Source organism: Bos indicus x Bos taurus, chromosome 1 (assembly GCF_003369695.1).
Source record: "Bos indicus x Bos taurus breed Angus x Brahman F1 hybrid chromosome 1, Bos_hybrid_MaternalHap_v2.0, whole genome shotgun sequence".
Taxonomy (NCBI): Eukaryota; Metazoa; Chordata; class Mammalia; order Artiodactyla; family Bovidae; genus Bos; species Bos indicus x Bos taurus.
This window is the reverse complement of record NC_040076.1, coordinates 58,671,057-58,743,145: the sequence shown is the minus strand read 5'-3', so window position 1 is coordinate 58,743,145 and position 72,089 is coordinate 58,671,057. Positions and strand designations below refer to the sequence as shown.

General features: G+C 42.4%; 2 protein-coding genes across 13 annotated transcripts in view; one reads left to right on the top strand and one right to left on the bottom strand.

Moving 5' to 3' along the window:
• ZBTB20 (zinc finger and BTB domain containing 20) overlaps nt 1–30,557 on the top strand; it is an 819,533-nt gene extending 788,976 nt beyond the window's left edge. For all 12 annotated transcript variants that reach the window (XM_027525147.1, XM_027524738.1, XM_027525072.1 and 9 more), the window contains one exon: nt 6,332–30,557. In XM_027525147.1, coding sequence (XP_027380948.1) covers nt 6,332–6,753 — 422 coding nt within the window. In that variant the 3' untranslated portion in view covers nt 6,754–30,557. The remainder of the gene's footprint in view (nt 1–6,331) is intronic.
• Nucleotides 30,558–38,910: 8,353 nt separating this feature from the next.
• Nucleotides 38,911–56,141, bottom strand: TIGIT (T cell immunoreceptor with Ig and ITIM domains). Its single transcript, XM_027524505.1, has 4 exons — nt 55,492–56,141; nt 53,932–54,261; nt 51,430–51,536; nt 38,911–39,672 (listed from the first exon to the last, which is right to left on the bottom strand). Exons 1-4 carry the CDS (start codon nt 55,553–55,555, stop codon nt 39,442–39,444), a joined length of 732 nt encoding a protein of 243 aa, XP_027380306.1. The 5' UTR covers nt 55,556–56,141; the 3' UTR covers nt 38,911–39,441.
• Nucleotides 56,142–72,089: the final 15,948 nt, after the last annotated feature.

The following is a 72,089-nucleotide window of genomic DNA, read 5'->3' as shown; positions in this document are numbered from 1 at the left end:
CTTTCCAGGCATGAATACTGGAGTGGGTTGCCATTTCCTTCTCCAGGGGATCTTCCCAACCCAGGGATCGAAGCTGGGTCTCCCGCATTGTAGACAGACGTTTTACCGTCTGAGCTACCAGGGAAGCCCAATTATATGATATATATCATATATATCTTATGCTTCAATATACCCAACATAATACCTTCCACATGGTAAACATTCAGAAAATATTTGATCAACGAATGAGCTGAATTCTTCTCTAATGATATCTAATCACTTTCAAAAGGGAAAAAAAATTTTTTTCTACAGAGTTGTTTTATTTATTTTAGGATGTAGCTCCATAGAAACAATGCAAATATACTTTGTACATTTATATAAGTACTCTCCAATGATCAGAACAAATTTCAGATACCACATTCTTTTTGCTGTACCTTGCTCTACACAACAAAATTGCATACAGAATTACAAGGCTGACTAAGATGGCATTCAGGGTATTTCTTTGTTACCAGGTATAAGGTTGCCAGACTTAGAAAACAAAGATCTCCAGATGAATTTTTGGATAAACAACAAATATTTTTTTTTAGTCTAAGTATACCCCTTCACTATTTGTGATGTACTTATACTAAAAAAGTGTTCATTGTTTGTCTGAAATCTAGATTTAACTGTATTTTACCTGGCAGTGCTGTCCAGGTGGAACTTTCTTTTAAGAGCCAGTGTTAGGACTTCTGCTTTAAAATCCATAGATGGTACAGACTAGCATATGTATTTGCTTAACAAATATTGGTTGAGTGAATGACTGAATGTTCAAATATATAAGTATACTTTCCAGGAGAATTTAATTTGGGGAACCTATACATAAATTCATTATTTTCTTACCAAGACATAAATTTCTTTTTCTTCTCTTCTTTTTCTATATACAAAGACTATATTGTACCTGTGTTCCCACCTGTGTTTTCTTTACCAACAAGTGGTAGACATGTGGACCTTTTCTGAGTCATAGTATCAACAGTCCACTCAGCGGTCACTAATGCCCATTAGTGTTCTCTGCAGAATTGATCATTTTTTCTGTTACTTTGAGATGCTCAGCTATTTTGGCCTTGAATTTTACAAAAATAGATATATCGATGATAGTAACATAACAATGGTATCCATAGAGTAATAACAGTGCGATCAAGATTGTGATGTTATAATCCTTATATAGAGCTTGGGCTACTAATTGTATCAAGCCAGTGGAGTAACAAACAAGTGTAAGGTTTGAAGTGAGAAAGCCTTGATTTTACCAGTTTCTGAGTGACTTTAGGTAAATTCTATAATCAATCTGAGCCTCATTTTCTTGTCATGTAAGATACAGATCTTAACAGAACTTAGTACTGAAGGATAGAGGAAAAGGTTCTACCCGCTCACAAAGTTGTAAGAAAAGTCAAGTAATGTGGACGAAGGTCCCTGACATCTTTAAAAGTCTTCTTGACATCAAAATTTTTACTTGTCACTAAAGCCACAGAGGTCTCATAAATGCAGTGTGTCCCCAGTAGGCAGTTCCACCCCTTCCCAGACAGCCTCACTGTCCAAGCTGGCACCAGGACTGCACCCTCTAACCCCAGACTGGGAGAAAGGCTGGTAGGTGGTCTTGAACGTCCCCCTCCAACTAGACCTCTCTGGTGGAAAGCAGATTCTTCAGCCCGTGAAGGCTCTGCATGACTCCATCTGAGCACCTTCCATTCTTGTCACTGGACCTTTCCCCCTTTCTGTTCCGATCTTGATTGTCCCCATTCAGAGGACTTGCAATTTCCAAGACCCCTTCTGCTCTCCTCGGCAGTAGCCACCTCCCCCTGCACCTGCTCTTCCCTCCCTGCTCTCCGCCCCCTCAGCAAACACCATGTTTTCTGTACACTGCCCCACACTGTACTCACCTGAAGGAAGGCGTATGCTAGAGCAGATGATAGAGAGGCCGAGAGAATGTGAGAACTAGATGGGAACAGTATTTCAAAAAAGTGTCCTGTAACAGCAGTCACTGTCCTCTTTGCAGCCTAGGAAAAGCCTGATTAGAATGAAAAAGAATCCACAGAATAAATGGATTCTTGCTGAGCCCCCAATTCAGAGGTCACTCTTCAGAACTGGAGTGCCTCAGCCTCAAATTTTAGGCAGACCTTCTGCAGCCTCTAACCTGAATATATCTTTCTTCCTCTCTTTTTTTCTCACTGTCAGTCATGGTAGCGTAAATGTCAGTCCCAGTCCACAAGAAGGAGTTGAAAAGTGATGCTTTAGGGAGCAGGCATCCGAAACTGGAGAAAAATACATGCATTCACTACTCCTCCCTTCTCACACATACACACACACACGGAATCATAAAGGACACTGCCTCCGCTTCTGTTCCACCACTTGCTGTCTGGTTTTTCAGCCTCTAGAGTACAGTTGCTGCCTGCTAAGAATCCTCTGTCTCTTTGCTGGCATTTGTTTCATGGTGCCACTTCTTTCCATTAGCATATGTAGCTGAGACTAGACTAGACCCTTAACTCTGAATTGCATAGCTACAGTATAATCACTTGCTTTATTGATTATCTGAAACAGTTTTTTGCAAAATCCTAAGTAGGCTTCCTCATGCCATGCAAGTCATTTTTCAGTTGATTTCATTTATCACCAGTTCCTTTGTGCTGAAAGGAACAGTTGAATTTTTCTTGAAATGATCACATACTCTGTGCAAAAGTGCTTTATTGCTTTAATTTTCAAAATACTTTCACAAGACAGGTGCTTACTGTATTACTCTCAAGTTATAGATAAGGAAACTGAGGCTTACAGGAGTGAAGTAACATGCCCAGGTCATTCAGCCAAGGAAATGGAATTCATATCTGACTCCAGCATCTGTATGGCCCCAAAATGGATCACTTTAAAGTACAGGGGCTTATATGAGCTTCCTCATCCTGTGTCTAATCCCAGTGTCTGCCTGGTACTCTGTATCCCTTTCTAACCTATCAGACTTGCTGTTCCTGGCCACAGGCTTGGACCCAGAAAGCCATCTGCTACCACTCGTCTTAATTTCATTTCTCCACATCGAGAGCACCAAGCAACACCAGCCACATCCATTTCATGTATAATGTTGAAAGCCATTTGGGGTTCACTCTAAGTAACATGCAGGAAAATAATGGGAAAGAATCACTCATTTCTAGTGAGTGATACTGTTTCAAATCAAAACATAAAAAATGAGTTGTTCACACCTGACTAATCTGAAAATGCACCCTGTTTAGTAGTCAGGCAGTTCCTGGAATGCCTATGCTCTGCCAGTGAGGCACCTGAATAATTTCAGAGCACCTTCCTGTATGGAGCTCCCAAGTGCTTTGCAAACATTTTTCCTCCTTAACTATCACATCATTTTTTCTGTGGTAGAATACATTGTCCTATTTAAAATGTGGGACTGCCGACGCCTTGGGTGACTTAAGCAAGTTGCCCTCAGGTCACGCATTGACAAGACCTGGACCAGAGTCCTCTGAGGCGTGGGCCATGGTGGACCGAAGGCCACTAAACCTGCAAAGGAATGTGGCAAGTGCTTGGTCCAACTCCTCACTTACAGAAGGGGAACAAACCCACAGCGATGAAAACACTTAGAAAACCCAGGGTGACACGGGTAATTAACGGCCAGACCTCGGTGCTGGGTGCACAGGTGCATATAAACAACATGCATATATAAGCTATGGAGGGAGAGACGACACCTGTGAAGAACCAACGGATAGATTAGAAAGGTGCGAAAGTAACAAGCCATCATCGCTGACCTTGTCTAGAGGGAAAAATACACTATAAGAAGGTGAAAGTTTGAAACAGCAGGATAATTTTTAACACAGACCGAGTTTCAACTTCCTAGCAGCCAAAATACCATCTGGAACTTTAAGAAGGCACACTTCCCATTAAAGGTGACAGGTGGACATATTTTAAAAGATAGTTGGCTGGCCTGTCACAGCCTCTAGAAAGTGCACTGAAAGCCCGAGGATGGCAAAGACCAGCTTGAGTTCCAAGCATGTTTACGGCTGACAGAAATGTTCCAGCTAAAAATAACATGCATGACTGTTTCTCTTAGGGAATCTCTCACTTCAAAAAAATGTACCTATATAAACAGCATGCAGGGATTGAACTCTTCAGGTAGGAACAAGGCTTCTAAATTCTCCCATTGTAGCCTAAAAGTGAAACTCTTCTATCCCTGTGAGCCTATGGCTCATGTTATTTCATCCATGAAGATGAAGGGAAAGGAAGACTGGAAGACAGCAGAGCGGAGAGAAAGCCAGGCCAAAAAGGTTGTGATTAACTAAAGGAAAAAGTTCAAAGTTCAATGAAATTGTTTTAGAAATTTGTGGAGTTATAATTGAACCAAACAGCCATTTCTTAGGATCGTGTGCTTCAAAATATATCTTTTTCTGTTTACAAACACATCAAAAAAGCTTTCCAGTGAGATAAAGTTTCATAAAACATATCATGAACAGAAAGCACTAACCCTGAGCTTGGCACACAGTCAGCATGTATGTGATTGTGTTCTTCACCACCATCACTAGGACACACCAAACCTCATCTGTTTCATGATGGAGGAAAATGGCAAGACTGTCAAGGCACATATTTTAAATGGAAGTTAACTCAAATTCAAGATTTCCTACCCTGATGCCTTGTTCAGATGTTGAAATATGACCGAAGAGTTTCAGAGGCTTCCGGCTTTAGGCTGGGTTATGGAAATCGCTTCCCAGGTGGCGCTAGTGGTAAAGAGCCTGCCTGCTAATGCGGGAGACGTAAGAGACGTGGGTTCGATCCCTGGATTGGGAAGATTCCCTGGAGGAGGGCATGGCAACCCACCCCAGTATTCTTGCCTGGAGAATCCCATAGACAGAGAAGCCTGGTGGGCTACAGTCCATAGGGTTGCAAAGAATTGGATATGACTGAAGTAACTTAGCACACATGCATGGAAATGTCAACCCACGCCAGTGTTTGGACACGACTTAGTGACTGAATAGCAAACAACATGGGAGGGTACATGGACAGGCTTTCCGTGTTGGCTGCCTGCCTTGGGCGGTCAGTGGTGAGGTGGGAACGATGGAAACACCATAATGCAGTTCATCTCACCCTCAAAGAGCAGAGACGAGGGCACACAGCACCAACAAAACCAAGTCTCTATTTATCCAAAGAGATGGTACAGGCCCATGGACGTTACTTATAGAAGACTATTTCAGGTGGTCATTCAGTGACAATATTCTTATATACGTTACAGCTTTTAGCAAGTTTGATCATTTGGTTTCTAAGCCAAGAGCAAACCAAAGCAGTAAACTGACGAGAAAGAAGGGTTTCAGCCAACACACTGAGAGCAAAGAAAGAGAAAACTATTTTTAAAATTGACCCAAGAGTTCAAAAAAAGGCGTATGGAACCATTTAATGGTGGAGGAGGGATGGATAGTCTTATAATAAGAACACCATGCAAGTATTCCCACACCACTCTTGGTGGTCTGCAAAGTGATTTCACACGTATTTTATGTCAACACCAGCACGGTGAGGTAAGCAGAACCGTGTACCTCAGAGGCATTTGGAGATTCGTCAGAGTGGCAGGCTGTGCCTTGGTGCCTAGATTTAAACAGGACCATTTGACTCTGAGATCATCATGCTATCTACCACCTACTCAACCTCCACGCAAGACAAGGCCAGTCTGCAGCTCAGGGCAGTCTAGACAGAATAACCAATTAACTCTCTAAAGTTACATTTTGAGAAGATTTCTATCTAAAATACATTTTAAAAAAATCAAAGGCATAGCTCCTTAGAATGACTTATTCCTAAAAAACCAATATTTTCCAGACCTATGATCAAGGCACGAGTGCATTTGCTAGACAAAATACTGGACATGATTATTGTCCCCAGAAAGGCAAGCTATGTCACCACCATCCTTAGTTCCCAAAGATTCTAGAGATCCCTATGTTTCCAAAGAACTTTTCTCTCTCTTATTTGCTTGATGATACAAATAGCAGACATACAGCTAATGAAGGCATTGAAAGTGACCCCCTTGAAGTAGCACTCTCTCTCTCCACAGAATGATCTTAGAAGACTTTTACTGGAGAAGGTCATGTAGCTTTCCAAGAGAACCATTTTCTGGCATGGGGACCTGAAGCAGTCTAGACTTCCCTGGCAGCACCTTGAAGCAAGGTTTCTCAGACCATGAGAGGCCAGGAAGGACTGGATCTTTCCAATCAGGGGTGCTCCCTTAACCAATTAGATGTTTCTTTTAATGTTTTTGTTTTTGTTTTCTGTTGTCTTGTTTCTCTGTCTCTTGTTCTCCCTCCTTGGCTGTGTCTCGCTCTGTTCGTTCTGCCTGCTGTCTTTCCCCTGTGGCCAGGTGAGAAGCCCCACCAATGCAGCATCTGCTGGCGCTCCTTCTCCTTAAAGGATTACCTTATCAAGCACATGGTAACACACACGGGAGTGAGGGCGTACCAGTGTAGCATCTGCAACAAGCGCTTCACCCAGAAGAGCTCCCTCAACGTGCACATGCGCCTCCACCGGGGCGAGAAGTCCTATGAGTGCTACATCTGCAAAAAGAAGTTCTCCCACAAGACCCTCCTGGAGCGGCACGTGGCCCTGCACAGCGCCAGCAACGGGACCCCTCCCGCGGGCACACCCCCGGGGTCCCGCGCCGGCCCCCCCGGGGTGGGGGCCTGCACGGAGGGGACCACCTACGTCTGCTCCGTCTGTCCAGCCAAGTTTGACCAAATCGAGCAGTTCAACGACCACATGAGGATGCACGTGTCTGATGGATAAGTAGTATCTTTCTCTCTTTCTTATGAACAAAACAAAACAACAAAAAAGAAACAAACAAAAAAGCTATGGCACTAGAATTTAAGAAATGTTTTGGTTTCGTTTTTACTTTCTGTTTTTGTTTTTGTTTCGTTTCATTTTGTACTACATGAAGAACTGTTTTTTGCCTGCTGGTACATTACATTTCTGGAGGCTCAGGGGGAATAATAGTTCTCCCAGTCTCCCTTGGATGGTGGCCTTAAGGCCTGGTAGTGCTTCGGAGGTCCACTGGTTGGATCTCTAGCTACTGGCCTCTAAATACAACCCTTCTTTACAAAAAAATCTTTAGAAAAAAAAAAAAGTAAAAAAAAAAAAATTTTTTTTTCACTTGTGAAGAGCACTACAAAAATATATAACAAAATCTAAAAGGCCTACTGTCTTTAAGTACACCGCTTGCAGTGTTTCAGTGGACATTTTCACAATTCTGGCCGCTTGGACTTCACAGTAACCATTTAAAACTGTGGAATATATCACTTTCTGGTTGAAAACCCAGAGGGAAGGCCCTGCTCTTTTCCACCTGCCACGTTGTCTGATTTCTGTAAAAAGGGCTGTGGGGGTGGGAGGGGGTGTAGGTTTGATGGTGTGGGGAAGGCAAATGGCAGGCTTCTCCCCCAGATTCTGCTGGGTCCACACACCTTGGCCCACCTCCTCCACACCCCCCTTTCAGCAGAAGCCAGGAAGACTTGGACAAGCATCAAGCAACAGTGGCTATCGTATTTATTCAGTGTCTTCGCTGAGCTCCAGCCTCAGCACAATCAAGAGGGACTTTCATGAAAGGCAGGAATGCAGATAAAACAAAGATATCAGAGGTTTGCACCTACGTTTCTAGGTACAAGAGAAGGATTCTTTCCAACAATCTTTGCAAAAAAAAAAAAAGTGTCAGGATATATTCTTGTGGAAGAGAAAAAGAAAGAGAAATGGAGGGTGGGGGGAATAATAAAAAGTTCTTGAGGCTTTTTTAATTCAAAATTTTATAGAGGGGCAAAAGTGACGTTTACCAGATAGAATGCTGATTTTTTTAATATATTTACAACAGTATTTGTGTAAAAAAAAAATACAAAAAAAGTGAGATTGTTAAAAGTAATTTCTTTTTTTCATTTCGGTTTTGCATACACTGCCACCAATCCCTTCTCTTTTATTTTATTTCACACACATATATATATTTTTTGGTAAGTCAAGACTGTTAAGGTTAGCGATACTGCTTCCAGATAGAAAGAATAAAAGGCAATTAAAGTTATATTTGAAAGAGAGGAAGGATATTTTCTTCATATTTTTTTAAATTTTTCTTAATTTTTATTATTTTAAGTGTTGCCTGGGTTGAGGGCCTCTGGCCAGCCCATCCCTGCTGTAATTTGAACTGCTGCTTTGTATTTTGATATGTAGTTTTTCAACTTTTAGCAAGCTTATGTTGCTCCACTGAATATTTTTTTCACCAATTCATCTAGAATTCTGTTCTTTTTCACGGGAGGGACTTTATCGTTCAGAAACAGATGTCTTGCTTCTCTGAAAGTTTCATTGAGATCTTGTGATTCTAGAATTTCTATTGACTTTACCTTTTTTCTTTGATGAAACACTAGTACTCTAGAAGTCTTGACAAATGGGTCCTTTCCTTTTGTGGTCAGCCGGGAGGAGGAGTTCACGAAACTCTGCTGTCCCTCCTCACCCTTCACAACTGCAGAGAACGGCATTATCAGAAGCCTGTTGCAGATCAGTATGCCTCAATGCCACAATCACTTTCTTCCTTTCAAAGATCAGTTTCTGTTCCGACCCTGATTGAGAGGGCTAACTAAGATGATTATTCTTTAGATGCCTTGTCAATCCTTGCTTGTTGGTAAGGTTTTAAAGAAACTAACAAAAATCTCCCAGATGCCCAACGTCCATCGTCCGGAAGACCACCAGTTCATTGCATCATCTTAGATGCCACTCTCTCTTCCTAGTTGAGATTTCTCTCCTCGGTCCTGATTAAGGTATCAGAATAGAGATTTTTCCATTATAGACAGTGTCCTAAAGGGATTCCAACTCAAACATAGGAATTCTTAAACCTTATAAAAACTCCAAAGGTGATTTCACTGCTGGGCATATTTTAATACCTGTAAGGGGGAAAGTAAATCTTTAAACAAAGCAGAAACACTAAACTACAGTTAAAAAAAAAAAGAAGGAAAGATGTATCTCAGTTTCAAAATTACTTTGCATTTGCATTTAATTTTCCTATCAGCAACTTATTTATAAAAAAAAAAAACAACTGTGCAACAAATGGGGAGAAATCTTCCAAGGGAAGCAACTGTGTAATAACTAAATTGGTTTTACTCATTATTTTAGTATTGGTTCACTTGTATCTTTTCCATAAGTTTTTGCTGATAAATAATAAGGTTAGTACAGCTGGCGTATATGTGAGTTTGATTTGGTCCTTGGTCCTTAATTCAGTAAATATTTTGCTAGAAATTTTAATGTAGCCATGGATGATTAACTGACCTTCAAGTATTGCCCATCATGATTTCTAAGAGGAGTCCTACCACAAACTATGTATCCAAAATTGACCTGTTTTAAAAGCTGGTGGGAAACAGCTTCAGAAATAAGAAAAAGTCCATTTTCTTTTGCTAATTGTGCTTTTTGAAGTAGCTATCTTAGACTCCAGTATTTCCACCTGCTACCAACAGAGGGAGCATTAGTTAATTAACCGTGTCATAGAATTTTGATATTTTGAAAAACAAGTCATTCAACCCATGATGTAACACAGAAAAAAAATTGACATTAAAAAAGATCTTTTTAATCTAAAGGAAAATGACATGAAATCACTCAGCATATGTTACAAATGGAAGAAGGTCAAGAGCCACTTTAAAATATTTTGAATTATTTGACAGTAGCTGGTTTAAAATGGTGTCCATACTCAAATCTTAGCAAAGTAGACAACATTATAGGATCCCCAGAAACTTGATCCTGGGTGCCAGTATGGACCACGTTCAGCTATTTGCTTCTCAAATCTGAGGGAGACCCATTTGCCTAAATGCTGATTTGTCACATAAAAAAACTAAGCAATTGGGTTAAAATTTACCTTTTGTTCTAGAACATGTAGGGGGAAAAATTCCAGTTGAGTTTAAACCCTAATATTCATCCTTCCCCTTCAAATGAAGTATTTCTCTCTCTGTTTTTTAAATGTTGGAGGACCCCTAAAGAATTCTTAATGAGGTAATCATTTTAATGATATGTGCTATCCAGGTTTACATAGCAGTAGACTTTTTCTTACTGTGTGTATATTCTTCCCAGACATCTCATAGTCCAAAACAGTTGACAGGTTGTCCTCTGGAGAAAGGAAGAAGCTAAACTGAAGTTGGAGATGTAAGTTTGGGGAGAGGGAACTTGCTGTGGGGTCATTACTCCATACTCTGGTCTCTGAAAGAGCTGCTCTCCAAACTGACCTACATTAGGGGAAATAAACCAGTCTGTACCTGTTTCAAAGGGATAAAGGAGCTTTTAGTTTATCAATCTTTCCTTTTAAATTAAATAACCACCAACATCTTAGGAAAGGGGAAACATTTTGCTTTAAGAACAGAAGATGAGCATGGATTCTTTTTTATTTTCTAGTTTCAAATCCAACAATCTTCTTACATTTCGAACGTCATGCTGGGATGTTAATGAGTGCTTTTAAAAAAGAAAATTTTCAGTAGCCAGGAAAAAAAAAAATAGATGTAATGGAATCAAATGTTCCAGATATAAGACCTCTTAGGATAAGTACAGGGAATAAGAACTGGTATGGAAAAGTACTTTTTTTTTAAGCAATTTATGATTTAAAACTGGATTAGCTGGACAAGGGAAAGGAGAAAAGTCAAAGGGGGATGTTTATCTCAAGACATTTAGATGTAGTTTATGAAAAACAAAATGTCTAGCTCTAAAACATCAGTAGCATCTTCACAGAGCAAGCAATTTTGCCCCTATTAATATAATAAATTCTAATAATTGTACCCACCCCCCTAACTCCCAGTAAGTAAAATAGAATCCAAAAAAGGGAAGAAATTGGGACACATGGATCTGATACAAATCTACACAGGGGAAAAGGTTGAGAAACAAGCCAGGACAAAAAAGAATCTGAAATGAAAATCTCTATATCAAAATATTTCTTACTATATAGTTTGCATTGTAAACTTTAGCTTTTAATACAATTTTATAGACATTTTCTTCCCCAGATTCCTAATGCTCTATGAGTAAGTGTCGTGGATAATTTCCCGCTGTTGTTCAGGCTGAAGCCCATTTCTTCCTAGGCATCTTGGAGGTCACAGTAGCTCCTGGCCTTAGAAAGAAAGACTTGAATTTACTTTGTTTAAAAGTCACAGGGTTTTGTTTTGTATCAGCCCAACATTGTATAAGGACCAAGAAAACTTCTAACTCATGAGCAGTTAGAATGCATGCATTGTGATATGAAAAGAGAAAAGGTTTCCTCTGGGTGTGTAAGTTTCACACTGGTCCTGAAGACTTCCTGTTCCCCCATCGTCCAAGTACACCACCAGTACGTGCAAAGGAGGAGTAGGCATCTCCTGAGATGCCCTTGGAATTTAGGAGAAGGGAGGGGGTGCCCTGTCTGCTGTGACCTGACTTAAAAGACATCGTATAAAAGAATTCTTTAATGTAGTCATGAGTTGAAGTCCAGGGACCTGGGAGCCATGGGAAAGAGAATAGAAGGTTTGCAAAATGTGTTCAGCACCCAATAATGCGAAGCCAGAAAGCATCCAGTCACAAAACTAGGAGGTTTGGCAAGATGTATTTAGAGAAAGCTCTGGGATTTTCCACGAGTAGGGTCAACAGACTTTCTTTTGAGTGATTTCTGGCTCTGAGAAACCTCTTTACTCGCTATAAAAGAACTTTATTTAAATGGCCAATTTTGTCCCCCAGAGAAAGATTTTATAAAGAGAAAAACAGGACACTAAAGACACAACCATGTGACTTGGTATCAAACAAAAGGAAGGGCGCACTAGAATTTCAATAGACTCCCTGATTCCACAGAAGAGCCAGGCAACCCAGTGCCCCTCAGTGCCTAGTGTGTGAAGAGGGTGCTTGAGCCACACCAGGCTCCCCAAGGCCAAGTGCAACCTTGCAGAGGGGTGGCCGCAGCTGCTTCCCCTTCTGTGTTCTCGCAGAGAAAGGGGCTCTTCTCCTAGGTGCCCAGGAAATAGATGGCACGGGGCAAACTTTCAAAACAATCTCTGCCTTGGTGCTCGGGCTGCAAATGGAGACAAAAAAGGGGCACAGAGGAGCTCTTGCTCTGGAGAGAACATTCCCAACAGCTATTTGTGCAGAGTTGCCATTTGTGATGCTGCATCAACCTCCCCAAGAAGGAAAGCTGTGGTGACTCAGTGTTCCCGTAAACACAGAGTCTGGAAACTACTAACCCAAAGCATCATTTCTAGTACTAGATACTCAAATGATTAACCTGACCAAAACACCCCAAAGATCCTGCTCAGTCTCTGAATATCTACAGAATGCTGACTCTGTAGCAGTCGGTGGTGCACGTGAATAGATCCCAGGAAATGGTGTGAAGCACGAGGGTCTGTTTGGATTCTTTCTAGGCTGAAGAGGTAGAAGATGAGGGCTGCACAGCATGGGTCCCTTTTCACAACTATGTATTTCACTGCATGAGGGGTAGAAATGCCCTGTGTTGAAACAAGAAACATCAGTTTTCCACACTGCTGACCAAAAATGCCTGGATTCTAGTGTTTCTTCAGGCCCAGCCTATTGCTCCCAAAACTGAATAATTTCAGACTAAATCTAATCTGAAGTGACCTCAGTTAAGGTATTTTCACAGGAAGCCACTTATAGTAAAGAATTACTGCCTTAAATCAGAAAGCCCAGGGAAGAGAACAGAAATAGAGAGATTGAAAGGGTGTGAAGATGTGACCCTTTCTTGCCTTTTAATGGTTACATTATCGCAAAACTGAGCCCTATTCATGACTGAAGACTATGGAAACAGTGACTTTACAGGGAGGCACCAAACTTGTATGGAACTGGCTGCTTTTAGGAATGGCTGCTATTTCTTATCCTATTTCAGTAACATAGGTCTGGGCTGCATGTAAAATAGACATCCTATTAGCTAAATAGTGAGTCCCATGAGACATGATCACAGGTGCCTAAGATGCTGGTTTGAATCATTTCCTTAGCAGGGAGAACAATCTCAACAAAAAGCTTTCTCTTCCTGTACAGTGTATATCGCTAAACTTTTTTTTTTTTTTTCTCAGTTTCAGTGAGCATCTGGTTTATCTGGTGGCTTTTTGTTTAAATGCAAACTCACAACTTTCAAATCTTCAATGAAGGAGCACAATCTGCAGATCGTAGGGAAAATCTAGCTACAGTTATTGGAGTCCTGGCTTTTGCGATACCTAATTAGAGTGTAAAAAGTCCCTAACTAGCCCTCTTTCAAATTCAGTGATTTCCTTGATTCAAAATGCTTCAATGAGATTCTAATACACCCAAGACAGAAAAAAAAAAAAAAAAAAAAAATTAACCCCCTAGGAGACATCTGTTTCTACTACTGTTGCAACAGAAGTTTGTCATTGCCCAGCAAAATCATTGCAATTTATATGTAGATTCTAGTAACGAAAGGGACTTAACCCATCTAGTATGTCACAGCTGCTGTCCAAAATGTCTGTAAATGAGTATACATTATGCATGTACACATGCAGGGTGAGGTGCTCTCAGTACAAAACTGTGCCACGTTCATATTCCCCGGTGACAACAAGACAGAGTCTGGAATTTCTAGTTGGTCAGAGGTCTCACGTATCTTCTGCTCTGTTGCCTTAGTTGGATGCGTTAGTGCTGTCCACTGTCTGTGATGAGGCTTTAGGACATTCTGAAGGAGCCCAACCATCAGTGATTTCTGATACCCGTTTCATGAGAAACTTGAATATGCTTGTGTGAAGTAGAGTGCATGTAACCAACTGCGCTTCTATGGGGTTTATTGACGTGTGTGTGGACATGTGTCTTTGCGTGTGTGCTTGCTGTAGTCTGGTCGTGTGTGCATCTCAAACAAAGCACACATAGGCATAGGTCCTGGTGCATAGATACAGTTGCCTCTTCCCACCATTGTGCTCAAGGCTGGTGGCTCCCTTCCCAGGAACCAGTCACCTGCCCACTCTGTTGCTTTTTGCAGCATGTCAGAGTTGGGAGAAACAAAGGCAGCTTGTTGGATCCACAGCGAACCCACAGTGACAGGCTGCTCTCCTCCAGAAGAAGGTAGAACAGATGTCCTCCACTGGCAAGTAGACAAGAGGGAGAGCAGTCTGGGGCACCCCCTCTCGCCCAGGTTTCCTGTGGAGGAGGGGCACCGGGGCCAGGCAGGCAAGGCCCGTACAGACTTTGGCCTGAGCCGTTCCGTGGCTCAAAGGCCTCCATTCCTTTCCTCTATGCAACCCAGTGTATGCGCACAAACACCCACCCACTTGTGAGTTTGACTCCCAGACTAAAGCTTCCTTAATCCTGCCTGCATCTGCAGGAAACCATCACCATTCATAAACTGTGTCTCCTGAAACCAGTGTGGCCTTTGCCTAAGTCTTTCCAGGAGTGGGTTGTTTACCGTGTCTAGCAGACCAATAGACTCTCAGAAGAATCTTTTTTGGTAATCTCTAAGAATTGACGGCTCTTGCCCAGCTCAAACATTAAAGTAGAACGCGCTCTAGTGGACTGTTCTGAACCAACGGACCTGGCTCTTACAGCTGACTTTGAAGGGTGGCCTGGAAACAGTCGAATTCAGTTTTCTCCACTCCCACGCCCTTCTTTTATTAGGTGGCTTCTTAGTTTTTATGACATGTGGATTATTTCTGCTCACAGAATTCAGAGGACATTTTCTTTCCTCTTCTGTTTTGGTGACTTTCCCCCTCTCCCATTAAGTAAGGCTACTTACAGTTGCAATCTTTTTTGTTGTTATTATTTTTTAAAATGTATATTGTCTTTCTATATCCAAAAGAAGTCTGTGACTGTAACCATAGGTATTTCTTTTTACTGGAAAAAAAAATGAATTTTTTTTTAATTAACAGTACTAGTGACTTCGTGGAAGAATATCAGTTACTATTTAGGTATGCTTACTTAAGTACAGTACACTACATTGCAGTATTTCTGAAAGCTAGAACATACACATTATATGTAACAACTCTATATTGAAATATATATTACATTATATTCATTTTTCCTTTTGAATCTGCCTACAATCACAAGTTGATTGAAATATTATTTCTTCACATTTATCACCCATCACCAACCTGCTGCAGTTAATCTGGTGCATTTAATAATAATCATTACTGCTCTAGTTTGCTTTTTATATTATCAGCTTCAGTATTGTCTTTACAGGATTTTAGAATTTTTTTTTTAAGCTCGGACTTAGCAAATGTAGGAAAGTGAAAACTTTGTTAAGTATGGTTGACACAAAGAGATTCATAGTCAAAGTGATCTTGTTTAGCTGACCCTCTCAATATCTGAAGAACAAAAGAAGTGCATATGAATGTATCTGTGATCCCCTCTAGGACTGTCACTGTCTATATTTGCTTTTAAAAATATGACCAAGGGGCCACGTAACCTCCATATGATCTGGCCAACAGTTACAGGCTGCATTTCAAAGGGCTGCTCATCTGAGAAGAAGAGGCAGTTAAATGCCTAGTTGTCCCAACTGTATTTTCAAATACTGATTTTTAATACTAGCTCTTTACTGACTCCTTTCTGTTTTCAGTATGCCTGCAATTATTTTAAATTGTCTTCTGTGCTTCCCTGGAGGCAGCTTAGCAATATAATATTCATTTTCCTAGGAGTTTTTTTTTAATAAAATCAGAATTTGAGGGACTTTTTCGTGACAGAGGCTGATAGAACTAGAACTCAGAAATGTGTAGATACTATGTCACCCTCAGCATCTCCAGTTGTCTGCTAAGGTGGGGACTTGGTGCCTTCCTTCTTTAAGGCCCCCATGGAAACATCAGAAATAGGCATCCTGTTTCCCTAGCAAGAAGTATTTTCAAACAGTAATTTTAGATAAAGAGCTTCTTCAGCTTCCTTCAGCTACTCAACATAGTGCCTAGACAACCCACGGATGGATAAACTTCACATCTATCCTGGGTGCCCGAGACCAACTCCACATTCAGGACAAGATGAAAACAGCTGTTCACCATACTCAGCGTGAGAGCCCTTCCCACACTGAATGGCTATTAAGGCCTCTCAGTGTAACACCAATTCCTCCCTTTCATCTTTTCTAGTAGATGTTTATTTCCGAATCCCACCCCATTCTCCTGTTGCCCTCCACTCCCAGTACTCATTAAGGAACTACCTGCTCTGATCTGCTTGGAAGGAGTATTGAGTCCAAAAGCAAATTATCCATCTGTTTCTCCAAAGTTCTCAACTACATATATTTCTACTGAAAAGAAAGTGAAAGTTAGTCACACAGTCGTGTCTGACTCTTTCCGATCCCGTGGACTGTAGCCCGCCAGGCTCCTCTGTCCATGGAATTCTCCAGGCAAGAATACTGGAGTGGGTTGCCATTTCCTTCTCCAGGGGATTTTCCCGACCCAGGGATCAAACACGGGTCTCCTGCATTGCAGGCAGATTCTTTACCAACTGAGCCACCAGGGAAGCCCATAATTGTGAGTTGAGGGTGAGAGGAACTGTTCCTTTGCCTTGGACCCCTTGATACCCACACTGTATAAACTGTACTATTTTTCTCTTTCCTTTTCCTCACTCTTTTTTCCTTTTAATTATTATTATTTCTTGTTTCTCTTTAATGCTTTACCTGTTCCTCTCCTCACTGCCTTAAGAAAGTCATCATGACCCCTGAGGGCTCGTCTCCCTCCCTTCCCCCTGCCCCCTTCTGAATGTCCTTCTTTAAGCTTTATGTGGTTAACGAACGTTGTCGCGAGTGAGCTCAGCAGACTCGTAGGCAGAGTGAAGCATGTCTTCACTGCACTTTCAGGCCTTCAAAGTTATCAATATTCTTTTGAGAGTGGGAGGACCTGAGTCACAGTTTTAAATGTCAGCCGTATTAGCTGAGGTCATGAATTCTTTTCACCTTCACATCTGGCCAAAGATAAAGAGAAAAATATTTTCTGACTTTTTTTATTCCCTCTTTTCTTAAATACCACAGTGTTCGAATTCATGATATGAGTGGACTATTTCTGAGGGGGAGAAAAAAAATCATCAATGATGATCCTTTTGACTCCTACTAATATTTAGCCAAATGACATAGTTGCCAGAGGCTAGACCTAGCGAAATCTAATGAAAGGGGTCACATTTCAGAATAATTTTGATAACTATTCAAGCCTTAATGAGCTCTTCTAAAACAAGTAAAGCCACTTTCACTCAAAGGCATAGGAGACAATTAGGAAGAATTTTTTTCTTGCATTTATCTTTTTGAAAAACAATTGTTGATTGGTTTAGAACTTTAAGCAGTAATTTACTAAGGGATGAAAGGATTCCTAAAGTTTCTAAAATGTCTATTTTGCAACCAGATGTGTTTTAAAAGGTAAAGTTAATCTGTGCTTAAATAGAATAATATTAGGGCAGATCAGATACTTGAAGAGCCGTGTAATACACTCCCTAGTACCTAAGCATTCACCATGTGACTTGGTGGTCATCATGCTAGGTCTCATTTCAATGAGTTACTCCCATCTAGTTGCCAGAGCATTGTCCCAAAGACCCACAGAGTTCTGGCTCTACCCCTTTACAGGATGTTTAGGACACAGTCCAAGCAACTCTATAACACAGTCTTTCTTGACCTGAAAGTCCAACACTTATTGTGATAACTGCTTTGGCTCGATGCCCTTGGGAGGACCATTCCATGGCCTTTAGAGTGCTACCTAAAGGTTTTGAGCACACAGGGGTATGCTTTCATTTCTTGCTTTACCTGTTGACAAACAGAAGCAACATTCATGTCAGAAATGGAGCCTGAATTTGATTTGAGGCTTGACCCAGCTTTTACTGTAATCAAACCAATTGTTAACATCATCTCACACCTTAGAGAACGATGAAATAAAGAGATTCAAAAGACTCTGAGTCATGAATGTGACAGGAAACCAACACTTCTTAAAGTCGGTATTATGTTGCTTATGACTCATTTTAATTGAACATATTCTCCCCATCATCCCTATCTCCTTCTCTTCCTTCGTCCCTTCTGACTCTATTTTTTACAGTACTCTTCATCTAAAGTATTCCTCTCCTCAGGCATTAACTTCTGAAAGAATAAAAAACTCTCTTTTAAATCCTGAATGCCATCATTTAAAGTATAATGTGGAGGAGGAGAGGATCTGGTTCTGTAGGTTCTACCTGGTCCAGTGTATCACCAGGATTCCCCCAGGATGCCTTCTTTTTTTTTTTTTTTTTTCAGGATGTCTTCTTACCATTGTTCCTTTAGCTCTCCAAGAAGAGCTCTAGCCCCAAGACCCTGGATTTTTCACCACAGCCTCTGCATGAGTCTAGATTAATGTCTAAATCCTGTTTAATATTCTAGCTAGTCCAGGACGTGAATTTCTTATTGCTTTCAAGCCTCCTACTTTTCTAAGCTGACATCTGTCAGGAGCCCTAAAGTAACTAATGCAGCAAAATAATGGTCAGAAACATGGTAGTATATATTTGGGAGGACAAGAAGGGATGTCCTTTTTTTCCCTCCATAAAATGCTTGCTTTCTCCCCCTGTCCCCACCACCACCACAATGCATTTCAGGAACTCTGCATCTAATTTTACAGATACGTAGTTTTAGGATTTGCAAATATAGCTTAGGAAATGTTCTGAGATTGAGGCTGGTAACAAACCAGTTTATTTTCTGCACTGGATTTAGGACAAGTGTGCACAGATACAATTCCTTCAAAGAAAGTGAAACTAACATAGTAAAGCAAAGGGATAATACTTGTACACATTAAAACAGTTGTTTGCTATCTGTAAACCTTGATTTAAGCATAATTATTACTTTTTAGAAACCTGAAACTGGAGGAATGTGTATTTTAGTAAAGTTTGTTTGTTGATTTGTTTGTTAGCCTTTATCTCTTTCTTCTCAAGACAGTCAAGTTTTGATTCTTTAATTTGATACTGTTCCTGGCCCTAGGCATCAGTCAAATCACTGCCCACTCTTATCTTACTCCTTTCCCTCTTAGAATGAAAAGCCTTCCATTCTATCATTAAGGAGTCTTTTCTCTGTGAAAAGCTTATCTTCCTTTTCTAGTAGCACCTGAGAACTTTGAGGAGAAAAATTCTCTCTTCACTTTGAGGGTAGAATAGTTAAAATAAATGCTATTCCTTGCAAAAGAAACCCCATTTACCTAAACTTATGGGAATTGATTGCAGAGGAAGGTCATAGAGTTACACACTACAAATCTTATTGCCTCCTCAAATTTTGGAAATAAGGCTGAGGATAATGTAATGAAAACCCTCTTTGGATATTTTTTATTACTATAGTACAGAATCACCAGAAAAGAAAAAGAGAATACTACTAAAATGACAAAACCAGTGGATCTATGGATTGCTATAATTGTTCAGATTTCTGTTCTCTTCATTTCAAAACTGCATGTGTTCACAGTCATAAATGGTGAAACATCCTCCATTGCCTCACGTCTCCTTAACCTGGCGCTGGAGGGGACAATCACAGAGGGAGACCGGCATTGGCAGTACTTCACCCATGCATATTCACACCACTAAACAAGAAGGAAAAACCAAATTAGAAACTAAAAAAAAAAAAAAAGAGGACATTGTATTGCTTCATTTGAAAGCATACAAGCATACTGTTCTCAACTCAGCTCAATTTACAGATAGCCTGACAACCTTTTTATAACCTGTCTTTTGTGCTATAATTTGCATTCATGGCTGAATCTTTAAAATAATTGCAATTTCAATTAAGTGAACAGAGGAAAAGCAAAGAGGGAAAACAGGACCATGTGATGGGACTAAATTTGATACAGTTCTGGATTCCTGCAGCCAGTTCTTAGAGTTAGCAAGGAAAGTCAGCACCGTTACCCTTTGCCATTCTCGCCCATTCTCACTATTATCAGCCTAAGAATTAACCTCATTTCTTTGTGATTTAAGACTTCTCTTAATACTATCAAACCCATATAAGAGAAATTATAGACTTTGTCTGCCCCTATTCCTAACCCTGCTTTCTGGGGCTTATGCAGAAAGAACTGACAATAAAGTAATGGTCAAATCTGATACAAGATTTAGACATAGACCAAAGTGCTTAGTTCACTTACCAGAGGGTTCTTTGAAAAGTAAGGCGAGTTACTCTGCCCCTGGCACAAACTTTGATTTGAAGCGATCTATATGTAGATTTGAAGGAGAGAATTCTCAGAAGCGTTGTCATCATTTAAACCCCTTCCTTTGTCCCATTGATTACATTTTCCCAGGGGCCTATTGAGATATACATTAAGGGTAACTCTCATACATCTAATTAAATTTAGTTTTTTGCTCTATTGTTAAAAGAATTGTGGTTTTCAGAGTAAATGAAAGTAGAGTCTCTTCATAATCCTCATGGCAAACCAAGGCAAGAAATTGACAGAATCAAGAAACTCTGTGGGAACATACTGTTTCAAAGTACTTTGAGTGTGCTGACCCCTCCACCCCACCCTGCCAAATGTTTCTAGAATCTATTCTAAACTGCATATTGATTCTCCTGAGACTTCCAGGGTGTGTGTGGGTATGTGCAGACAAGCAGACTTACACCTGGAGGGTGGAGACCCAGACACACTGGAGAGAATGATGCTGGAGGATGGTCAAAGGCAAAGCTTCTCTCCAGAATCACTCAGTACTCCCGTATCCCAAACTAAGTCCAGATGAATCTCAAGCAAAAAGTAAGCTCCATCAGACATCCTGCTATGAATTTTTCTTTTCTTAATAATATTAGAAGAGGTACAATGCAGACTCAATTTTGGTGTAATAATTCACTTTTATATTTAATAATTGTACTTTTTGTGTTAGTGTGTCATTGAGCTATTTGTACCCGTTTTCAATCTATCATCCTGAGAGGGGCCTTGAGAATTTCTGTGTATGTGTATGTAGATCTGTATTTATGTGAAGTCAGAAAAAGTGGACAGGACAAGATTGAGGTGAGAGATGAGGTCAATGTGAAAAAGTGAGTGCTCTTAGTATCTCTATTTATGTTAGGTAAGGTGGCTGCTGCCTGGAGCCCTTGAGGAAAAGCTGATTGCACTATTCAAAAATAAGAACCCAGCACTGTTAAATTTAGGACCGTGTTTTGGGAAACAGGAAAGCTTTATCTTTTTCTGTACCTATTCCCTTTAGCATCGGAGCCATTTGACATGATGAAAACCATTCAATAAAAACCACTACTGACCTTTGCATTAAATAGCTATTTTCCTCTTCTAAATACTACCCTTGGTTTCAACTCAACTCCTTCCCTTTATATTCTGCCTATTGGCTTAACATTTTACAGAATAATGCCTAGGTGTTTGCTAGTTGTTTCTTTCCTTGGAAACAAACAGGGACAATAAAAGAGATGACTCACAGAAGTGTGAGGTACAGACTGAATTTCCCACTTTTGTGGCACTGGTAACTTTTAGTAAGTGTTGTTTAGGGTTGAGCTTGGGTCTGTAATAGGGCTTTCTGGTTTTGTTTTTGTTTTTGTTTTTGTTTTGCACTAAATAAATATGACTGCACTGCATTGCACTACTGAAATGTATTTACTTGTGCCGGGAGAGAGTGTGTGAGGTATGGGAAAGAAAGATGCAAGTTACGAAACTAGAAGCACCACAGAAACGGAAGGTTGTTTTCATCATGCTCGGTCTTATCGAGGTTGGTGAGAATCTGTGGAATCTGCCAGCTCTTGATCAGGCCTAGCAACTGCCATGCTGATAGGATCTGTTTTCTTATTATAAAGAAGCTGAGTTAGTACTGTACATTGAAGATGTTTAAGAGGAGAAGTTTGCCCAACGTTGTCTCCAACTAAGCTTTCAGTAAAAGTTTCAATGGTGAGGAAGCCAACAGAGGTGACAGGGAAGTCTTCACCTTGGCCAGGGGTAGGGCCTCCTTTCAGAAAAACCTCATCTTGTCCGTACTGGAGGTATCCTTTCAGCCTGAGCATGCTTTTTCATCACTGGGTGAAACCTAGATCAGGCTAACCAAAGAGGAAGGCCATGCATGTGGTAAAAATCCTTTAAGATGACAGTAAGGGAACAGTGCAATAAACATGAAAACCAGTGAGGTGAAAGGTTTATTTTGAAACAAGCTAGGCCACCTTTGAAATTGGAGGAAGAGTTGGAGGATTCATCGGAACCTACTTACTAGCTGCTCCATCAGAGACTATCCTTTCTAAAACAGAAGACCTTAACAGTGCCTAAAAGCCTAGTTTTGAAGTTGGATTGGTTTTGGTTTGGTTTTGTTTTCAGTATTCCTTTATTTGATTTATTTTTATTGCCTTTTTAAATCTCAGAAATAATTAGAATTTGACAGCTCTTTAGTGACTATTAGTAAAAGACTCTTTGGCCACAGGAAAAGTAATGGATTGTGTAGGAGATAATAATAGAAGAGTGAAGATGCTGAAGGACTCTCCCAGTATCCAAGGTGACAGCTTTGAAGATTCTGGTTCCGTAGGAAAGGACCACAGCTCCTATCAATGGGTACTGTTGAATTTCTCTATCACTGTCACATGTTGGGGCATCAATGTGGAAGATTCTTGGGTGATACCTGTCTTTCTCTCTCCCTCTTAGTATCCATCCAAATCTACTTTTCCAAGTTGAAATTTTTTTAAGGAAGCTGTCAGCCTTGCTAGGCAGAAGACTCCATTTAGAGCTTTCAGAACTAATGTAAGCAATACCTTCAGCACTCAAAGTATTCTCTCCCTTTTAAATAAGAAACTCGAAATTCAGAGCTCTTAACAGATACTTAGAGATACGTTTTGGGTAAGCACTGAGAAGATACTGACTGTACCAAACCAAAGTTATACACAGAAAAAATTGACCTTTTAAAATATATTCACATTAACTGTCCTAGGATACTTCTCTTGAGGCTTTTGGAAAATAACTTCTTCCTTAAAACTTGCATACCCACTCCAGTTTTGTCACCAAAGATTTTAATCTCTAGAGCCCCACTTCCTTTCTTACAAGGCAGAAGAAATAGAACAGGCTCAAGGGATATGCTTTGGTGGTCAAGTGATGATACTTAACGTTTTCTTTCTGTTCACAGTGATATTTAACAGGAGACTTGTTGTTAGAGGAGCTACTGAATTGTCTCTATGACTTAGGGATTGGTTAGAAGTTTAAAAAAAATAGGGGAAAAAAATAAACGATAGTACTTGACACTGTAAATTAGTCTTTAATAGAGTCATGACCTGGAGACTGATGGAGAGAAAGAAACTTCCATGGAAGAGAGTGAGCTAAATCATTAAGAACCAAACAAGGATCATTGGTGAAACATGGGGCAGCGCGTACACAGAGCAGGTCGTTGCTCTGCGTGGCTGGAGCCAACAGCGGGGCCAATAGGGAAATCAGATAACTGGCCAATGAATTCAAGTACTGGAAAAGCCACAGTTTGGGTTTCATTGTGGTTGCTGGAGGGGTTAAAACATCCATGCCCATGGCAAGGAAAATGCTGAGGCTGGTCTGCTGTGATAGTGCCTTTCTTGTTGTACAAGTCCTAGGTTAATAATAATCGGTTTAGTTATGCTTTCCTGGATCATTGCCCCAGTCTCCTGAGGAGGTCTGAAGGGATAATACTCACCTAGGATGAAGGGATAGGGTATTGCTCCTGGAATGCTGTGATGTGATGATATTTGCACTAGATTCTAAACGTTAAACTGGAGCGACTGAATGAGAGAAAAACAAGGATAGTTCCAAGTGAAAAGAAACCAAAAGCAGTATTTTCTGACTGATCCCATTTCTTTGTCTTCTTCTTCTTCTATTTTTTTCCTGGAAGCAACTTCACACTTGTTGATTACCAAGCTCAGCTCTTAACAATTGTTTTCCTTCTTATTTTATTCCCACACTGGACCATCGGTGTGAATTAACCATCAAGTAGGAATGGTTAGTGGAAAGGCTTCTGTCATTACAGCTTCATAACCCTTCCCTCCTTCGTAAAAGGCATGGGGGTGGGGAGGCTGCAGAGCCATTGAGCCCTTGGGGAAGCCAGTAGGCATAGATGTCATGTCAAAAGCTGAGCTGATGCATATTTGCTCAGAGGACATTGGGACCCAGAGCTAATCCTAAAGGATGCTCAGAAAGAAGGAAACCAACGTGTTGAAGAAAACAAAGGGAGGTGGAGCCCAAAGGTTGCCTATTTCTCCTCTCTCTTCTTTTCCAACTCACCTTCATATCTTCTCTATTGGAATTATATTTCATTTCAATATATGGTACCAGAAGAATTATTTGGTTCCTTGGTTTCTCTCTTTAACAGTGGTCTTGGAACCCCTCCAAAATTAAAAACAAATACCATCAGTGTCTCCCTTGTGACGTACCAGTTTCTCGAATGCTCTCCAGCTGGTCTTGACCAGTCAACTAAGATAACTTGGAAGCTTTGGCTTGCTCAATCACCTGTCCACTTTTTTTTCCTTTTGTTTCCATTTCCATTTGAATTGTGAGTGATCCTATAGAAAGGTGGAAATCATGGGAAAGGTTTGGAGGCTGCAATTCTAGGGCATACTTGTCAGGAGTTTGTATTACCCCAAATATCTCTTTTTTGCCCTGTTTTCAGTTGAATCTGTTGCCCTGATGATAATTTCTATCATATTTGTGGTTATTTTTATGAGAATAGAGTCCATTTGCTATGTCTCTGTGAGTGCTTTTTTTCTATTTTCCCCACATGAATGCAGTACCAATCTGTTAATGAAGTATCTGTTTATTATATTATTAATATGTAATTCTACTGTAGACCAAAAATATAAAAACAAATTTGTTCATTTTAAAGATATAAAGAACTAGTGAGTGAAAGATTAAGAAGGAAAAGACCGAAGAGCAGTGGTTAACTATGTCGAGTTAGAAATCTAAGAGTAGCCTTACCTATTTTAACCAGTGCTTACCAGTCATACCATAGTTGGGATTACATAGTCTTGGCTCCTTCATGCTTATGTTTTATAATTCTTGTTTGTCTGTTTGTTTTTCTTTAATGTAATTGAGGTTGCACATCATGCTGTTTTTGGCAATGCCTGATTTTATTATATTGTACTTTTACCAGTCGTTTCCTTTACAAGGATGGGGGGAAAGTTTTATTTCTTCTTTTAATTTAAAATTTGTTTAATGCACTGGAAATAAAATTGGACATATTTCACTGTTAAAAAATCAGAAACAAAACAGAACAGAAACCGCAGAGAAAAAACCAGCAACCAAGTAAGTAATAGGGGAAAAAAAAAATCTGTTTGTACTGAAAACACCATACAAAATACTTCCCACAGGAAAGAGAAATGCCATCAAATAAGAAAAAATAAATCGTTTAAAAGCTACAACATTTGAAATTAAAAAGATACCTGGATTCAGTGGGGATGGGAAAATAGGACATTCCGTTAAGATTAGAGATCTGATTATTGTTACAGTTAATGCCCAAACTGGTTCAATGTGGGCAAGGTGACTACAGAGAAAATGGCCCCAGCCTTCCACACACCACTGGAGCTCTCTGGTGCCTTTTCTTCTAGGCTTAAGCTCTATTGTAAGGGGGAAGAAAAACATGCTATGATGGAGAAACTGGCTTGTATAGAGGTATTTGTACAGTACAAGTGTGGACACAGCTTAGTCCTCTGCCCATCCTCAGGCAGGATGTTTCTTTTCTCCTTGAGGATTTGCAGCAGGTAAGCCCATGACATGCGAGACTGTAAAGGATTCTCAGAACATCAGCTCATGCTAAAGAGCCTCTTGACTCCAATCTGGTCTCCCTTCTTGAGCATTCCCAGACACTGAGAGAGCCAGTTAACCCATACAAATGCACAGTGAAACGAAACAGAGATTTTTTTTTTCCTAGTCAACCAGTTGTATCTTTTGTTTAATGTTTGCTGGGTTTTTCTGGTTTTGTTTTGTTTTAGAGTTGGGGTGGGAGTAGACGTAACTTCACAAACCTTATACAGTAATTGTTTTGCATCTTCCATGTTTTATGCAAAAGCAGACATTTAAATCAATAAATAATCGTGCCCTAGACTGAAAGTTAATGTTTAGGAGAGGAAAAAAATTGTTGGAATTTTTTCTACATTTTTTTGTGAAGAATCTTTTTTGGAAAGGAAGGATACATATTTTTGTTGTGTAATATTTTCTATTTTTGAATGCATTTTATTGGTACAAGACTGTTTTTTTGGTGAAGACATTATTTAAAAAAAAAAAAAGAAAAAAACTAATCGAAAAGTTTGCCCTTAAGGATATGCTGCAGTTTTGAGGTTAAAAAAAAAAATAACTGATTCAAGATGCGTGTTAAAAGTTGGGATTATATTGTTGTTTTTTGTAATTGTTACAAGAAGAAGTTTGTACCCACTGCTGTTTATTTTGTTTCAGATGAGTAAGTAAAGGGATTGTTCTTGTTTTATTCTTTTTTAGAGAAAAAAAAAGCTATTTATGAAATGTCAAAAACACTGGACTGTGAGTTTAAGTGTGGAAGCATTTTACCACCCTGTGTCTTCGACCAATTATGGGAAACCCCTTTTCTCTTCCCCCCCGCCTTAGCCTTGCCAAATGAGAAAAATGTAACAGCTGTCAGATGATGGAAGCCACTGAAGCCCTGCTTTAATTTTTATGGTTTGAAAAAGTTGGAAAACCAAAGTTAAATTCCTTTATGAAATCCCACTGTCCGTAGCCCTTTTTTGTATGACACAGCCGGTTGACTCCGCCTCTCTGTCTTGGATCATTGCCTTCTTAAGGACTGGGGGCCAACTCTGAGGCCACAGAAGCATAAAGATGGCAAGCCTGAGAGTTGAAGGGTCATGAAGTCCATGTGAGTGCGACTTCAACTTGTCAGTGGGCAGTTTTCCCATCCTGCCCAAGAGCAGTGCTGACCTGCCTGAGGGGAGAGCTCCCCGACCCCTATCACCTCCATCCTTGTCTTCTAAGACCTCTGCTCTGTGGAATGGCTTTGCCTCTCTCAGCAGCCCACCTTCCGTGGATGGGGTGGGGTAGGGAGGATCAAGTTGAAAGAAAATGCTGTGGATGCTATGAAGGGCCCCCCAGCCCTGGGGAAGGTGAGGCAAGGGACCTCTAGCACAAGGGAGCTTGCCTGCTTCATCTTTGACTCTGTGGCTTGTCTATCCATCTGCTCACTGTGAAGATGGAGAGGCAGAGTGCCCTAAGGCTGTTCAATAGCTTTTCCATATTTTTTCAACATTGAAAAAATAATTTTTTAAAACTGTGATTTTTTTTTAATCATTTGGCTGGAGGGAAGGGAAAAGGGAAACACCAAAAGCTGTAACATGATTAACTGGAGATATTTAAACTGGGGGCACTTTCTAGACCAAGACAAATGAATTTCGTTCTGGACCCAAAAGCAGCCAAATCTGGAGACTGTCTGTGACAGAAAGCTGAAGAGAGGCCTCCATTTCCTCCTTTCTCCTTTCTTCTCTCTGTCTTGAAATTCCCTCTTCTCCTTTTCCAACTTTCCTTTGACTGCCCCAATGGCCCTTGGTCTCCCATTTCATACCTGTGTGCACGTGTACACACACACACACACACACACAGACACACATACTTGCAAAATACCATTTTTCTTAAGGATTGTGGGACCGAATAAAATCATGTGCCTTCATTTTTTCCTTTTATAGCTAGATGAACCTCTTCTTTTTTTACAGCATTTAAACAATAGAGGAGGTTGAAATGTTAGTGGGGGAGGACTTGGGTGTCATTTAGGAAGTAATTTTTGTTTAGCACATTTCCCCAAACGTCAGTACAAAGATTTCCACCCCTTAATCATATTCTTTGGACATTTAGAGCATCCAGTGACCAGATACATGACAGCCTACACCCATTTAATTTTCGAGCAATTCCTGAAAATTTGATTTCATAGACTTCTTTGATCCTTCTCAAAAATGAGGTGAGCAATGGCGCACAACCTTGTTCTCCCAATCTGGTGCTTATGCATGTGGCGTGGGGTGGGCATGGGGGTGGGGGGCGTGGGTGTGTTTCGACAAAGGGTGCATTCCTAAAGATCTCTGGTGCTGACGGGCCTCCAGTTCCTTTCAGAGACTGCATTTGACACATTTTACACACGAATGGTATCACATGCAATATTTTAATGGAGCAATGGGAGAGGCTCTTTGAAACGGGGTTTTGCATCTTTTTTGTAACATTTTGATTTCTCTGGTGCCTTATTCCTACTGGACGCTGGCACTCAAATCCCCACAGGGAGCTGACCCAAAGTCAGCCTGGGGAGTGGGGATGCCCGGGCAATGCTGGAGCGGGCGGGGCGTGGGGAGGCTGGTGTCCACTGGTGGGGAGGGGACTAGATGGCATCTCTTAGCCGAAGCCGAGCAGGAACTGCACACATCCATACATGGTGAGCACTTCTGATCTGTAACACGCCGCAAACTCATCCTTCCTCACCTGAGCTTTCCTTCCTCCTTCCTCTTCTATCTCTGCCTTCTCCCAAAGGTGCTGCTGCTGCTGCTACTGAGGTGCCCGGAGTCCAGAACGCCCAGTAATCACTCAGGCACAAGCCTGGCACTGCCACATCAGCCCCTGGCACGACCGAACCCGGGTTTCTCTTACTGGGGGCTGAGAACCGTCAGATTTTTCTCATCAAAAATGTTTTCCAAGAAATCATTGGATTACAGTTATTCTGCATTGAAAATGCACTTTAAAAAAATAAATAAAAGCTCCAGACTGTTTAAAATGTACAGAGGGGGCAGGGGAAAGATAAACATGTGCTAGTGTCTGAACCCAGTTCAGTTTATCTCCAGTTGAAACAATATACACTATATTATGTATAAATGTATACACACTTCCTATATATATCCATATATATATAGTGTATATATTATACATGTATAGGTGTGTATATGTGCATATATACACACATGCACATAAATCCAGATGCTCATTACAAAACCAGATGCTACACAAACAGCAGCAGAGGAAACAAGGTTGGACTCTTGCAACAGATCACAAAAAATAAAAACAGCCACTTGCAGTGACTTTGGTCATTTCTGTATGTTCACAAGGAATGGATTGTAACAAAGAAAAAAAGGAACAGTGTTAGTGAAAGAGGAAAAATGGGCGAAACCATCTTGATCCAATGGGAATGCAGTAATGTTCTATACATTTCACCTATTTCTTTTCGTCATGTTGATTTGATTTCAGTTTTCGGCTATTAAATTTTCTTTAACTCAAATGACCCACAACAAAACTGAGCAAAATGACTACAGCGAAAGCCCTTTTCAGTGGAAGAAGTCAGAAATCTCAAAACCCTTGGCCTGACTCAGAACTACCATGTGCAAACCAGTACTCTTTTAATGTTTGAAATAAAACTGAAAAAAAAAAAAAAAAACCTTTTTTGAAGCACCTTAATGTGGCCACCCATTCAAGGAATGGGTGCCACTTTTTTCTTTGAGCACCTTATTGACGTGTTTTGCTATCTGCTGTCTTTCTGTTACCTGTTGGCTGAATGGCTAGCTGTTAACACACGCATGCGCACAGACTAGAGGGCGGGGCCTGCGTGTTCTCAGTGAAGTTTACTGTGGTGACTGCTGAAAGGTGAACCCGTTTCCTGATCTTCCCGCCACAGTGTTGTGATAAGATTCGAAGAAACCGTATTCCCTGCACAGAAATGTTTCTTATCACATTGTATCTTAGTATGGAAAGGAACATGGTCCCTTTTTTGCAATTGCTACTGTACACACACACACACACACACACACCCCACATGCACAAATATATTCATTCGTCCAAGTGGTATTTTCAGTGTCTTGTGTGGTTGTCACTGTTTACGCGGTTTCTATTTCCCAGTGAATTTTGAATGGAGGGCAACTTTTCTAACCAGATTGTCTTTTCAGTCTGAGGACCTGCGGATTGGGGAGGAGTTTGGAAAGAGGGAGAGGCAAGGAAAAAGAGATCTTTAAACTGAAAGAATAATTTCCCACGAGGAACCTAGGCTTGATGACCGCAGAGATTGTCCCCTCCAATCCTTGCAGGTGGACAAGGGACACTGTTGTATCAGTCTGTGTACCGTTCAACCCATGGAAACACGAACACACACACCCATCCACCCGTCAATATACACATGTGGTTTGGAATGAGCAGGTCAATAGTTTTGAGAGGGAGTTTGTTCCTTTTTTTTTTTTCCTCATTATACTCTTAAATTGTTGTCAGTTATCAAACAAACAAACAAAAACTTGTTTTGAAAAACCTTGCATACGCCTTTTCTATCAAGTGCTTTAAAATATAGACTAAATACACACATCCTGCCAGTTTTTTCTTACAGTGACAGTATCCTTACCTGCCATTTAATATTAGCCTCGTATTTTTCTCACGTATATTTACCTGTGACTTGTATTTGTTATTTAAACAGGAAAAAAACATTCAAAAAAAGAAAATTAACTGTAGCGCTTCATTATACTATATTATTATTATTATTATTGTGACATTTTGGAATACTGTGAAGTTTTATCTCTTGCATATACTTTATACGGAAGTATTACGCCTTAAAAATACGAAAATAAATTTTACAAGGTTTCTGTTTTGTGTGGAAGAGTAATTGATGTTGCTAAGAATGATGTTTGTTTTTTGGGGTTTTTGTTGTTTTTTTTTAAATGTTACCAGCACTTTTTTTGTAAGTTTCACTTTCTGAGGTATTGTACAAGTTCACACTGTTTGTGAAGTTTGAATATGAAGGAATAATTAAAAAAAAAAAAACTCTTCTCTTGGTTTCCTATTGTGTCTTCTTTATATAGTGGCACTGTTTTTACACATTCTTTCATACAGTGTGGCCTGGGTCTAGTCTGAGATGATCCAAATTGAGGATTAAACCTAAAGGGCCCGAAAAGTTCTCAACATATCAACCCTCTTGCTACGATAAGCAAGAATTCCAGGATCGATGATACTGAAATCACTTTGGGGAAATATAAGGCCAGTTGGGCCTCCTGACACCGCCTCATAAATGCACATGGACCGTCTGCTGTTGTTGTACTTGTCGCTTAGTCAGTAAGTCATGTCTGACTCTCTGCAACCCCATAGACTATAGCCTGCCATTCTTCTCTGTCCACAGAATTTTCCAGGCAAGAATACTGTAGTAGGTTGCCATTTCCTTCTCCAGGCGATCTTCCAAACCCAGGGATCAAGTCCACATCTCCCGCTTGGCAGGCAGGTTCTTTACCAGCGGGAAGCCCTATGGCTCATTTACTGTTACCTAAATTGATTCACCTTTTTCCCCTGCTCCTTGTACCAGTATCTCTCTGCCTACTGTGGAAATAACCAACCTTATATTACACTGTGCCCATCTATCCCTGTATCTTCGTATTCAAAGAAAACTCATGGCTCAAAATATGTCTTCATCTGGGGACTCCCAAAGACCTCCTATTTGCTCCAAAGGCTCTTTCTCATACTCTACCATAAGAGCTCTCGAACCTCATCATTCTCATGAAAATTGCCGGTGTAATGGAGAAAACTTACATCTTGTTTGTCCCAGGTGAAGTCATCACAACTGAATTAGATTTGCTGTCTCCAGTAAGCATCTACATTTCACTCAAAACTGTGCAGTGTTTGCAAGAAATGGAGGAAATTGCTTCAGCTCTGGTGAACTTTAAAATTTAACAACTAGAAATAAATAAAGATTCATATATGTCAAGAGTTAGATTCTACCATTCAAACTCTCAGTGGTGTGGAAGTTTATTATTACTGTTGAAAGTTAGTCGTGTCTGACTCTTTGTGACACCATGGACTGTACAGTCCATGGAATTCTCTAGCCCAGAATACTGGAGCGGGTAGCCTTTCTCTTCTCCAGGGGATCTTCCCAACCCAGGGATCAAACCCAGGTCTCCCACATTGCAGGCGGATTCTTTACCAGCTGAGCCGCCAGGGAAGCCCTATAAACTAACAAAAAGATACTTGGGCAGGTACATCAAGGAAGGGTCCAAGGACTAAACAGTCCCATCCGGAGCTCTCAGGAACATGCATGCTTCAGGTTGGAGGAGGTGCATGTAGATGGACATTTCCACCAGTGTGAGGAATACAAAGAGACCCAGGCATGGACCTGGGATGGGGAGAAATCTAGGCTGAAAGGTGACCTCTATGAATTAAATATTGACTTCTTGCAACTTGCTCACCAAACACCTAAATTCACCTGATATTCTAGGAAATAAAAAATAGGAAGAAAATATTTTCCTGATGCATGATCTTCCCCTATTTGATTTCTATGAATCTCAGCAACATGTTAATGCCAGCCAACTTCACCCAGAGCCTTTGAACTCTCTGTGAATTGTCCACAGACACTTTAGGCTTCTTCCCTGTTGAAAATGTGGTTCAGTTCAGTTCAGTCACTCAGTTGTGTCCAACTCTTTGCGACCCTATGGACTGCAGCACCCCAGGCCTCTCTGTCCATCACCAACTCCCGAAGTTTATGCCCAAACTCATGTCCATTGAGTTGGTGATGCCATCCAACCATCTCATCCTCTGTCATCCCCTTCTCCTCCTGCCTTCAATCTTGCCCAGCATCAGGGTCTTTTCAAATGAGTCAGTTCTTTGCATCAGGTGGCCAAAGCATTGGAGTTTCAGCGTCAGCATCAGTCCTTCCAATGAATATTCAGGACTGATTTCCTTTAGGATGGACTAGTTGGATCTCCTTGCTGGCTTATATATCTATAGTAATGGCACATAGATTATTCATATGAAACTTAACAGTTAATAAAGTTTTTCCTTCATGTACTTTAACCATCCCTACAATTGCTTTATGAAACATTAGTACACTTATTTATAGAAACAAAATTTAGAAATATGTGTCCTTCTCAATATAAACCAATTAATAAACTAGTACTTGAAGTCAAGCTTTCAGAAATCCAATGATATATATACCATACCAGTGTTTCTCAAACTTAAGCCAAGTGTATACACTTACAAAAGAAAAAACGTTGTCAGAAAGAGAAAAACAAATATTTATATTAACGCATATATGTGGAATCTAGAAAAGTGATATTGATGAAACTATTTGCAGGGAAGGAATGGAGATGCAGATACAGAGAACAGACGTGTGGACACGGGGAGACAGAGAGAGTGGGATAAATGTAGAAAGCAGCATCGACATATACACACTGCTGCTGCTGCTTCGAAGTCGTTTCAGTCGTGTCCGACTCTGTGCGACCCCATAGATGGCAGCCCACCAGGCTCCCCCGTCCCTGGGATTCTCCAGGCAGGAACACTGGAGTGGGTTGCCATTTCCTTCTCCAAAGCATGAAAGTGAAAAATGAAAGTGAAGTCACTTAGTTGTATGCAACTCTTAGCGACCCCGTGAACTGCAGCCTGCCAGGCTCCTCCGTCCATGGGATTTTCCAGGCAAGAGTACTGGAGTGGGGTGCCATTGCCTTCTCCGCTCCAATATATACACTACCATGGGTGAAACAGCTGGTGAGAAGTTACTATATAACACAAGGAGCCCAGCCTGGTGCTCTGTGATGAGCTAGAGGGGTGGGAAGGAGGAGGAGAGAAAAGCTCAAGAGGGAGGTGATATAGTATAATTATGGCTGAACTGAATTGTTATACAGCAGAAAGCAACACAACATTGTAAAGCAATTTTCCTGCCAGTTAAAGAATTGTTTTTTAAAAAAAGGGAAAAGTACTTCTCACATAGTAACTCTACTGCAATAATTAATTAATTAAATAAACTTACTAATTCATTTTTTTATAAGTACTTCTCATAGACCCCTCCCCATGGGGAGAGTCTGATTATTTTTGTTCTAATGTCTATTAATACATTAATCAATAATTAATGAAATGTGTTTTTATTAAACTCTCTCTTAAATATTCTCAAACATAAAACCAAGTAAATTTTTTTATGCTTGTGCCTCTTATAGAATTATAAAACTAAAATATGAACATATTTACAAAACAGAAATAAATCCACAGACATAAAAAACAAAGTTATGGTACCAAAGGGGAAGCAGAGAAGGGATAGATTAGGAGTTGGGGATTAACATATACACACTACTATATATAAAATAGATAATCAACAAGGACCTACTGTATAACACAGGAACATTTTGTAATAATCTGTAAGGAAAAAGAATATATATGTGTGTGCACACATATACATGTATAACTGAATCACTTTTCTGTAGACCTGAAACAAACACAATATTGTAAATCAACTATACTGTAATTTAAAAAAAACTATTAAAATAAATACAGATAAACAACATGAATGTAATATGTTGGATGATACTTCACTGGCTTGAAGTCAGGGCTCACAAAGGGAGGTGCACTGCCTGCCCTGGTCCAGCTGCAGCAGCCCTACGTGACAGTGTGAAGGTGAGGCCAGCTCTTCAATCCCTTTCCTAGTATTTCAACTACTGCAAACTCTTCCACTGCTTTACCCTCCTGGAGCACGCTAATCTGTTCCGATTTAAGTTCACATGTCTTGAAATCAACAATTAGAAACACAAATATGAAGACTGAAGACAACAACAATACCCTATTATAAGAAGATCATCAATATCCAAGATACATTTGACTTTGCTAAAGACCATCATCTCACTTAACACACATAAGTTGTAAATACTTAGCAAGAGCTTGTAGGCCGCAAGAATATATCTGCAACTTCTTCAGTTCAGTTCAGTTCAGTCGCTCAGTCGTGTCCGACTCTTGGAGACCCCATGAATTGCAGCACGCCCGGTCTCCCTGTCCATCACCAACTCCCAGAGTTCACTCAAACTCACATCCATCGAGTCGGTGATGCTATCCAGCCATCTCATCCTCTGTTGTCCCCTTCTCCTCCCGCCCCCAATCCCTCCCAGCATCAGAATGCAACTTCTAAGCACTCTTTAAATCCCAACAAGATTTGATGCCCCCCCAGGGACCCCTGTGGCATCGTTAAAAGCAATGCCTAGCACGATAATAGCATTAATCCTGCATTTTACAGCTTACAAAAAACTCAACCACGTTATCTTACTTTATCTCTCCAAGAACCTTATAAGGTAGATATTATCATTACCGTTTACAAATGAGGAAACATTTGTAATGAAGGTCAATAGGTTAAGTGGCTTATCCAATGCCTTGAAACTAACTAGTAGCATTCAGTGCTTGGACAAGTACCCTGACTCCCAATCCATGACACACCACAGCTACTGCTCTTCTGATCTCTATACAATCAGCTAGACTTTTAGCAGCAGGGATGATGCTCTTCACAACATTCTGATATGAAGTCAAGATGACTGTAGTCCAGGGAAAGTCCTGTGATGCAAGTCTATCCCTGCATAACACCTGTGAGTTGCAAACTTCTTGCCAGTTCTTGCCCTGTTTACAGGAGCCACTAAGCTACCTCAGATACCCATGGGGAAGTGTGTGAAATAAGGAAATGCATCGCTTGCATTTGGTACCATGCTTGTCTTGATCAAACAAAGGACAGAAGAGAACAGAAGACCTCCACGTGTCTTCCTGTTGATAGCCCTTTCAAGTGCATAACATCTGAAGATCTATCCAGTGGCTGATGGATACACCTCTCTGTGTTTTCTCCGAACACAAGGCAATTACCAGAATTGTGACATCTAATACGCTAGGCACCAGTCACATGTTGCTATTTGCATTAAGTTTAAATCAATCAAAATGAAATAAAATTTAACATTAACACCCTTAGTCACATTAGCCACATTTCAAGTGCTGATTGAAATCATGACTACTTATGGCTATTTGCTGCCATATTGGAGAGCACAGATATAGAAGATTTCAGTCATTATAGAAAGCTTTATCGGATGGCTCGGACTGTAAAGAATCCACCTGCAATGCAGGATACCTGGGTTCAACCCCTGGGTTCAGAAGATCACTTGGAGGAGGGCATGACAACACACTCCAGTATTTTTCCCTGGAGAATCCCCATGGACAGAGGAGCCTGTTGGGCTACAGTCCATGGGGTCACAAAGAATCAAACACAACTGAGCGACTAAGCACAGCACACAGTCCTAGACTCTAACTTATGCAAAAATTCTCCCAAAGTGTGTTTATTAGTTGCTCAGCTGTGTCCAACTCTTTGCAACCTCATAGACTATAGCCTGCCATGTTCCTCTGTCCATGGAATTTTCCAGGTGAGAATACGAGTAACAATTCCCTTCTCCAGAGGATCTCCCCAACCCTGGGATTGAATCCGGGTCTCCTGTATTGCAGGCAGATTCTTTACCATCTGAGCAACCAGGGAAACCCCAAACATCAAAGAATATAATTCTGACTTCCAGAAAACTCACTCTTTTACACACATAACGCTCTCCTGGGTCTCTGGGAAGGTGTGCTTGGGAGTGGATGTGGGAGTTGACTGCAAGGTTGCAGGACTGGAAAGAACCAGAAAACTGAACAAAACACTGATTTCTCATAGTTGGCAGGTACAGCCATGCTGCTGACTCCCTCCTTTGGTGGGATTTGAGCCCACCAGAACCCTGCCATTCTTGTGCAGCACACACAGCCACCCCCTTGTCCAGCTGAGAAGGGACAAGTCATAAGATAAAATTGCATGGGAAGTTTCTGTCCACTCATGAAGATAATCTGCCTCAAAAGTCCATGACTCATAACTTCTCTTACGTGTTCAGGGTAATGCATTGGGTTACCGATCAGTTCAGTGTAATTCATTGGGTTACATGCCCAGGCTTAGAAGGTGGAGTGATAAGGGCTATGGTGTAAATGTATTTTTCTTCAAATTCACATTCATTGATTCATTTATTCTCCCTTCCCCCTATCATGGACTCTACGAGTGGATCCAGAAGCTCTTAAGAGCTCTTGCCTACACTTAGAGGTCCCCCACCTCAGTCTCTCTTGTGATCTTTTCTCATATTTCTCAAAAGACACAATAAGAGAGAAAACCTTCCTCAGGCCCTATTTTGAATGATAGAGAGAGAGAGACAGAGCCCACCAGCCAGAGATAGACACCCATCCTAGGTACCACCTTGACTGGGACTTAAAGTCTATGGCTTCACAGTCCAACACAAATATAATGGCAGCTACATATGCAATTTTAGATTTTCCAGTAGCCACATTAAGAAAGTAAAAAGAAACAGGTTAAATCCATTTTAATAATATATTTTATTTAACACAATATATACAAAATATTATAATTTCAACATGTAATCAGTATTCTTCAATTAATCATGTGACCATTTACATTTCTATTATTCGCACTGTTTTCACAATCTGGTGTGTATTTTCTACTTCTAGCACAGTCCAGCTCAATAGGACTAACCACATGCCATGTGAGAGCCACACATGGAGAGCGGCTGCTGTCCTGGACAGGCAGGTATCCAGGTACATGGCTTTTAGGGGACTATCTTCTCGGTTCTCCAAAGAAAATCTGCTTCAATGAATTCCACTTTCAGATTTATTTTTTGTCTAATTCAAAAAATTTTATTTTTTGTCTAATTCATTTTAATAACCTGACCCATTTGCAACATCTATGGGTCCCTTTATATTTTTAGTACCATCCAAATGACATTTGGAAATGTTTCCCTATATAATCATGTTAAATAACTATCATAGTCATGTCAAATAGCATCCAACTCTTGGTCCAGCCTCAACCAAATTTGCATCTTCTTCAAATCAAAATACCACTCCCTTTTTTGTCATTATATGTTAGTTCATTTGTGAATTGTGAATTGTCTTCTACTCCCAACCAGTCTGCACTAGCCTTGCAAGAAAGAAATTGTGAACTGCCATGGCAAAAAGCAGCATTTTTACAGGTATCTATCTCTCTTCCAAAGGACTTGGCACTCTGGATATATTTCAGTTCATTGCTCCTGACTATATACCTGTTTGATACAGAAGTAAGAAAAATCAAAATCCAAGGAGGAGAAGGAGTTGAATTGTCTTCTCCCTCAACAGCCTGATTCTGAGGGAGCAGGGCAATGCTCTATTTTGAAAGTGAAAAGAAAGTGAAAGTGAAGTCACTCAGTCGTGTCCAACTCTTTGCGACCCCATGGACCGTAGCCTACCGGGCTCCTCCATCCATGGGATTTTCCAGGCAAGAGAACTGGAGTGGGGTGCCATTTCCTTCTCCAGAGGATCTTCTGGCAAAGGACAGTCTTGCTTCACATTTTCTCAGTTCCTGTGCCCATGGAAGAAAATCAGTCTCCTGTAAATGCCACTTCCCTCATTTTTCTAAGAAAGGTGGTGGGAGGATAAAGCCTGAATGCCAGAAATGAGCCACTCCAATGCCACAACAACCCCAGCTCAAAAAGGTAAGGGCATGACTGTAAGCGTTCTGGGCAGCTAGTTTGAGGTGCTCATTTTTTTAAACCTGCTATCATCCTCTTTTGTTTTTCTAGGAAGAGTCTCTATTTTAAAAATTAAGATTTCCTCTTTGGTGGGAAACAGATTCTTTCTTCAAAGACTCAATGGTAGATTGATAGAGAAGAAGTAGATCACAGTTCAAGGGTCAAACTATAGCTCCTGCTGTGGACCCGCACCATTTCCGTGGGCTTCCCCACCACATGTGGCTGGAAGAGCCTAGAGTTCTCTGTATTTGGCCATCACTGGCCTCTGAGTACATCCAGCAAAAGGAGATTTGAATAGTCTGCCCAGAAAATAAACTCTGAAGTCTTGCTTGCTCCCTTGGTGCCAGGGTCTTCTATGTGGGACTTTTACCTCTCAACTTTCCTATCTATGACTTCCCTAAACAAAACTCCTGCTCTCTCAGCCCAGCCTCACTGTTCCCCACATCCTCCCAAGCCACTTACCCACAGAAAAGCTTATCCTGACCATCTCACTCTGAACTGACATCTCTTCCCAGAGGCCTGTGTCTTAGACCCTTATCTCCTCACTACCTTTTAATGTAAATATTGTCTCCCCACATAAAGGTGAGTTCTTACAGGGCTAGGACTCTGAAAGAGTCTGCATTTAGTCACCCTCCAAGCTCTGCACAGAAGCAGGTGCATGCGTGCTAAGTCGCTCAGACGTGTTCAACTCTTTGGGACCATATGGACTGTAGTGTGCCAGTCTCCTCTGTCCCTGGGGATTCTCCAGGCAAGAATACTGGAGTGTGTTGCCATGCCCTCCTCCAGGGCATCTTCCCAACCCAGGGATCGAACCCACGTCTTTTACATCTCTTGTATTGGCAGGTGGGTTCTTTACCATTAGCACCATCTGGGAAGCCCCATAGAAGCTGGTAGCGTGCCTTATTCCTAAAAGGCCTCCAGTGTGTGAACATTGATGAAAACGACAGTGACAAATGAAATGAAGTGTCTCTGCAGTCACCCCACCACCATCACCCACCACAAAGCCCTGCAGCCCTAAGCCCTGCCCAGTGCTTTCGGGGGGATGCAGATCTCAGCCACAGGATCTGCTCCCACTGCCAGCTTCAAAACCAGCTCAGGTCTTTGTTCGGTTTTCTAACTTTGCATTTGTAATCAGACACAAGCTCCTCACCGGGGTCTGCACCATGGAACTGGAGGGACTGGTAGAGGAAACACAGACACAAAGGAGGCTGACATGCATTCACTCGACAGAACACACGCGCACACACACGTACACACATACATACACACAGAGCCGTGACGTGCAGATGCCAGTACATCCATCTGTGACGACAAAGACTGGACTGGGTCTCCCGGAAGATGCTCGGGCGCTAACCCGTCTCGGTGGGGAAGCTGAAGCTGGCCAGGCTTCTGTAGCTCAGGACGTTGAAGTACTCGTGTGGCTCGGCCTCGGCGTGGTCCTCGCTGCCCTGGTCATCGCACAGCCCGGCATCCGCCTGCACACAGCTGCCGGGGGAGGACACGACCCTGGGCCTGCACGCCTCCGGTTCAGACGGCCCCCTCCCAAGGTCACCTTCCGCAGAACGGATTCGGAGAGATTTCTTCCCAAAACAAACAAACAAACAAAAAACCCACAAAGTGAATATGTGGGGATATCATTCAAAAACGCCTCTCCAACGTGATCCAGGAATAATATCTTACACACACACATACATTGTGTTCTTATCAACACTAGTTCCTTAACCCTTAATTTCTTGATCCGTCTTAGACTGCTTTCAGCCCCAGCCGCTCCACTGAAGGGCTCCAGGCTCCCCCACATTCTCCTTCTGGTCAGCTGAGCCCAGGAGGCGGCTTCCGAGCCCCCTGTCTCTCACACTCCCTGGCTGCCTCTGACGCTGCTGACTGCTTGCTTCCCTCTGAGATGTTCGCCTTCCCTGCTTTACTGCTCCCATGGCATCACTCTCTCTTGCTTCTCCTCCTCCTCCTGAGGAAGTCTCCCACATCCCTCCGTAGCTGAGCCTGCTCTTTTTCTTTTTTTTTTTTTTTTTGCTTACACCTCATCTCCCCAGATAAACATGTTCTTCCAGGCTTCCGCCTCTGGTCTGTCACACCCGACACTCTCTCTTCCTCTGTACAGCAGCTCAGCAATTCATCCTTACGTACATCTCCACCCACCCTCTGTCCTCTGAGGAACGCCACATCCCTATCCAAACTAGCCCAGGTTTCTGCCCTGAGCTCCAGACACCGAGGTCCAGCTGCAGACCCTGAGCCTCACTCCTCACCACGGGCAAGCAGCAAGCTGTCCTGATTTATGGTACCAGATGACCAGAAATCTGGAGGCTAATACTAAACTCCAATGGGCCAGGACTTTCCTGGCAGTCCAGTGGTTAAGATTCCTGTGCTTCCAAAGCAGGGGATGCTGATTTCCATCCCTGGATAGGGAATTAAGATCCTACATGCTGTGCAGTTGGCCAAAACATACATAAATAAGTAAATATCAGAGCTTGGGCTTCCCAGGTGGTTCAGTGGTAGAAGAATCTGCCTGCCAATGCAAGAGATGTGGGTTTGATCCCTAGGTCACAAAGATCCTCCGGAGGGGGAAATGGCAATACTCCAGTATTCTTGCCTGAAAAATCCCATGGACAGAGGAACCTGGCAGGCTACAGTCCATAGGGTTGCAAAGAGCTGGACATGAATGAGCACACACACAAATATTAGAGCCTAATAAATAACTTTTTAAAAATTCCAGTGGGCCATAAAATCCCATCTGATTTTATTCCAAAATAGCTTTGAAACTGAGCCCCTCTTTCGCATCCACTTCCATGTCTCATCTCTCACCTGCACTTCCAGACTCACCACTCTCTAGATTCCCTCTAACCTCTGCTCCAACTTACACGGCCACCATCCTTCAAAAATGGAAGTTGGATCCTGCCATGCTTCTGCCTAAAACTCATCCATGGCCCCCAGTGTCTATGGGCAGGTGCTTAACCACCTATAAATGCCACAGGTGGACTTCAAACCCCTTGAGCTGTACTAACAATGTTTTGTAAAGTGCATTTTTCTGGGAAGAAAGTCCACAGTTTCACCATATGCCCCACAGGAGACTGTGAGTAATGCGCCCCAAAATGCCTTTTGTGATCTGGTCATACTTGCCTTTCCAGCTTCATTTCCTGCAGTGCTTCCCTAACCAGCACCCCAAGTTCAAGTATAGGGCCTGGGTGCCAAAGAGGCACCATTTATTGCGAATCTGCTATGAGCACCAAGTGGGCTAGTTTCTTTATGTCATCTCAGCAACCAACTATTGAATTTTCTACTTTTGAGTGAGCTGATAGGCTCAGACAGGTGAAATCTCAGTTCTGACTTGAGTTTGTCTGACTCTGGGCCATGCTCTTCTTAGCCAAACTGCCTCTCATCTTGCAGTTTCCAAATGCTATGCACTGCTTCCCGCCTCTCCAATTGGGTATATGTTACCCCTACTGTCCGTTCCCCACAGCTCCCTGAAAAGTTGTTTGCTCCTTCCTCCAGACTCGGCTCTACAGCACGCTTTCAGGAAGACATCCTTGATCCTTCCAGCAGAGTTATATCCTTCCTGTGTGTTTCACTGTGGTCCTGGGTGTTCTTCATTGTAACCTCCGATGCTGTCTACAATTGTTTACCCTTCTGTCTCTTTAGACCCCAACTGTGAGCTCTCCTGAGGGAAGGATCTGTGCTGTGTTCTTCTTGGTAACCTCAGATCCCATAACAGATGCTTATTGTATGTCTTAGGACTAAAACACACACACACACACACACATACACACACAACACTCTCTCTCTCCTGGCCCACCCCACTAGCCCCAAATCTAAATGAACAGGATTTTTCAAATCAAAATATAGACTCATGGTGAGACAGGTGTATATGTACTTATGAAACAAGAGGAAAGACAGTGAAATCTGTTTGGGAAAATCAAGGATGTGAAATCAGCCATCACATCCCCATGACAGTATCACAGGTGAGGGTTGTGCTTAGAGGCAAAAAAAGCAAAGAACAGCAGGCATAAGTGGGGTGGCAGAAGAAGTGCCTGGTGGCACGCCATGCAAAGGTGACAGTCTCTCAGCTTTCACAGATGCTGCTCCAAAGCAGGTCACCCAGCCCCACCATAGATCCAAATGACAGAATTACATAGAGCTGCACACAGGCTCGTAAAATGACAATGAACACAAACCACATTTCATTCTGTCCACCTCACTGCTTCAAAATAAGAAACAGCACCATCTTCACTGGCTAGTGTCAAGCTCAACAGGATACAAGCAGATGCAAAGAGGCTGAACAGAAGGGTGGGTTGCATGGATGGGCACCTTGGACACATATCAAAAATTAGGAGCAGGGTCACACTGCTGGCCTTGAGGAGCTGGCTCCTGAAGGCTGTTTCATTCCCTCCTTTTCAGTAGAAGTGGCTGCACCTTACTGTGGGTGTGAAGAAAAGGGTTGTAATTGTAGGTCACGTGATGCTGTGCTTAAAAGGAGTCCTATATCCCTTAATGCAACTCTATCCATTTAAGAAAAATACTGATACCCAGTTCTCAAAGAGCTGATTGTGACTTTTCCTGATGGTATATGTATTCTCCTTCCCATTCTTAGACTGCCTACCCTTGTCTTTAAATCACAGGACTATTTTGGCTCCCAAAAATCCTCTGGGAAATGTAAATATGTCTGAGATGGATCTCTCAGCTGGTCTGTTTCATTCCATCCATCCTGTGTTGGGAACCCTACAAAATCAGCATAGAAAACAAGCCTGGGATTAATGCACTGATGTTGTTCCAAAGGACCAACGGGAGCTATGGAGATCACAGTATGAACATTTGCGGGACACACGCTGTCCTCTTGGGGAACATAAGGACAGTTGGCAGTCACTGTCCCGGAGCTAGACACACCCATCTCTCCTTTCCCTTACAGATGATCCCCTGGGGGCACTTTTCCCAATAGCTGGTCATCAAATAACATCCATTCATTTAGTCCTCATCAGTCTATGCACTATAACTATTGAGCACCAGGTATTATGAAGTGCTATAGTAAATAAATTTTATAATAATTATAAGAACTTAATAAAGAACAGTTACTAATCCATATCAGGAAAACTGCCAGGTGCCTTGCTTGAATTATTTGACTTGAGTTTTTCTACAACTCTAATAGGGCAGTGCCATAATTATTATTCCCATTTTACAGATGAAGAAACTGAGGGTCAGCAAAGTTAGGTGGCCGAGCTACTCAAGTGGTAGAGCTAGGATCCAAAACCTAGGTCTGTCTGATTTCAAAGCCCAAACTCCTAAATAATGCAACCAACTGGCTCCCGGGGTCTGAAGGAAATGCAGCTGGCATTCTGCTCAGATCGCCTCCTCACCCGACCAGCGTTCCCACTCCCCAGACACTGCTGTCATGGATCCATGCGGAATAGTGAGAAGCATATGTCGGTCTCTACCCTGAGTTAATATTTGGTCTTCATTAAATCCCAGTTCCTGACCCTAACATATCCCGAGTGATAGGAATGTCATACACAAGGCTCCTAAATCCCTTGGAATATCCTGGATGGCAGGAGTGTCTTTTGTCCCAGTGAAGTGACTTTCGGTGGGCCCTCACATGGAGGCTGGTCAGAATGACCAAGCCATGAGGAGAAGCTTAGAACTTCTGGCCCTAACCCCTATCCTCCAGGGAGTGGAGGGGACTCGAAAATGAGTTAATACCCAATCATGCCTGTGTGATGAAGTCTCTATAAAACCCCCAGCAGTATGGGATTGGAGAGTTTCTGGGTTGCTGAATACAGCCACGCGCCTGCGGGGCAGCACACCCAGCTCCATGAGGACAGATGCTCCTGTGCCTGGGACCTTTGGAGACCCCATCCCATGCATTTCTTTCATTTGGCTCTTCATCTGTATCCTTTATCAAATTCTTTATTGTATAATAAACTGATGCAGGTAAGTGTTCCCCTGAGTTCTGTGGGACATCTTAGCAAATTATCAAATCCAAGGAGGGGACTGTGGGAACCTCAGTTTACAACCAGTCGGGCCTCTCTGGTGGCTCAGATGGTAAAGAATCTGCCTGCAATGTGGAAGACCTGGGTTTGATTCCTGGGTGGGGAAGATCTCCTGGAGGAAGGCATGGAAACCCACTCTAGTATTCTTGCTGGAGAATCCCCATGGACAAGGAGCATAGCAGGCTACAGTCCATGGGGCTGCACAGAGTCAGATGTGACTAAGCAGCCATAGCAGTCAGAGACACAGGTGACAGCCTGGGACTTGCAACTGGCATCTGAAGTGAGGGCTGTCTTGGAAGACTGAGCCCCTAACTGCTGGGACCCGATGTTAACTACAGGTAGATAGTATCAGAACTGGATTGCTTATAGGGCGTTCAGATAATGTGGCAGAATTGGTCAGTGTGGGAGCTTCTGGTGGCAGAAGTGTTCTGTGCACTGCTAAGAGTAGAGAAGAGGAAAGGACAGAGTTTTTCCCAGTGGTGATGGTGATTTATTCTCTAAGTCATGTCTGACTCTTGCAACCCCATAAACTGTAGCCTGCCAGGCTGCTCTGTCCATGGGATTCTCCAGGCAATAATACTGGAGTGGGTTGCCATTTCCTTCTCCAGGGGATCTTCCCAATCCAGGAATCGAACCCAGGTCTCCTGCATTACAGGCAGATTCTTTACTGACTGAGCTTGGAGGGAAGCCCATTTTTCCCAGTACAACTTACTAAATCAGGAATTGGCAAACTAAGGCCCATGGGTCAAATCTGGGGCACCACAGGCTTTTGCACTGCCCATGGGCTAAAAGTGGGTTTTATATTTTTAAGTGGTTCAAAAAATTCAAAAGAATAATATTTTATTAAACATGAAATGTATATAAAATTTAAATTTCAGTGTTTATAAATAAAGATTTATTGAAACATGGCCAACTCATTCATTTAGATATTATCTGTGGTCCTTTCACAGTGTGATGGCATTGTTGAATTGTTGCAGCAGAGACTGGAAGGCTCACAAAAGCTAAAAGACCCTGGCCCTTTACAAAGAAACTTTGCCAATCTCTGTACTACATAATTTTGAAACTTCAACAGCTGCTTATGTTTCTGGAGAAGATCCAAAGGACACGCTTTTCCTAAAGTGGAAAGGAATGTGCTAATGAAGAAACCACCAGCATCACTGAGGGGCTCAGAGGTAGCTCTCCTCTGTATGCTGGGGTTGAAGAAGGCGATGATGTAGAGATCTGGATCCCCAGCAGCGACAGGGAAGAGGAGATCCCCAAATAATAACGGGGCAGATGGCAGCATGTAAGAAATGAAGTGGATGTAATTACTGAAATGGCAGCCAAGGAAGCCTGGCCCACAGTGCTACTAAGATGGCTAATAAATCCCAGTGGTCCCAGGAGACATATAGATGGACAGCTGACAAGGGTATTGCTTAAAAGTATAATCAAGAATTCAAGGATACATGAGAGAAGATTGAAGCATGGCAAGTCAAGATCTATAATAGTAATGGTGTGGATACTGTCTGTTCACCCCTCAACGTCACTCTCCATCCTTCTGTGCCCTAAGGAGACTGAACTACACATGTGTGCTGTGCTGTGCTTAGGTGCTGAGTCATATCCGACTCTTTGTGACCCCATGGGCTGTAGCCCACTAGTCTCCCCTGCCCATGGGGATTCTCCAGGCAGGAATACTGGAGTGGGTTGCCATGCCCTCTCCAGGGGATCTTCCCAACCCAGGGATCAAACCCAGGTCTCTTGCATTGGGTGGATTCATACTGACCCAGTGATTTCTCTTGCTCTCTGGCTTGAGTCTGGTTTCAGTCAATGCAAAGCAACAGTAGGAGAATGGTGGGAAGGAGAGTGAGGTTGAGGGTATATGTTCCCCGGCCTTCTCTCTGCAGGGTGCACTTGGACTGGCTGTGATCTTCAATCAAGGATTATAGTACTTCTCAAGGTGGTCCCCTCCACACAACCCTCTCTTTCCAGGGCCTGGTCATCACCCTTCCTTCCAGGTTTCAGTAATCATTCTCTCTCCTTTTCCCTGAAGATCTCAGGGTGGTAACAATACATTCCTACCCGCCCCCTTATGCTTTCCCTCTAAGCTTTCCAATACTTTGTAAATCCCTTTATTAAACTGTCCTCAAACTACTCAGCTTAAGAGTACTATGTTTCTCTGCTGGACCTTAAATACTACAAGGATAAAATACATTTGAGCAATAAGAGAAAGAAGACAGGAAGCCATAGCCAAAGCATAGGAAAAAGCAGAGAGGAACTGATTTGGACAGGTAGCAGCAGACATGTCAAAGAGGGGGCTGGTGAATAAAACATTGTAGAAGGGGAGCCACAGAATTCGATACCTACTGGACTCTCTCTTTTCACCTCTTCCCCTTTCCCTTATACAAACTTGTCTGGAATACTGGCCTGAAAATGAACCAGTCTTAATCATTAACAGGAAAATGTGTTCTGCTGCTTGTAAAGAGCCTTCCATATTTCCATGTGCCAGAGCTGCAGAGTACTGGTGACAGCAGAGGACATCTGCTCACCAGCTACCATAACAACTCTCTTCCAGCTCACAGATCAATCGTTGTTCTCTTCACCTCTTTCCTCTAGTCAATCACTTTTCTTGCATTCATTTTCCCCTAGAGGTTTCATTACGAAACCTATCTACTGTGATAGCTAAGACATAAATGAAAATACTATAAGTCATTAAGTCATTGATTTCTCCAGTAGCACTAGCCACATTTCAGCCACTGCTGGATCCCCAGCACTCTGTTCCATGATGCCTACTGAACAACAAGGAATAGTGGCCACATCCTTATGAACCAAGCCAGTCAGCAAACTAAATGTTTGCCTCATAAACCTGGAAGCGAGGGTTTGAACCATAGGACAAGAAATTTTTGCAAGCAAGTTGGTGGACTAGGCAGTCGTATGCTAGTATTAGACTTTATGTAACTTTCACCTATCACATGAGTTTTCCTACCGTTTGGAAAATCTCTTTCACTTCCTCTGGACCAAATCTGCAAAGTCCAACAGGTGCCTGAAGCACTTTTAGACCACTGACTGGGGGAAACCTGGGCAATTTGTCACTCAGAGGGGAATAAGACGTTGGTTCTGCTACCAAATTCCTTTCCCCATCCTCATTCCAATCTGTTCTCAGTAAAATAAGGTTAGAGTAAGTGCTCCTGGGATTTCTTCCCTTTCAGATCTGAATGAAGACAGAATGTGTGTCAAATGGAACATGTTACTGTTACATCAATACCCTGGTATTGATGATAGGTTACAGAAAGCAAAGTGGGTTTATCTACATGAACTAAGAATTTAAGATGTAAGATATTAGACTGAAAATTCAAGATTAGTCAGTGGTGATAGGCATCAGTATGCACAAAAGTGTAACGCCATAAGCAGAATTAACAGTAGGAAAGTATACACAAAGTCTAGACACTTATACAGTATTAAGGCTATTTTAAATGTAAATTATCATGAGGTCTAAGTGGAAAAACATTACAATAGCACTTTCTTATTAAGCAATTCTAATTTGTGCAATTTCATCTCAACTCTGAGGCCTGGAGGGGGAAGCAGCTCTTGAAGATCTTCAGAGGAGATCTTAAATAGATGTTAAATAAGAAAGAAGAGAAAATCAAAGGATGGTCCATTTCTGAGAGATGGAGAAAAGGAAAAAGAAGACAAGAACTCAAAATAAGCAAGACACATGGAATTTGAGCCTAAGAACACACAGCTGTCTAAATCTCTCCCTCTGGAACTGGCAGTGGCCCAGCCAGATTCAGGCTAAATGGCTGGTGAAGAATCAGGTAGAGTGAAGCTAGAACTCAATTTGGGGGTCTTAACCCAATATAGTGCAAGGTACACAGTGGGTGGGCAGGCTAAATGTGTTCTGCTTGTAGTTCAGCCTTTGAGGGATTTCCCAAATCCCAAAGTGGTCCAGTGTTTAAGAATCTGCCTCTCAATGAAGAGGATGTGGCTTCAATCCCTGGTTGGGGAACTAAGATCTCACATGCCATGGGGCAGCTAAGCCTGTACACACCAACTCCTAAAGCCCACACACCTCAACTAGAGAGAAGCCTGAGCCCCACCCCAACAATAGATCCTGCCTGCTGCAACTAAGACCCAATACAGCCAAATAAAATAACTATGAAAACATAAAAAAGAGTCAGCCTTTGATTGCAGATAGGAAATGCAATGTCAGAAACAGGAGTTCTGCTTCTGGTGGAATAATGATTACCTATGTTGCTTTGAACCAAACTTTCCATTGAGAACAGCTAGAAAAGCTAAATAATATAAGTGTCTATTTGTAGTCATCTGAAATCTATCAAATCAGTGAGAAATTTTAGGCTAGGGCGCAAAGTCTAGGAGTAGGAAGCCCAGAGAGATGAGAGAGCATTCAGGGAGATTTTCTTCTAGAGAAATTTCCTGAAAGTCTTGGCTAAGAAGCAGATAAACTCCACAGAGTTTCTGTCTGGAGGGACAAAACTTTGAGTTCAGAAATCACTGAGGAGGGAGACTTTGGCAAACTCTACAGGCTTTGAGTTAGAATCCCAAAGGACCACCCTCTACCAGTAAGGAAGTAGCAAAGTTGGGTCCAGCTTTAAATTCTCTCACCACTGATTTAATTAAAGAGACAGGAACGCTAGTGCTTTCACACTGGTCATCTGGCAGAAGCCAAAGGAATCAATCCTCTCTAGAGGAAGATGATACTACCTAGAGCTTCAAATTGTTGCCACAGGTCTTGAAGTAGAAAGTACAGCACTCAATGAAAAATAAACAGTCAAGAAGATAAGATAGGTCCAAGAAACAAGCAGAAAGAGAAAATATTAGAAGACCAGAGAGAACACAACTAAACAAGATTATCAGGCACAGATTTCAAAATAACTGTGATTAATATTTTCAAAGAATTAAAAACAAGATTGGGAATTTTGGCACACTGTAAGCTATTCAAACAAAGAACAAAATAGAAGTTGTGGATCTGAAAAATATGATAACGGAAATTAAAAACTTAATGGATGGGTTTAACAGAAGATTAGATACATCAAAGGAGATACTTAGTAAACTGGAAAGCACATCCAAAGAAAACATTTGATGAGACAAGTGGATGGAAAATTCCAAAAAGAGGGTAAGGGATGTGGGGAAAAGTGAAAATGTTGAAAATATCACCTGTGATTAGAATTCCAGAAGGAAAGGAAAGCAAGGACAGAGAATTAATATATGAAGAAATAACAGCCAAGAATGATACAAAACTGACAGAAGATGTCAAGTAACAAATTCAAAAAGCACTCTGAACCTCAAACAGAATAAATACATAGATGACTATATCCAATTATATCACCATATAATTGCTGAAAACCAAAGAGAAGGAAAAATTTTAAAGAACAAGAAAACAAAAACAAACAAATACTGTCTTTCACAGAACAAAAATAAGACTCCCATGTAATTTCTCAACAGAAATATGGGAAGTCAGAGACAATGGGGCAGTATTTCCCATGTGTTGAAAAAAAATCACTGCCAACATAGAATTCTATACCCAGAAAAACAAATAGATCACTTCTAAATTAAGGAAAATTAAGATATTTTCAGACAAACAAAAAGTGAGATAATTCACCACTAGCATGCCTGCTCACAAGGAAATGCTAAAGGATATTCTTTAGGCAAAAGGAAAACTATTTTAGTTATAAGAAAGAACATTCGTGAAGAAGTGAAGAGCAATAGAAAGGTAAATCTAAACACACATTGACTCATAAGACAATAATCATCTTCAGGTGGGTGGTTAAAATAGAAAGAGAACTAAAATCCATGACAGTAATAGCAATAAGTTGGGGAGGTAAGAAAAGAGTTAATGTGTTCTAAGGTTCTTGCAAAATCCAAGAGATGGTAAAAGCACTAATACATATTAGACTTAATAAATCAGAGGTCTATTTTATAATCTCTAGCGTAACTACTAAAGAAAAGAAAAAATGCATAACTACTAAACATGTTTTTAATAATAAAAATACTTAATTCAAAGGGCAGCAAGAAAAAGATTAGGGAAGTAAACAGGCAAAACAAACATGAAGAGAATAAGGTGGTAGATGTAAACCCATAGGTATCAGGAATAACAGCACCAGGTACCAGTCCAGAGAATAAAGCAGGCTGTAGAGCTGAGTTGTTAACTGAGTACAGTCAGAGTTGGAGGGAAAGTAAGGCAGGCTGGGGAGGAGGATCTGGTATGAGGTGGAAAACAGCGTTAGGAATCACAGGCTTGTACTCTCCAAAATGTTTGTTTAGTAACTTAAATTAAGGCAACCTTGGATGGCTTAAAAGACCCAAGAGGGCAGATAAAAAGGAGTGGGAATTCTTTTGTTCATCCAAATCAGTAGCTTCCCAGGTGGCACTAGAGATAAAGAACCCACCTGCCAATGCAGGAGATGCAGGAGACTTGGGTTGATCCCTGGGCCAGGAAGATCCCCTCAAAGAGGGCATGGCAACCCACTCCAGTATTCTTGCTGAGAGAATCCCATGGACTGGCAGCCTACAGTCCAAAGGGTTGAAAAGAGTCGGACACGACTGAAATGACTTAGCACACATGCACACAACAATAGCTGCCTGTTACCTCACAAGGACATGAATATATGAAGAAAATATATTTCTTCATTGTTTACAAAGCTTCCACGTGGAATATGCTAGCTGTTCATCACAATCCTGGGATATAGAGCATGCAGAATCATAATGCCTATTTTACATATGAAGAACTGGAGACCCAGAAGATGAAACAACAACCCTATCATCACACACTCCATGCTGAGAATAGAAATTTCCAATTTCCCATCCAATACTCTCTCAGCCACATGACCTCTTAAGCAAATGTAATGGAGGATGTACAACCTACTGATCTTGCCATGCACCTTCTGCCCCTAAATTTTTGGAGTGTTGATTTTTCATCCTGCAGAAATGCTAGGTAACCAGCACTAGTGACTGGCTATTAAAATTTAAGGAGCTAATGTCCAAAAACCCCTGGCACAGAGCAGATGCCCAAGATGCATCAAGCTCACAGTAGATAAATCAGACTCTCAGAGGAGTAGCTTAAGGGCCAAGCAGAAGCCAGGAACTGTAGGCGACAGCATGATGTGGAGGATTCAGGTCCAAACTTTCAGGAGCTCCCAGACAAGGGAGAGGGACAGTGAACGAGCACAAACGATGCCGCTGAAAGGCAGAGAAAGTACTGTGGCAAGAGGCGTAGAGAGCAGTGCTGGGGGCAGGGGGGTGGGTGGGGAGTCACATCTAGACAGCAAGGGGACAGGAAAGGACCAGGGGTGGGATAGGATGGGTGGTAGGGATGGGGTGCCCAGGACTGAGAGGTGCAGCCAGAGCCATTACCTTTCTGGCCAGTGTGGCCACTGCAATGACTGCTATGCAGATGACCACTAGCACTGCGGCCATGGCTCCAAGCAGTGGGATCTGGAACCCAGCGCTGTACTCAGCCACTAGAGGGAAGACAAAACTAAGGTGAGCAGGTAGAGGCCAGAAGCAAAGGGCAACCATTATCCAGGGAAACCTCAGTGTCCGGGCACCAGGGGTGGGGATTGGCCGGGCTTTTCTCAAACCACAGGACTGGAGTCTTCAAACCCAGCTCTTTGGCGAGCAGAGCATCTGCCAGGCCCATCACAAAATGAATAACTGATCCCTCCAGGGCTGTGCCTCATGCATTTGACACCACAGCAGACCGTTTTTAACACTCCCTTCTTCTGTTGGACAAAATCACTTTCAGTAATAGTCACAAAGTGAAACAAATAACATTCAGTAAAAAATAAGAAAGTGAATACTTTCTTTTTATGAAACTTTGTGTTTATAATCAATCTGATATTTTGAAAAGTTTAAAAAGTAAAATTAACATTAAAGTACAAAGAAGAAAAAAGGCATATAACCTTTCACCTTAAGCCTATAACACATCTCAACTAGGCTGTGAGACCCCGGAGGGGCTAAGGCTCTGGAACTTGACCCTTTGCTGTTTTGCCAGCACCTGGAACCTAGCAGACACCTAATAAATACTCGTGACACAAGTTAAAGCACGAAAAGGAGAATCTGTATCAAGGTGTAAAATATAAACAAGAAGGAGGAAGAGTCGGGGGGCTTGGAGAGATGATACTTGACCTGAGGAGGGTGTGAGGGAAACAGACAGCTGCCAGGCTGTGTGCTGGACTATAGGCACACGAGCTTCCAGGCTGCCCCCTCCCATGCCCACCTCCTTCCCAGGATCTCGGGCAGAATTCAGGTGTCCGGGGAAGTCATGGAAGGAGAGGGGTGTAGCAGAGGCTGGGCCCTCTTTCCTTTGACAGAGGACTCTGAATGCCAGGAAGGTGGTTAAGGCCTGCCATCACTTAGGATGGGACAGCACGCATGGTGCCTGCAAGGTACCAGGACAGGGAGGCGAGCCCAAATTGCCCAGCTTGCTTTCCTCCTGCCCTGAGGACCCAGTCTCCTGCCTTGGCCACAGGTAGGCAAAGAGGACTGGCGGGGAGCAAAGCTACAGACAGCTGTCCATAGAACCAGCAAAGGATGGAGGCTGGAGGGGTGCGAGGGCCTGCAGAGGGCCATCCATAGAACCAGCAAAGGATGGAGGCTCTTCCCCACATGATACTTGGGCCTATGCGGGGGCCCCTCAGGAAGCAGTGCTCGAGAAGAAACTTGCAGGCCAACTTTTATCTCCTCAGTTTACACATACACAGTTTGCTAACTCATAAGACTTAAACTCCCACACCATTGATGGCAACAAACAGCAGCTCTGAGGGTGTGTGAGTGGAACCTGAAAACCAGTATTAAAATCAGCTGTACCACTCTGAGCAACGGTCAGGCTCAGCTTCTTCCTCCACCCTACAGTCAGATGGGGTTTGGGGGATCCTATTAATAGCTAACACTGACCTCATGCTTGCCACATTCCAGGTGCTATTCTAAGGGCATTTCCTTTTAGTCAGTAATCCAATCCTATGTTCACACCTCATAAGGTCTTACATCTCCTCATTTCACAGTTGAAAAAAACGAGGCACAGAGAAGCCCAATAATCTTGTCTGAGGTCACAGCAACACTAGGATTTGGACCCAGGCCATCTGGGTCCATCATCACTTTTCTATCCTGTCCCTCACACTAGAACAGTCATTTTCCCCCTCCAAAGAGGTTTAAGTGTGCAGGTGGATAATGAAGCTGAGAGCATTTTGGGAAACCATCAAGTACCACAGAAATGTAAATTGCTGTACATTTACACTTAGCACACACTGAGCTCTAATCCTTTATAAATGGAGAGGCTAAATCTAATTGGCATGATCACTGCTAAAGTAATTAATGTGATCCCTTCTCAAATGGGTTCTTCCCAGGCAGTGCAGCAGTAAAGAATCCACCTGCCAATGCAGGAGATGCAGGAGAATCAGGTTCAATCCCTGGGTCAGGAAGATGCTGTGGAGTAGGAAATGGCAACCCACTCTGGTATTCTTGCCTAGGAAACCCCATGGACAGAGGAGCCTAGTGGGCTACAGTCCGTAGAGTTATAAAGAGTTGGACATGACTGAGCGACTGAGCGTGTACCCGCTTCTCAAATGACCTGAACAGCTGGTCTTCCTAACAAAAACACATAAGATGTGCTTTTACCCAAACAGTGGTTCTCAGTCATGGCTGACTATTCAAATCATCGAGAGTGCTTCTAGAATCTAACACACCCTGCTCTGCCCCTAGAGGCTCTGACTGAACTGGTCTGGGATGGGGTGCCAGCTTCCGTACCATTTGAAAGCTCCCAGGTGATGTGAATGTGAGCCAGGGTTGGGAGGTCCCGCTCTGCAGTGATTCGATCATCGAGCATGAGGGTCCTCAGCCACCTGGCCCCAGGCATACCTGAGTGTCGTAGGACTTGCAGAAAGAGCACCCCTTTGTAAATCCCGTCAGGGTAGGTGTGATAGACGCAGGTGTACTGTCCCGTGTCGTTACTGGTCAGCCACCGGAGGGTGAGGCCCAAATTGGAGTCCGGGACCACTCGCTCCTTGAAGGCAGGATTGATGTGCCACCCCAAGCTGTCATGATGAATGGCCACAACTTGGTCTTGCAGATTCCAGTTGACTTGGGTCACTTTGGCAGTGGTGGAGGAGAGGTGACATTGTAAGGTGACAGAGCCACCTTCCTCTGCAGAAATGTTCCCCATTGTTACTATTCTGCCTGTCACAGCTCCTAGAGAGGGGGAAAGAAGTATGCATTTTTAGCAGCTGGTTTTGAACCTTTCCATAGAAATTCCAACGAGTCTTTGAGGCCAAAATTGATTTTCGGTGTTTTGCTTCGTTTTTTTTAAGATTTTTTTTTTTTTTTGATGTGTACCATTTTTAAAGTCTTTATTGAATCTGTTACAATACTGCTTCTGTTTTATGTTTTGATTTTTTGGCCATCAGGCATGTGGGATCTTAGCTCCTCATGTAGGGATTGAGCCCACACCCCCTGCACAGGAAGGCGACGTCTTAACCACTGGATCACCAGGGGAATACCAGAATTGGATTTTGGAATGACACTCTCTCCAGTTCGTCCTGTCTTTTCCCCCATAAACACCATAATTCCTATACAATGTAGCTGCTTCACCCTCTCAAGACACTCTGCTGGAATATTATTTCCTGATGAGCTCACTGATTTTTTCCACACACTTATGTTGTCTCTGTACCTAGAATATAGGCCCTTGTCGGCCACCACCTCTGTTTCTGATTGTATCTATCGGCAGCCAGTTCTGCGCTGAGCCCATTATCCTTTGAAATAAGACCTGGCTGTTTCGATTGACTGCCATTGGGGGTGCCTGGAAAATTTTCAGAAAAGCCTCGAAATCTAAAGGAAAGGACACTTGGAGAGTAACTCTGTTTCTCCCAGGCAAAACCACCCTCCTCAGCACTGACCCCCGCAGATGGTTCAGAAAACAGGGAAACAAAATTATAACAGTTTTTAAATATTTCTGCCCCCTCAGACACATTTATTTATGATTTTTAATACAGAAGGAAATAGGTTTAACATAAATTCAGTCTATAGCAGTAGAATATCTGTAATCTGTGACAATGACGTTTTTGACCCACAAAAAGCATACTATGTTTTTCTAGAAGTTTCCTCAAGGACAGAAGAAAGGAGGATAGAGCAGGAGGGGACTTCGCCCAGCAAACCCATCATCCCTCCTCCTTAGCCCCTTTCTCACCTCCTGCTTCTTTTTTTGGGTCAGCCAGGCAGGTACCCCACAACCCCAAGTCCTTCATCTACCACCGAAAACAGAACTGGAGCTCCTTCTCAGAGACAGCGTTTTCTCCCACGAGGGGACACAGGACTCTGAAAACTGTATTTCCTTCCGTCAGATGGATGAGGCCTTGGCTCCAGCCTCCCCTTCCCACCCGCTCTCCATCCCGGTCCTGTCCTGGGCTAGACTTCAGATCTTACCTGATGTGGGGAGGAGAGCCTGCTTCAGCACCTGGGCCCAGATCAGCAGGAGACACCACTGCATGCTTCTGCCCAGGGGGCTGACAGGAAGCAGCTGTGGCCCCTTCTGCCACCGAAACTGGCTGACTGTTGATGGCAGGGTGAAACTGAGCCTCTGAGCAGAGAGGGTCTCGGAAAAACCAAGTTCAGCAAAAACAATGTCAAAGACAGATAAAGCTCACAACAAGAGCACAAACTGCCCTGGGCAAGCCACAAGAAAAGCCATGAAGGTAACACTTTAAAAATAAACAAAAATGTGGTTAGAGATACACTGGTCTTTGGATTACTATTAGTCAACCTATAGTTTTCAAGTTCTGTCTCAATGCACTTTTTTAAAAAAATCAGCCTTCATCAAACAAGCTCAAAAGCATCTGTGTAATGCCCACGATCCTGGGGAACCTGTCCCTGATGGGGTTCACTGGGTTGCCCTGACTTCTTCCCACTAAAGAGTGTGCAGTGAGGAGAGAAACTTAAGTTTATGCACTTAAAGGCCAGGAACTGCACTTGAAATCTAATGATCGTGGGAACAAGAGCCATTTACTTCAGAAACAAGACAAAAGTCTTGACCAGAGCAGCTTTCCCTTGAGTGAGGGAAAGAACTAAGATTCCCTCTCCTTGAATCTTATTTCTTCGCTCTTATTTATTTGGACTGAGATGTTGTTGAATTTGGGCTTAGTCTCTCTGACCCAGTAGAATCAGAGGAGACCAGAAGAGTGAGTTTTCTCATGAATGGTGACCCCACAACCATTTGGGGATGCAGAGGGCGAGCCCCAGTTGCCTGACCCTGGATTGAGATTGGCTGACACTGGCCTGGAGCTCTCAGCTCATCATCAAGCCCTGCTGTTGGCCCACCCTTCCTTCCTGCTTCCCCCCACCTCTCTCTGTTCATTCATGTGAAAGTCCCTGAGTGCCTGTGAAGCACCAGACTCGAGACTAGGCTCTGAAGATACGAGGGTGGATAATCAGAGCCCCCTGCTCTCAGACAGTCCACAGTCAAAGCTTGCTCTCTGGTGAAGCCTCACTCTGGGGAGAGGAGGCGGAGGCTACACATTCACCTGCCCTCAGGGCTCGCCACTGCTGCCTTGGACATGCCCCATGGTACATGTCCCAAAAGTCTGCTGTTCCGCCAGGGGGAACACTGGAAGCCTGGTGCTCTGCCCCTCATTCCAGCCTGTACCCTGAGCATCCCACACTGCCCAGACTCCTGTCCTCCTTTCCTCCTGCAGGATGCCCGATCTCAATCCAGTTTCCTCCCCTCCCTGGGTACTGCCTACTCCCGAGTCTACACCATGACCCATGTACAACATACACCTCACCCCCACCCCAGCCCCTTAGACAACACACGCCTCACCAACTACTTTCTGCTCACCCCAATTCAACCTGTCCTTCAAGACTCACATCAACACATCCCCTCCACCGCCTCTCCACAGTTACAGAGCTGCAGCTGAAGAAGCTAAGAGACCTAATGTGGGTGCAGAGGTTGAACCAGTGGGGCATTTCCGAAATTGTTGCCAAGGCAGAAGAGCCAAAGGTGGGAGAGCAGCGAGCTGCTGACAGGAATAAAGCACAGAGAGAAGTGGACTCCGGCATTTGGACCATAAAAAACTTAGATTGCTTCTACAGTAGGGGCTGGTAGAAGCCACAGAGGCAGGACCTGTATTGTATACAGCTGGCCTTCTGGAATTATGAGTTCAGCATGTGCAGATTCAACCAACCACAGATAGAAAATATTTTTTTAAATTCCAGAAAGTTCCAAAAAACAAAACTTGAACTTGTCTTGCACTGGCAACTATTTGCATAGCATTTACATTGTATCTATAACTAGTCACATAGTGTGCTTGCCTGCCAAGTCACTTCAGTCATGTCCGACTCTTTGCAACCCTATGGACTGTAGCTCACCAGACTCCTTTGTCCATGGGATTTTTCAGGGAAGAATACTGGGATGCTATGCCTTCCTCCAGGGGATCGCACTGACTCAGAGAGAGAACCTGTGTCTGTCTCTTGCGTCTCCTGTATTGGTAGGAGGGTTCTTTACTATTAGTGCCACCTGGGAAGCCCCGTTCACATAGTATTTACATGCTATTAAATTGGAGAAGACAATGACAACCCACTCCAGTACTCTTGCCTGGAAAATCCCACGGACGGAGGAGCCTGGTGGGCTGCAGTCCATGAGGTCTCTGAGTCAGACACGACTGAGTGACTTCACTTTCACTTTTCACTTTCATGCATTGGAGAAGGAAATGGCAACCCACTCCAGTGTTCTTGCCTGGAGAATCCCAGGGACAGGGGAGCCTGGTGGGCTGCTGTCCATGAGGTTGCAAAGAGTCGGACACAACTGAAGCAACTTACCAGCAGCAGCAGCTATTAAATATTATAAGTAATCTAGAAATGGTATAAATTATATGGGAGGCTATGCCTAGACTATATGCAAATACTATGCCACTTTATGTAAGAGACTTGATGTAAGAGACTTGAGCACCTGCATGGTTCCTGGAACCAACAACCCCCATGGATACTGAAAAATGACTATACAATGAGAAATCCAAAGAAACTTAGACTAGGTTAAAGAATTGTTCTTTAAACAATCAGTCCAAAGAGGAACACAGGCAATTCTATTCTGATCAATGGTGCTCTAAACACCATTGAAGGTGCTGACTAACACCCTATGGAATGAAAGCTACCTGGGGCCAGAATTCATACTGGTTTGGTGATGTTGTGAAATTGCTCAACCTCCTGAAGCTTCAGCTTCCTCATCTGTTAACAAAAACAGTAGTGGCCCCTCCTCACCCCCACTCATGGGGTCATTGTGAGGATTTGGTGAACTGAGGTCTGGTAAGGTATTCGGCACAGTGCTGAACACAGAAGAGATCACTATATCAATGATAGTATTGCTGCAAACATTAACTGAGGGAGTGAAAGGAAGATCAGAGAAGAATAGCCCTGTCTAAGTAGAGTATTTTGCCAGGAGTAAAACCCTAGTCTCTGGACCGCAAAGCCAATGTTCTACAAACCTCTTCATTCTGGCTTAGGCATCTGATATCAAATAAAAGGATAAAATGTTACTGCAGAAAAGTAGCCACTGTACCAGTCAAACCCTGAGAAGGCCTTGGAGGAAGGTGAATGATGGAAAAGTCTCCCTGAGGAACCTTCCAAATTCCTCTGAAGCCTCCTCCTGGGCCCACTCCTGGAAAGGTCATGGCTGCAGCCAGAGCCGAGCACCAACCACAAGGAGCAGGTCTGAACCAACAGTTCCCCAAGCCACCCTGAGCCTCTGGGGCCCATTGGCAGTCCCTGCAGCAAAGCATGAACCCCTGTGGTCGTGAGCATGCTAAGTCGCTGCAGTCATGTCTGACTCTGCGACCCTATGGACTGTAGCCTGCCAGGCTCCTCTGTGATTAGTTGGGTGCTAACTCATATTTGTATTTAAAGCTCTAAAAGGAGCCACAGTACTTTTTTCCCCTGACTTCTGGGGTTGTGGGTTGGACAGGCGTGGTTAGCCTTGAGGCAGTGGGGTGGGTGAAGGTACTGGGGAAGGGACTCCACTTGCGTGTAAAGGGGGAAGAAGCCCTGGCCTGGAAAGTAAAACTCTCCCCAGGCCCTTCAAGTGCTTTCACAGCCCAGCCTTCCCTTTGCCCTATAAGCCTCCCCTGAGCCCACAGCCTACTTCCCATCTTCAGTTGGAAGCCCATGGCCTGGCAAGGGTCACAGCACTGGACCCACAGGGCTGAGAGTGGTCACACTTTCCACAAGGCCATGTCTCACATATAGGAAACACAGCCTAGGATTTTCTCGGGGCACAGGCCCATCTCTCAGCTGTGTCTTTGAACTTCAGACTCTCTGAAGTCTTCCTTCCGGCTCAGAAGGGGTGCGGAAGCCTGAGGGATATCATGACTGTCTTCTCCCCACTCTCCCCAGCCTCTTACCGAGTGCAACATCCAGCAGCTGCAGAGGCGGGGGCCTCCCCAGCCAAGTGCTCCCACTCTCTGCCTCACCGGCTAGCACCTCCTGCTGTGGGCTGTACTGTGGCTGGAGGGCCTACAGAGAGCTGAGAAAGCAGGAGCCAGGAAACTGGGGAGATAAGGGGACACAGCCACCCCGGGTACCCAGAAGAGCCTGCCCTGCATCCCCCTCAGCCCCACCCAGCCTTTGCCACCGCAAAGTCATTTTACTCAACATGAAAGGAATATCTCTGACTTCATGGTCTTTAATAATTCTGTGAGCCACGAGGTTTGTGGGCGGCAACCACCTCAGAGCAAATGCAAATAGGAGGAACTCGGGAGTGGGATTGCTGTTGTTTGTCCAAGCCCCCTTGGGTGAGGTGACCCTGAGGACCTCCCCAACAAAGGCTGCCAAGGAGGTTCATGGATTATGGGAAATTCCCTTTGCCTTCCCAGCTGTGAAAATACGACAGAGACTCCCAGGAGAGGCTGGAATGCAATCAGAAGAAAAGTCTTGGGAAGAAAGCAGCTGATCCTCTGTCCTCAACTTAGGCCTTTCCGGTAGCCTCTCTCACAGCCCTCCCACCCACGGACATCGCTCCCCTTCCATCCTCCCCCATCCTGGATGTGATTTTCTTATCAGTCATCCCCTAGCCCTGTCTCCCACAGGAAAGATGTCCTCTACCCCTGGAAACTTACTTTCTACTTCCTACTACCTGCATCCCTCAGCATCCGGGACAAGGAGGATTGTGATAGAAATATATGTGAATGTGTGGTTCAAAGACCATCTCAACAGTCAAGCATCCTCACTCCACCATCAAAACAATGCCAGACCAAGATTGTTTCACAGGGGGACTATAACAAACCTGTAAAGAGAGGATAATTCCAATGCTACTTAAAATATACAGACAAAAAACATAAAGAAACACTTCCAAATTTGTTGTGTGAAGTGAATTTCAAGTCATTATAAAAATGATTAAGATTGCTCACAATAAAAGAAAATCAGATCCTAATCTCTTACCGATAGTGTGGGGGAAATTCTAAATAAAATATTGTCACACAGATGCCAATAGCAAATTAAACAAAATACATAAGCACCAGTTAGAGTTTATCGCAGGGTGAATAAACATGTACGTGAATCATAAAATAATGATTCAATACTAGGAAATCCTTTTATATTAATATTAAATACAAGATCTTCATAGGAAAAACATATGGTCACTTCCTGACACTAAAAAGAAAATTCAATCCCTATGACTGGCTGGAAAAACAAACAGGTCAGTAAAATAAAAATTAATTTTTTTTAAAATTAATTCTTAACATAATTACACACACACCAGGCCCAGAGTCAACATCTCTTTTGAAGGAAAAACACTAGAGGTGTTCTCGGTAAATTCAGAAATAAGACAAGAACACTCAGTATTGCCACAGCTAGTCAACAAGTTATCAGAAGTATTAGCAAATGCAATTAAAAGAAGCAGTTAGAGGAGTAAGAGTTAGAAATAAGGATATAAAATTATTTCTAGTTATGTTATCATAACAAGAGACTCAACAGGGGAAATATCACAAACAATAGAATTCTGTAAAATTAGCAGGATATAGCATTAATCTAAATTAAAAAGTAGTCTTCCTATATACAATCATTAACTAGTTAGAAAATATTTTGGAAGAGAAATCTCACAACAGCAAAAATAAAATACTCAGAAATAAATTTAGCAAGAAGTGTGCAAAAGCCATACTAAAAATCTTTACTTCAATACATTTTCAAATGGAACCATGTGTGTGTGTGTGTGTGCTTAGTCGCTCAGTCGTGTCCCACTCTTTACATAGACTGTAGTCTGCCAGGCTCCTCTGTCCAGGGGGATTCTCCAGGCAAGAATACAGGAATGGGCTGCCATGCCCTTCTCCAGGGGATCTTCCCAACCCAGGGATCAAACCCAGGTCTCTCGCATTGCAGGCAGATTCTTTACTGTCTGAGCCACTAGGGAAACCCATGATACTGGAGCAGGTAGCCAACCCCTTCTCCAGGGGATCTTCCCCAGCCAGGAATCAACTGGGGTCTCCTGCATTACAAATTGATTTTTTACCAGCTGAGCTCCCAGGGAAGCTCCAAATGAAACCATACGAATACTAAAAGAAAATTCCTTTAAAACCTAAAAGTTGAGAAAATTTTTAAACTGTGATCAAAATCTGGAATCAATAAAAACAACTGGTGAGGGATTTGACTACATAAAGATTTTTTTAAAGAGTCTTTTGCATTTAAAAAATCATAAAGGTCAACTGACAAACTAAGAAAGAATATTGGAACTTACTGCACAACCAAATGATTCATTTCCTTAACATAAAGCATTTCTAGAAATCAATATGAAAAAGACCAAAATTCATGAACTGAAAGTTCTTAGAAAAAGAAATACAATATCCCTTAAACATTTGAAAAGTTCACTCTACTCAATAAAGAGAGAGATACATTAAGACTATACCGTGACACCATTTCTACCCCACCAAACTGGCAAAAATCAAAATTTTAACAATATATTCTATTGGTAAGGCTGTGGGAAAACAAATACTGTCATTTATTTTTGTTAGGAATTAAAAAAATCATACAACTCCTTTGCAGGAGAATTGGTCCATAACTATCAAGATTGCAGCACTGTTTACCCTTTGGCCCAGGAATCCCACTTCTGGAAATAAATTCTGAAGACCTAATTGCCTAAACAGGAAATGACATGTGCACAATCTTATTCACCAAGGCATAATTCACTAGCAAAAACAAACAAACAAAAACATGTTACAATCAAACATCCATCAGTAGTTTCCTGGCTGAATAAACTGATACCCAAGTCCCTTATCAAATAAACTATGGTACTGCCACATATTGGAGAACTGAGCAACCATAGAAAGGATAAGTCCAATCTCAATGTATGGATATGGAATGATCACGAGGAGACTTTGTTAAATGAGAAAGCGTGGAGCCAGTGTGTTAGTGTGCAGCCTTTGTGGAATGGGGCAAAGGCAGAAAGAAGATGAGTAAAAATTTGCCTATATCTTTAATAAGAAACACTAAGAATTGATCAAAATTAATTTTAAAACTTGGTTACCATTAGGTGGTCGGAGAAGGTATAGGAAGGGGGGGGAATTGGAATGGAAAAGAAACTTCTTGGAATATAGCTTTGAACTTCTAAGACATATGAGTGCTTTACATATTCAAATGATTCATATTATATAAAAATTAAAAAGAAAAATCCCTAAAAATCAAAGGAAAAAAAAGAAACAAATTAATCTAATCAAATTTCAAATGAATAGCACAATCACACAGAGAAAATAATCAACCCTGTTTAAAACTTAGCACTTTGTATCTACTCACTGGAATATATTCTAGGATAAAAGCATAGTATTATAGTCCTTCCACTGTATTATAATTTTGAAATAATGATGCAACAACCAAGTTGTTACATTAATATTGTTAGAAGCCAAGTTTTCAGTGTGAGAGAAAACAGAAGTACAAATTCAAACAATTAAGTAAAACCTGGAAGGTTAAATATGAAAATTTGATCAATATAAAGCCACAAATTATATACATATTATATATATACAGGGGAGCCTGGTAGTCCTATAGTAGCCTATAGTCCATAGGGTCACAAAGACACAACTGAAGCAACTTAGCACAGCACCCAGTGACAGTGAGGTCACTCAGTCGTGTCCAACTCTTTGAGACCCCATGGACTGTAGCCCACCAACCTCCTCAGTCCATGGGATTTTCCAGGCAAGAATACTGGAGTGGGTTCCCATTTCCTTCTCCAGGGGATCTTCCCGACCCAGGGGTTGAACCTGGGTCTCCCGCATTGTAGGCAGACACTACCGTCTGAGTTACCAGGGAAGCCCTAACACACACACATATAAATATAAAATCTAGCTTGGCCCATTGAAAGAGCCCCAAAACAACAATAATCCAGGAGTAATGAGTATCCCTAGAGGCAGAATGCTTTCTAAAACCATTCTGTATTTGAGGGACCAGGGCTTCTAAGAGAAACAACTGACTCCAAGTTTGTATCAAGGAGTATATAAGACAAGCCCAGGACATCTCACTCTTTGAAAGATTAATGGAGTCATGTCAAGAAGACCAGACCAATTTGCAGGGGCTACAAATGGCCAAAGCTGGGCCCGTTAGTGTGTGACAAAGATAAATGGCTACAAGAATATTTTAAAGGCCATAAATCCATAAATGATACTCCAAAACCAGAAAATTCTAAACAAAGCAAGCCTCATTTGTCACTATTGGAGATAGTTACCACACCAACCCCTTGTTCTAAAAATTGGCAATTCAAGTTGACAGGATTTATTCTGTCTTTCTGTTTGGAATTGTATTTAAGGATGACGAAATAGCCCAGTTGGCTTCCTAGGTGGTTCAGCAGTAAAGAAACCACCTGCAATGCAGGAGACTTGCAGGAGATGCAGGTTCGACCCCTGGGTTGGAAAGATCCCCTAGAGAAAGAAATGGCTACCTATACCAGTATTCTTGCCTGGAAATCCCCATGGACAAAGGAGCCTGGCGGGCTACAGCCCATGGGTGTCCCAGAGTCAGACACGATTGAGCAACTAAACGATAACAACAAAAAATAGCCCAGTTGATGAGGGAAAGCACTTGTTTACAGAATAATTCTAGCTAATAAATAGAGAATAAATTTCGTCAACCCTAATATAATAGTTGATTCAGTTAAGGATCTCTGATGGAAATGGAAACCATTAGGTGAAATGTGATGGCAAAGCAGATGTTCCAAGGTGCTAAGGCAGCCTCACAGATTGCTTTCTGGTCACAAGGGAGAAAGTGCAACAGCTCAAGGGAGGGATTAAGCTATCCCCACTTTTTTCCCAGTGACTAATCTAAACACCACTCAAACTTGAACAGTCAGACATATTGTGCAATCTAATAGGACCCAAAATTAAGTGTAGCTGCCATCCATGAAATATTCATTCCCAAAATGTTTGTTGTTGTTGTTCAGTCACTCAGTCATGTCTGACTCTTTGTGACCCCATGCACCATGCCAGGCCTCCCTGTCCTTCACTATCTCTCAGATTTGCTCAAATTCAAGTCCATTGAGTCGATGACACTATCCAACCATCTCATCCTCTGTCATCCCCTTCTCCTCCCGCCCTCAATCTTTCCCAGCATCAGGGTCTTTTCCAATGAGTCACTTCTTTGCATCAGGTGGCCAAAGTATTGGAGCTTCAGCTTCAGCATCAGTCCTTCCAATGAATATTCATGGTTGATTTCCTTTAGAATGGACTGGTCTGATCTCCTTGCAGTCCAAGGGACTTCCATGAGTCTTCTCCAGTACCACATTTCAAAAGCATCAGTTCTTCAACACTCAACCTTCTTTATGGTCCAACTCGCACATCCGTATATGACTATTGGGAAAAACAAATGTTTAACCTGAGTCTGAGCAGACTTCTAGTTATAGAAGACATAGTACAATGTATAAGTGAACAGGTTAAATTCCCCCCAACTACAGAGCAGAGAAAAATGCAAAATGCAAATGTGGGACAACTTTTTCAAGACAAAGGCAAGGAGAAAGAAGGAGGGAGGAGGACTATTTTAGAGTAAAACAAATTTAGGAGACATAACAGCCAAATGCAATTCATGGTTCTCAATTGATCCTTCATTTGAACAAAGACATCTGGGGGACAGCTGTCAGAAATCAAATACAGATTGGGCATTAATTATATTAATAAACTACTGTTAGTTTTGTTAAGTGTGCATTATGACCTGAATTGTGTCCCCTGCCCCCCCACAACAAATTCTTATGTTGAAGTCCTAATCCTCAGCACTTCAGAGTATAACTATATTTGGTGTGCTGGGCTTAGTCATTTAGTTGTGTCCAACTCTTTGTGACCCCATGGACTCTAGCCTGCCAGGTTACTCTGTCCATGGAATTCTCCAGGCCAGAATACTGGAGTGGGTAGCCTTTTCCTTCTCCAGGGAATGTTCCCAACCCAGGGATCAAACCCAGGTCTCCCGCATTGCAGGCAGATTCTTCACTGTCTGAGCCACTAGGGAAGTCCATGAATACGGGAGTGGGTGGCCTATTCCTTCTCCAGAGGGTCTTCCTGACCCAGGAATCGAACCCAGGTTTCCTGCATTGTGGGCAGATTCTTTACCAGCTGAGATACCAGGGAAGAAGAGGTCTTTAAAGAGCTGATTTAGTTAAAATGAAGTCTGTACATAGTGTCTGTTTTTTCTTTCTTCCTTCAGGTGACAATGATCTACACATTCTAATGAAAAAGATACACAGTTATATAGAAAAGTAATTTCCAAAAATAACCTATTGAAAATGATACTCCATTAGTTTCAATGATATTGTTTGAATGGACACTGTCTTTTGCACTATGCACAGAGTGAAAATGCAGTCCACAGAATGGGGGGAAATATTTGCAAATTTGATAAGCAGTTATATCCAGATTGTAGAGGAACTTCTAAAACTCAACAATTTTAAAAAATTTAAAAATGGGTAAAAAACTTAAATAGACATTTATCCAAAGAAGATATATGAATGGAGAATAAGCACATGAAAATATGCTTAACATCACTAATCATTAAGGAAATACAAATCAAAACTACTGTGAGGTGCACCTGACATCTATTACGATCACTACTATTGGGGAAAAAAGGAAAACAGAAAAAGAACAGTGTTGGAAAGGATATAGAGAAATTCGAACCTATCTGCACTACTGGTGGGAATGTAAAATGGTTCAACCATGGTAGGAAACATGTAGTTTCCTCAAAGGGTTAAAAAGAGAAGTATGATCCAGCTGTGGGTATAATTGAGGTCAGTTTCTTTTAAGAGCTAGTCATATACTGTTCATACCAGCATTGTTCACATTAGCTCTAACATAGAGGAAATCCAAGAGTCTGTAAGCTAAATGTGGTATATATATACAATGGAATATTCCTCAGCCTTTTAGAAGGAAATTCAGTAATGTGCCAAACAAAGATGAACTGTGAGGATATTTTGGTGAATGAAGTAAATTGTCACAAAAGGCGCATATTGAATGATTCCACTTACGTGACGTACTTGGTCAAAAATCATTGAACTTGTAATGATGGTTGCCAGTGCCTGGGGAGAGTGGGGAATTATTGATTACGGATAAGTATAAAGTTTTAGTGTTAAAAAATGAAGAGTTATAGGGTTCAATGGTAGTTATGGCTACATACAATGTCACTGAAATATATATTTAAAAATGGTTAAGATGGTAAATTTATGATATATGTATTTTTAAAAAATACAACAACAAAAATTCACAGAAAAAAAAAAAAATGAAGTCTGTAGTGTGTGTGAGTGCTCAGTCATGTCCAACTCTTTTCAACCCCCTGGACTGTAGCCCACCAGACTACTCTGTCCATGGGATTGTCCAGGCAAGAATACTGGAGTGGGTTGCCATTTCCTCCTCCAAGGGATCGTCCCAAATCAGGTATCGAACCCAAGTCTCCTGCATTGGCCAGCAGATTCTTTACCACTACACCATCTGGGAAACCCAGAAGTCTTTAAGGTGGGCCCTTATCCAATATGATTGCTGTTCTTAAAAAAGAGGAAATTTAGAAAAAGAGACAGATACAGACAGAGGTACAGCCAAGTGAGCACACCGTGAGAAGGTGGCCATCTGTAAGCCGTAGACAGAAGCCTCAGCAGAAACCAAACCTACAGACGCCTTAATTTTGGACTTCTGGCCTCCAGAGTTGTGAGAAAATTAACTTCTATTGTTTTAGCCACCCAGTTCTGTAGTCGCAGAGAGTTGGACATGACTAAAGCGACCAACACTTTCACTTTCATTTTCAGTGGTATTTTGTTATGGCAGTCCTGATAAATTAATACAATGTAAGAATGATATTGTGGTTATGTAGAAAGTTTTTCAGAGATCTGTGCAATTTTTAAGTGTGAAATGTATTAATATCTGTAATTTTTAAATCCTCATATAATGAAGAATGGGTGGCAAAATGTGGATTGTTGAATTCAGGCGATGGGAATATAGGTATTAATCACTATGTTTCTACATCTTCATGAATACAAAATTTATAGTAACAATTCAAAATTAAATGCAAGGAAATGTTCAAGTGTGGCTGGGAGAATCAAGGCACCAGACAGGATGGGCAGTTAGTTTGGGGGAACATGAATATGAAGGGGTTCCCTTCCAAGGAGACCCCTGCCTGTTGTGGGAATCAACTCAGGGCCTCTATCTTTCAAGCCATCTGCACATGAGACTGGGTGATTAGAATGCAAAAGCACGTTGCATCAGAGAAACTGTCAATAGTGAGGCTGTGAGAAGAGATCTATTAAAAATGGATTTGGTTTAGCTGTAAAACATTACTAATTTCAGTCACTTACATGAACTACTAAACATTTAAGTATAAATACTGTTCGGCATAATAATAATTATGCGTACAACTGAAAAATACAGTTGAAAATATATAATTAATTTTAAATGTCATAATAATTAAAGGAGCTTTTCAGTATTTAGCCAAATTCCTCATATTGGATAGGCAGATCCTCGTCTGAGCTGAGGCTGGTTGATTCTCTGTCATAACAAATCTAACAGCCCCAACACATCTCTTCATGTCAATCAATCAACAAATATTGAGCACTTACTTTGCAAAACTGCTGTGCTGGGCATTATGGCTGAAGAAGAAAAAGTTTACTCAAGAAGTTTACAATCTAGTCAGGAAGCTTTATACCCAAACAAAAATAATCTAATATATAAGGCAGGTAAGTGGTGCAAAGGACTTGTACACGTGAACGAAGGTGGGTTTATAGGATAATCATTTGTGTCAGGTAAAATGTGAACGAGGTGGTTGTGTGGATGTAGCAAGGAGATAAATAAAATAGAAGTAAATGCAGAAGCAGTAACAACAATTGGCAAGCAGCCAATGCCTGGACAGAGTCGCAATGACAGTGTTAATCCACACGCCCAGATTCCTGTGCTCCCAGGCAGCACTTCTGAAAGAAGATGGGACACCCCACATGTTTAGACACACGTTTCCAAATATATATTATAGAAAACAAAACATTATAAATATGGATGGTGTCATGGCTCAAAGGAAAGTATAGTAGAAGTCTCCGTAAAAGAGGGACCTATTAATTCAGGAGTCCCTGCCTGGTCTCATGGAGTCAATACATGTGGCCTACTCCCGATGTCCAGCAGGTCAAGTGTAAACACAATGCCAGATGCTCCCGTAACATGGTGAGGGAGGGTGTGCCCCTGTGGGGCCAGAGGGCAGGAGCTCAAGTTAGATTTCTGCAGTTGTGTGATGGTAAATGATCAACAACAGATCTCCAGAGAAAAAGTCCCCCATCTGTAGCCTCAGTCAATGTCAGTGATGTAATTACCCCACCATGGTGATTTCAGCTACCAAGAAGATATCACACAATGTGAAGTTAGGGAAGAGCCCAATCATCTCGTCCAAGCCAGTACAAGCCAGCTCCAGCACTGGATTTTTGAGCCCAAAGCTTCTTGATTAAGATTTATTTTTCAGTTAATTCCCTTTCTTCTAGGAAACTGGTTTCCTAATTAAGCATTTTCTAATTAATGTGTTCCCTTTTCATTTCTCAAAGCCCCTGCCATGGCTGAAGTAGATCTTTAGTTCTTCTGGCTTTGGTGGGGGCTTCCAGTCTAAAACAAGAGCTGGATGGTCACCTGGGGTTTGTCCACTTGAGAATGAGGGTAGGGGGAGACAGAAGCCCTGCTTTGGCAATCCTAGCCCCAGTGCCCTGCATCGCAGATAGGGGTGCATGCAGATTCACGAAGCCTCCAAAAACGGGAGCTGGGTATTAGATCTCTCCAGAACCCATGCCTCTGGCACTTCCCTGATGGTCTAGTAGTTAAGATTCCATGCTCCCAATGCAGGGAGCCTGGGTTCCATCCCTGGTCAGGGAACTAGATCCCTCATGCCACAACTGAAGATGCTCATGCCACGGTGAAGACCCGGTGCAGTTAAAGAAGAAGAAAACAAACCCACACTCCTTGACTCCAATAGCGTCTGCTCTCTGCTCCTCTCCCCACATGCAAACCCCAAAACCGACATTAGTGAGTAGGAGGCTAGAGCCAAATGCAAGAAGAAAAAAAAGTTTATTAATGTGAATATATACAATGTAAATAGAGCATTTACTAGGTGCCAGGCATTGTCTCAACTGCTTTATAAGGTAGCTACTATTAGTATCCCCATTTTGCAGATGAGAAAATAGGTTTTGGAGAAGTTAAGACAATTTGCCCAAGGTCACTTAGCAAATAAGAAGTAATATTTGGGGCTTCCCTGGTGGCTCCGTTTTAAAGAATCTACCTGCCAGTGCAGGGGACACAGGTTTGATTCCTGGTCCAGGAAGATCCCGCATGCTCCGGAGAGACTAAGCCCGTGCACAATTATTGAACCTGTGCTCTAAAGCCTGGGAGCCACAATGACTGAAACCCTCATGCCCTAGAACCTGTGCTCAGCAACAAGAGAAGCCGCCAAAATGAGAAGCCTGCACAATGCAACTAGCAAGTAGCCCCCCGATGACCACAACTAGAGAAAGTCCATGCAGCAATGAAGACCCATCACAGCCAAATTAACAAGTAAAAAAAAAAAATTTAAGAGAAGAAGAAGTAATATTTGGATTTGAACCCAACCAGGCTAAGTGCAAAGCCCAGGCTTCCGGTGACTCATGATCGACCATCTACCTCTGCTCTTCAAGATCTCTTGGGCGGCTGATGCTGACGAGGGCTCTGCCCTGTCCTCAAGATGCTTTCCAAAAACTCACAGGCTCCTTAAGAAAGCAAGACTAATGTAAGTGAAGTAATTAGAAAATCTTAGCAGGCAGCATGTAATTAGCTATAATGTAATATCCCCCACGGCTAAGAAAAGTGCTTCCTGGTAGAGACCAGGAGACCTCACCCCTGCCTCCAGAGCTATAATCACTCTTTTAAAAAATTAGAATGTGGGTCAGATGGGGCCTTCAGCCTGTAATCTGGTGCTGTAATTCTCTCCCAAGGAATCCCACCTGACCAAATGAGATCCCTATAACATAGCCGTTATATAAAGCGGCACTGTATGCACAGTTTTTCCCACTTTTCCCAGACTAAAGAGAAAATATTTTTAAACCTCTGTTTAAAAGTTTCTGGGTTTTTTTGGTGGCTCTGCCACCAAAGCCTCAAGCCTGGACTCCAGCCTTTCACTTCATCCTCTCCCTCTCCCTCTCTCTGATGGTGTCAGTTCGTCAAGGTTGCTTATGGTGATCCATCCTAAATTGACAATGTGGATAGAAAACGAGCTATCCCTAGTAGAAGAGGCACTTCAGAAGTCCAAGGAACTTACCTAGTGGTCCAGTGGCTAAGACTCTACACTCCCAATGCAGGGGGCTCTGGTCAGGGAACTAGATCTCATGAGAGTTTGCACGCTGCATCAAAGATCAAAGATCCCACATGCTGCAACTAAAACTTGGCACAGATAATTTTCTTTTAGAAAAGCCCAAGCTTGTTCCCATTCTTAAGGCTATAGAACAAAACTACCCCCCAAACTTAGTGAATTAACACAGTGCCATGTTCTTATCCAGAGAAGGAAATGGCAACCCATTCCAGTACGCTTGCCTGGAAAATCCCACAGACAGAGGAGCCTGGTGGGCTGCAGTCCACGGAGCTGCGAAGAGTCGGACACGACTGAGGTGACTTCACTTTCCCTTTTCACTTTCATGCATTGGAGAAGGCAATGGCAACCCACTCCAGTGTTCTTCCCTGGAGAATCCCAGGGACAGCAGAGCCTGGTGGGCTGCCGTCTATGGGCTCACACAGAGTCGGACACGACTGAAGTGACTTAGCAGCAGCAGCAGCAGCAGCATGTTCTTATCTCTCACAATTTCTGTGACAATTTCTTAGTTGGGTGAATATATTAGTTTGCAAGAGCTGCCATAATAATGGACCACAGACTGGGTGCTTTAAACAACAGAGGTTAATTTTCTCACAGTTCTTCATGCTACAAGTCCAAGACCAAGGTGTCTATTTCTTCTGAGGCTTATCACAGTAACAGACTAGGTCCTAAATGGAATCACTCATGCTAAGCCCCATGTTTACAAACCAAAACTTAACTAAGTTTCTATGCTCAGGTCTCCCAAAAAAGGAAGACCATGGTCAGCCCATGAGGGCTTGCCTGCTCAGCACTGCTGCTGCTGCTGCTGCTGCTAAGTCACTTCAGTCATGTCTGACTCTGTGCGACCCCATAGACGGCAGCCCACCAGGCTCCCCCGTCCCTGGGATTCTCCAGGGAAGAATACTGGAGTGGGTTGCCATTTCCTTCTCCAATGTATGAAATGAAAAATGAAGTCGCTCAGTCGCATCCGACTCTTATCGACCCCATGAACTGCAGCCTACCGGCCTCCTCCATCCATGGGATTTTCCAGGCAAGAGTACTGGAGTGGGGTAATTACTTGAATTTACTCCAAGAATCCCCTTTGCTCTGTGTAAGGAAAGCAACTCTGCTTTAACGAGTCAACAAATGGCCTGTGTTCCTTCCTTGTTTCTGCTCACTTTGGTCTTTAAAAACTCCCTCTTGGTACAACTCTTTGGCGCTCCTTTCTATCTGCTGGATTGAATGCTGCCTGATGA

What these genes read in the sequence shown, in the direction of transcription:
- TIGIT (XM_027524505.1), bottom strand. Translation starts at nt 55,555, where the DNA reads ATGCAGTGGTGTCTCCTGCTGATCTGGGCCCAGGTGCTGAAGCAGGCT. An exon ending in GGCTCTCCTCCCCACATCAG is followed by an intron (nt 54,262 to 55,491) that starts GTAAGATCTGAA and finishes CCCCCTCTCTAG; the next exon opens with GAGCTGTGACAGGCAGAATA. An exon ending in TGGCCACACTGGCCAGAAAG is followed by an intron (nt 39,673 to 51,429) that starts GTAATGGCTCTG and finishes TGTTTTGGGAAG; the next exon opens with AAATCTCTCCGAATCCGTTC.